Source organism: Lolium rigidum, chromosome 3 (assembly GCF_022539505.1).
Source record: "Lolium rigidum isolate FL_2022 chromosome 3, APGP_CSIRO_Lrig_0.1, whole genome shotgun sequence".
NCBI lineage: Eukaryota > Viridiplantae > Streptophyta > Magnoliopsida > Poales > Poaceae > Lolium > Lolium rigidum.
The window spans coordinates 399,751,079-399,823,167 of NC_061510.1; the positions used below are offsets into that span (position 1 = coordinate 399,751,079).

The 72,089-nt window shown below is 44.4% G+C and overlaps 4 protein-coding genes across 5 annotated transcripts in view; 1 reads left to right on the plus strand and 3 right to left on the minus strand.

Annotated features, from left to right (window-relative positions):
• Positions 1-28,123: 28,123 nt before the first annotated feature.
• Positions 28,124-36,072, minus strand: LOC124700911 (protochlorophyllide-dependent translocon component 52, chloroplastic-like). The gene is made up of 9 exons (XM_047232967.1): positions 35,617-36,072; positions 32,977-33,009; positions 32,704-32,885; positions 32,498-32,569; positions 32,433-32,462; positions 32,169-32,328; positions 28,819-29,010; positions 28,541-28,728; positions 28,124-28,428 (listed from the first exon to the last, which is right to left on the minus strand). Exons 1-9 carry the CDS (start codon positions 36,070-36,072, stop codon positions 28,179-28,181), a joined length of 1,563 nt encoding a protein of 520 aa, XP_047088923.1. The 3' UTR covers positions 28,124-28,178.
• Positions 36,073-62,283: 26,211 nt separating this feature from the next.
• Positions 62,284-63,592, minus strand: LOC124697747. The gene is made up of 2 exons (XM_047230293.1): positions 62,679-63,592; positions 62,284-62,400 (listed from the first exon to the last, which is right to left on the minus strand). The coding sequence occupies exons 1-2, from the start codon at positions 63,321-63,323 to the stop codon at positions 62,284-62,286; spliced, it is 762 nt and encodes a 253-aa protein (XP_047086249.1). The 5' UTR covers positions 63,324-63,592.
• A 1,020-nt stretch (positions 63,593-64,612) lies between these two features.
• On the minus strand, positions 64,613-67,027 carry LOC124700912 (5'-adenylylsulfate reductase-like 5). 2 transcript variants are annotated; one of them, XM_047232970.1, is made up of 4 exons: positions 66,780-67,027; positions 65,973-66,154; positions 65,724-65,836; positions 64,613-65,178 (listed from the first exon to the last, which is right to left on the minus strand). In XM_047232970.1, exons 1-4 carry the CDS (start codon positions 66,963-66,965, stop codon positions 64,763-64,765), a joined length of 897 nt encoding a protein of 298 aa, XP_047088926.1. In that variant the 5' UTR covers positions 66,966-67,027; the 3' UTR covers positions 64,613-64,762. The 2 variants fall into 2 exon arrangements, with proteins under 2 accessions (XP_047088926.1, XP_047088924.1); XM_047232968.1 differs by having other exon boundaries at positions 65,724-65,848; positions 66,780-67,023.
• A 3,455-nt stretch (positions 67,028-70,482) lies between these two features.
• The window catches only part of LOC124700913 (elongation factor P-like), a 7,297-nt gene continuing 5,690 nt past the window's right edge, over positions 70,483-72,089 (plus strand). The window contains exons 1-4 of the mRNA XM_047232971.1: positions 70,483-70,721; positions 71,391-71,421; positions 71,522-71,535; positions 71,647-71,697. Of these exons, the coding sequence (XP_047088927.1) occupies positions 70,518-70,721; positions 71,391-71,421; positions 71,522-71,535; positions 71,647-71,697 (300 nt within the window). The 5' untranslated portion in view covers positions 70,483-70,517. The remainder of the gene's footprint in view (positions 70,722-71,390; positions 71,422-71,521; positions 71,536-71,646; positions 71,698-72,089) is intronic.

Consider the following 72,089-nt stretch of genomic DNA (forward strand, 5'->3'; position numbering starts at 1 on the left):
ATACAATAATGAACATCTCATACAAATATAATCATCATCACATCATGGCCATATCACATCACCAAACCCTGCAAAAACAAGTTAGACGCCTCTAATTTGGTTTGCATATTTTACGTGGTTTAGGCTTTTCGAGTAAGATCCAATCTACCTACGAACATGAACCACAACGGTGATACTAGTGTTGTCAATAGAAAGAGTAAATTGGATCTTCACTATGGTGGGAGAGACAGACACCCGCAAAGCCACTTATGCAATACAAGTTGCATGTCAAGCGTGGAGCAAGTCTCATGAGACGCGGTCATGTAAAGTTAGCCCGGGCCGCTTCATCCCACCATCCCGCAAGATGCAAAGTACACAAACTAAAGCAACAAAAGCATCAACGCCCACAAAACCATTGTGTTCTACTCGTGCAACAGATCTATGCATAGACATGGCTCTGATACCACTGATGGGGTTCGTAGCATAGAAAACAAAAAATTCCTACCGCAAGACGAATAAATCCAAGATCTAATCTATGGAACACCCAAGATCTAATCTACAAGATCGGAGCAACGAGATTGATATGAGACTAACCCTCAAAGATTTCCAAAGCCTACGAGATCAGATCTCGTTGTTGATGTAGACGATCGTCCCCGTGCCGCAATCCGGCACAGCACTTCCGTACTCGGTCGCGCGTACGGTGTCGATGAAGCCCTTCCTCTCCCCGTTCCAGCGGGCAGCGGAGGTGTGGTAGATCTCCTCCAAGTTCCAGCAGCACGATGGCGTGGTGGTGGTGGTGGAGGAAGAAAAGCTGCAGGGCTTCGCCTAAGCCGGAGCAGCGTATGGTGGAGGAGAGAGGCGGCCAGAGGAGGAGACAATGGGTGGGTATGGCCGGCCACCCCTCCCCTCTTTATATAGGGGGCCAGGTCGGCTGGGGTGGCCCCCTTTCCCATCTAGGGTTAGGGGGGCGGCGGCCAAGTGAGGGGAAGAGGGATTTCTTCCCCCCCAAGTTGATCCCCCCTAGGGTTTTGGGGAAACCCTAGGGGTTTGGCCGGCTGGGCCTTGAGGGGCATGTGCCCCTGGCCCATTAGGCTAGGGAGCACCCCTCGGCCCATGCTAGGCCTCCTAGGGTCGTGGGCCCACTCGGTGGGACCCCGGAACCTTCTAGAACCTTCCCGGTCATCAACCGGAAAAATCCCGAACTTTTCCGAAACCTAGAAATCAACTTCCCTTATATGAATCTTATTCTCCGGACTATTCCGGACCTCCTCGTGACGTCCTGGATCCCATCCGAGACTCCGAACAAACTTCGTCTCCATACCATACTCAAATCTACTCATGCGACATCGAACCTTAAGCGCGTCACCCTACGGTTCGCGAACTATGCAGACATGGTCGAGACTCCTCTCCGAGCAATAACCAATAGCGGGATCTGGAGATCCATAATGGCTCCCACATATTCAACGATGACTTAGTGATCGATTGAACCATTTACATACGATGCCGATTCCCTTTGTCACGCGATATTTTACTTGTCCGAGGTTCGATCATCGGTATCTCCATACCTTGTTCAACCTCGTTACCGACAAGTACTCTTTACTCGTACCGTGGTATGTCATCTCTTAAGATACAATCATATGCTTGCAAGCTAATCAGACGACATTCCACCGAGAGGGCCCAGAGTATATCTATCCGTCGTCGGGATGGACAAATCCCACTGTTGATCCATATGCCTCAACTCACACTTTCTGAATACTTAATCCCATCTTTATAACCACCCATTTACGCAATGGCGTTTGATGTAATCAAAGTACCCTTCCGGTGTAAGTGATTTACATGATCTCATGGTCGAAGGACTTAGGCAACTATGTACCGAAAGCTTATAGCAAATTGAACTTAATGACTTGATCTTATGCTATGCTTATTTGGGTGTCTGTCCATTATATCATTCACCTAATGACATAACCTTGTTATTAATAACATCCAATGTTCATGATCACGAAACCATGATCATCCATTAATCAACAAGCTAGTTATACAAGAGGCTTACTAGGGACTCCTTGTTGTTTACATAACACACATGTATCAATGTTTCGGTTAATACAATTATAGCATGGGATGTAAACATTTATCATGAACACTAAGATATAACAATAACTAATTTATTATTGCCTCTTGGGCATATCTCCAACAAATGCAAATAACAATGGTCAAGATGAGAATGGTGCAAAAAATGGGGTAGAGGGGATGCAAGAGCAGTGTGAACAAGTGGAGGAAATTAATATTGGGACTTTGAAGGTGCCATTATCACCATTAGGTAATGCTTATTTTGATTCAAATTTGGCTCAGAAAAATAATGTTTTTATGCCTATATTGCATGCTCAAAAGCTATCACTAAATGACGAAAACCATGCTGATTCCTATGTAGATTTTGGGTCAGGAAGATCCGCCTCGGGATTGCCGAGGTCCAGGATGCCTATGGCCCTGGATGCTGTGTTGTCAGCTGACAGCAGTCACCTGCACATCAACCACAGCAGAAGAGCTACTGCCGACAACGTCGGACAGCAGCGTGGAGCGGTGCCAACCACTGCCATGCCGCCAGCTGTCCAGGCGTTGCAGAGTGCTGCAGTCACGACCGTCGCGTCTCCTCTACTGGCCAATGATGAGCAGGAAATCGAGCGGGTGCTGCAGATTGCTGATGGCAGCTGCGTCGCTGTGTCTCCACTGGCCAATGAGACGAAGTGGGTCGGCCATGCAGGGGACCGACAGGGCAGAGGCGCTGCAGACAAGGTGGGATCGGATGCGGTCACACACCAAGGCGCCAGGCAGTTGCTTTTGAATGGTTTGACGCAGAAGATCCAAGCTACTGCAGTTTTTTATAAAGATGATGTAATTGAAGACCGGGCCTATCATTGGGCAACTGATGAGCCAATGATGAGGCCAGCGGGGAATGTTCTGGGCAGATCATCTGTGCATTGCAATGGTATGGGCAATGGTGTGTTTTCTCATAGTCCGAATTTTAATGATACATGTTTGTCAAATATTTTTTCGCACCCTGATTCTCATGGATGTCATGTTGTTGATGCAGCTGGTTCTTTGGAACCCGTGTTCAAACAAGTGGATCATGCTATGGGAAGCTCTTTGGGTCAAAAGAAAGGGGAGATTCCTACAGTTGATTTTCAGGGAACAATGAGGGATGCCTCATCTATGAATACTGCTGGTGGGTCCTTTATCCCTTCCGAGAATTCATCTAATAATGATATACACACTACATCTATATCTTTAATTGACAATGATTATGTATCTCACTGCCCTTCTATAGAGGAGGTAATCGCATTTGGGGGAATTCCGAAGCCCACTATTGGTGTGAGGTCGAGTACCCGGTTGGGTGGCCAGCCTAATGCAGACATGCCTCAGATGGAAAAGGCGATGAAGAAGGCGTAGTTGCGTGACGAGTCTTTCTCTTCAGGTCAGTTCACTATTCCTATGCACTCGATTATTAATATTCCAGATTCTGAAATAGTTAAGAGAGCGGATCGCTTAGGTATATCCTTAGGTAATTCAACTGGTGAGATAGGTAAATCTGTTAAAGGGCTGAAAATGGTGGAAGAGGAACGTATCTCAACAATTTTGGAAAAAATAATAATGAAATGGAGACTATGGAGGAAGGTCTGGAGACTCTTGTATTGTCAAAAGTATCCACCCTCTGTGAGGATTTGATTGATGATGATGATATTCCTCTGGATTTGGATGATCATCTGGAACATCTCAAACCAGTGGTGAAGGTTTAAAAAATTAGACAAAGGAAAGTTTATGATACTAGCAATATCCGTAAGAGTACTAGGAAAAGAATTAAAAAACAATTTTCATAATGCAGAATCTAAAAGGTATTAATTGGAATCCAGGAGGTTTTGGTGATACTGCGAAGCATTTGTTTGTCAAAGAAGCGATTCGGGAACATAAATTAGATTTCATAGCTTTGTTGGAAACTGGGAGATCTAATTTTTCGATTTATTTTTTGAACCAATTAGCAGCAGGTTATAATTTCTCTTGGTTTTGCTTACCACCACATGGTCTCTCAGGAGGTATTCTAGTGGGAATAAAATCCGATACGCTACAGGTGTTAAAAGTAAGTACGGGAGATTTTTGTGTTAAGCTTCATATCAAATGTAAGAGAGATGGGTTTGAATGGATTCTCGTGCCAGTCTATGGGGCTGCCCAAGATGAGCACAAAGTGGAATTTTTGGCTGAATTAGTGAGAACTTGTGAATCTGAATCACTACCTATGTTGGTAGGTGGTGATTTCAATATTATTCGTAAAAGGGAGGAGAAAAATAATGATAATTTCAAAGCACGTTGACCTTTTTGTTTTTAATGCAATTATTGAACACTTGAACTTGCGTGAAATTGCTCTCACTGAGAGACAATTTACATGGGCAAGTAGGAGAAATGTACCTACATATGAGAAGCTAGATAGAGTTCTAGCATCAATCTCGTGGGAACAAAAATTTCTGTTGGTGACTGTTAGAGCCTTAACTAGAGCTGAATCTGATCATACTCCAATACTAATTGATTCAGGAGTGAAAGCACACCTGGGTAATCAAGCAAAATTCTCTTTTGAGCTACATTGGTTGCGTCAAGAGGTTTTTTTTGACATGGTAGCAAAGGAGTGGAACTCAGTTATAGGTGGAGCTAGTCCGATGGAGGTTTGGTTGAATAAGCTAAGACATATAAGAATATTTCTGAAGGGATGGGCAAAAAATCAGAGTGGAAAATACAAGAAAGAGAAAGAGAGATTATTGAACATTATTGATCATCTGGATTTGAAAGCGGAAACAAACATTTTGAATACAAATAAAAGGGAAGAATTAAAAAAGGCAAATGATAGTCTGAATAAACTAAGAAGAGAAGAGGAGTCGAAATGGGCTCAGAGAGCGAAGGTCAAACATATTCAGGAAGGGGGTAATAATACGAAATACTTTCACTTAATAGCAAATGGTAAACACCGAAAGAAGAAAATCTTCCAACTTGAACAGCAAGAGGGGACTATTGTTGGGGAAGATAATTTAAAGGTATATATTACTGAATTCTATAAGAAGCTATTTGGAGAGCCGGCACCAACAAATATTTCTTTAGTTGAGGGCGAGATTAATGATATCACGCAAATTTCATCTATTGAAAATGAGATCTTGACGGCCCCTTTTACTGAAGAGGAGGTTTTTCAAGCTATCTCACAAATGGAGCTGAATAAAGCTCCTGGGCCGAATGGCTTTCCAGCTGAATTCTAACAAAAATTCTGGGAAGTAATAAAAGGTGACCTAATGGCTCTGTTTGCACAGTTTACTAATGGGGACTTGCCCCTTTATAAATTGAATTTCGGAGTTATCACATTATTACCCAAAAAAGAGAATGCGGCTCAGATTCAACAATATAGACATATTTGTTTACTTAATGTCTGTTTTAAGATATTCACTAAAGTTGGTACTAATCGCATATCTGGGATTGCCCCGAGAGTTATAAGGCCAACTCAATCAGCATTTATGCGTGGTAGAAATATTTTGGAAGGGGTAGTTATACTTCATGAAACGATTCATGAGCTACATAATAAGAAGATGGACGGAGTGTTATTTAAGATTGATTTTGAGAAAACATACGATAAGGTGAAATGGCCTTTTTTACAGCAAACATTAAGGATGAAAGGTTTTGCTCCAGAATGGGGTAGATTAGTGCAACAATTTGTGCAAGGAGGTAGTGTTGGGGTGAAGGTAAATGATGACATTGGTCATTATTTTCAAACAAAAAAAGGTCTAAGGCAAGGGGATCCTCTGTCTCCAATGCTTTTTAATATTGTAGTGGATATGCTTGCCATCTTAATTGAACGAGGCAAAGAAGATGGTCAAGTTGGAGGATTAATTCCTCATTTAGTTGAGGGAGGTCTCTCTATATTACAATATGCCGATGATACTATCCTTTTTTTGGAACATGACCTCAACAAAGCTATCAACATGAAGCTAATCTTGTGTCTCTTTGAAGAACTATCGGGACTCAAGATTAATTTTCATAAAAGTGAGACTTTTATTTTGGAAAGGCAAAAGAGGAGGAAGACCAGTACAAGCAGATCTTTGGATGTGATACTGGACAACTTCCTTTTAGATACTTAGGTATTCCAATCCATTACAAAAAAACTCAGGAATGCATATTGGTATCCGGTAGAAACGCGGTTTGAGAGTAAATTAGGATGCTGGAAAGGGAAGTTACTATCCTATGGTGATAGGTTAGTGCTTATTAACTCAGTATTAACTAGCTTACCGATGTTTATGTTGTCATTCCTGCAAATACCTGTTGGGGTAAGGAAACGTTTGGACTTCTATAGATCTAGATTCTTTTGGCAGTCCGACAAAAACAAAAGAAAATACCGGCTTACAAAATGGAACATTGTTTGTAGACCGAAGGATCAAGGGGGCTTAGGTATTGAAGTTCTTGAAATCAAAAACACATGTTTATTGAATAAATGGATTTTTAAACTTCTCAATGAGGATGGGGTGTGGCAAGAGTTGCTACATACCAAATACCTAAGACATAAGACATTATCGGAGGTTCAAGGGAAACCGACTGACTCTCCATTCTGGAAAGGTCTAATGGAGGTCAAACAGGAGTTCTTTTCTAGGGGTTTTTTCAAAGTGGGTAATGGTTTGCAGACCCGCTTCTGGGAAGATATCTGGTTAGGCAAGACTCCATTGGCTCAACAATACTCGTCGCTATACAATATTGCCCATCATAAGAATGTCACAGTTGCACATGTGTTAGGTCAGTCACCACTGAATATTACTTTTAGAAGAGTCTTAAATGGTAATAAATGAACTTTGTGGTTACAATTATGTAGGAAACTAATGGCAGTGCATTTGAATGAAGAGGAAGATCAATTTTATCTGGGAATTAACACCAAATGGTTTGTTACAGTAAAGTCGATGTATGAAGATCTTATGTGTGACCATACCCCCTTTCTGAGAAAATATCTATGGAAGGTTAAAATTCCGCTAAAAATTAAGATTTTTATGTGGTTCTTGAGTAATAAGGTGTTGTTAACCAAGGATAACCTAGCTAAACGTCATTGGAATGGGTGTACAAAATATGTTTTCTGTGGGGGACAGGAGACCATCCAACACCTTTTTATTGAATGCCCTTTAGCTAAACTCTTATGGCGTACAGTTAACTTTACCTATGATCTTCCACCTCCCACCAATATTACCTATATGTTTGGTAATTGGTTAAATGGAGTAGATAGACAATCTAAAGCGTATATCCAGATTGGGGTTTCTGCTTTATGTTGGGCTATTTGGAGGAGCAGGAATGATATAATTTTTAATAAAAAAACCCTCTTTTTTATTTCTTGCAGGTTATTCATATGGTTTTCCATTGGGTCCAGCTTTGGGCCCTGCTTTCTCCGGAGGGACAGCGGGATGCCATGGTTTCTGGATGCACACGGCTCCTGATGGTCGCTCAGGATATCTTGTGCCAGGCTGGTTGGCGACATACTAGAAGGCTATGTTGATTTGTAATCATAGTATGTTACTCTTTCGATGGTTGATTCTTGTATCAATCCTCCATGATGCGTGAGTTGTAAACAATGATACTTTGAATTTTTAATAAAATGCCGTGTGCATCATCATGATGCAGAAGCCGGGGAATATCCCCATTTCGAAAAAATCTCCATAGTAGATAGTGTCTAGAGACATCCAACTTTAAATAAATCTAAGACAACTCTTTCATGAGACGGAGGTAGTACTTGCATTTTCAGAGAACCCAAGAAGATACGAAAGAATTGCACTTATTTACTTTTTTTCTTCTAGAAATGAGGTTGAGACCCCGACCTCTGCATCAAAAATATGCATAGAGCTTTCATTTATTTTATTCAATAAGTAACTTGTAATCGCATAAATCGAACAACCCGAAGCCACCAAACAACACCTATAACCCGATAATGGGTGAAGATATTAAGGCTTTATGCCCTAAAAAAATGTCCCTACGCCGAGACCCTCTTGCATCATGCCGCCGAGTGTCGTCGTCATTGATGCAATGGATGCAACACTACCACACCTTCAAACCCCTCCAAATAGAAGTTCTCAAAAATTGATGTCCTCAAGGAGAACGACACCGAAAGTGTCGCTAACGTCCAATCTAAAATATCGGGATCTAGGGTTTCATTCAAAGCACCTAAGCAAGGAAATGGGAGCCGCAAAACTGATTCATTCAACAAGGAAAACAACGCCAAGAGACGCCACCATTGCCCTTCTCAGTTTTCACCAGAATCCAGGCAAGTCCATAACCGGAATTGATTGGATCTAAATGTAGCCACCGCGGACTTCCACCCCTTGCTGCCCAGAGATCGGGGGCCAAGCCGCGGTACCTCCAGGACACAGACCAACATCATGTTGTCCACCACACCGTTGCTGCTCCAGACGCGTTGCCACATGCCGAAGAGCCACCACGCCATGGTGCCTGACGGCCGCACCACACTCGACCCCTAGGTGATGACCCGCATCAACCCCCGTGCAAGGAGACGAGAAGGTCCTGTCACCGCCGGCGACAACCAAGCTTTGCTCGGCTGTGCCCTCTCGCTGTGGCAGGAGAAAAGGAGGGGGCTGTCGCGGTTGGACCTAGGGCTTCCCACCCCATTGCCTCGCGGGGAAAGAGGAGAGGGGGTCTCGAAAGACTGATTTTGTTACGAAGAATTGCATTAGTGTGTTCTGTTGTAAGCAGAATAAGGTATGCATGCCGGCCCGGATACGGTTGCAATGCAATGATCGCAAGGAAAAGGTAGAGCTAGGTAGTGAGTAATAGCTTTACAGCTTACTGGTAAAGGCCTACAATCAGGGACAAAAAGTGATGCATTACCAGTAGTGAATTTTTTAATCGTGCATTTGATACTGATTGGCGCATTCCAATTAGCTGTAAGAAAGAATTGAAGGAACACATAGGATAACCAAAAGAATTTCTGTTGGTTAAACGAGACTGGCCTGCCTCTCCATCTCTGTTTGGAAAATATAATATCAGAACAAACAAATGTCAAGCTCATCTTTGATCACTTACAATTTTTGTACACATGCAAAATATTCACAAAAGTACATAACGTATACAATGCGTGTGCGTCAGTGTGTGCATCATGAAATTGTAGAAAATCTTGCGTGTTCCAGGTGGAGACTCTTCAGGCACCACCGCCACTCCATCACCAGTCAGTCAGTCACCACGACGGCGACAACAAGTTTACATGGGCCAGGCAGACACACCCTCCACGCTGCTAGCTTCGCACCGTCACACGAGACAGGCGCACGGTGTCAAAAGTTTCACTCATGATACCACACACTGGTACATGTACACAGTGACACAGAGCGTCATGGTCGTGGTGGCAAGGACTGGAGCTTTGCTTGATCTTCACTTATCCTTCACCCTTTTGAAGACTGTTGTTTCATGTGTCGATAAAGAGCGTTGTTATGATGCAGCCCTGGGGACAGAGTGCTTGGTACTGTGGTGTTTTCGCCTTTTGTCAGGATACTAGTGACCCAGCATGAGACATTTGCTTTGTGCTAGACTTAACTTTTGTAGCTACTGATGCTTGATTAGCCGACACATCCGGCATGTGTTTGGCCTAGCCTTTGGTTTTCATGCACTTGGACTCATACAAAATTTCAATGTTTTGGGCCAATGCTGGATGGACAAATGGGCCAATTTTTCCCGAATCCTTCAACAACTGCCCATGGGGGGGGGGGGGGCATAGGTACCCTAGTGATGGTAGATGTGGTTGCACTTTAGGCTCCGGAGATGTCAAATCACTAGTTAAACATCATCTTTGCCTACATAGGAAGATTTTTTTTTCAGTGGTCAGCTCGGTATATCGTGGATTGTCGCTCCATGCTTCGACCCGAGTTTGTGGCAGTAAGGTAACCAAAATATCAATTTTATTTAGTCAATGGTCCTTCTTCTTGTTTTCTTCTTCCTCATGAGGGTGGTAGACGATGGAATAGAGTTGAGAGGTGCATTTCGCATCTAAGGGTTTTTTTTTTGGGGGGGGGGGGGGGCACAATTGTTTCCGTACCGCGGTGTGGAATGGTTTCATTACATTATACATATGCGACTTAGATGTAACCAACTCCTTGTAAATATTCTCTATCCAATCTTAATGAAAAGACATGCAACCTTTTGCATGTTCTTGAAATAATTACATTATATTTCACTCTTGAACCCAACACGTTCTTGAAGTATTTGTTCATGTATAGTCTAGGGTAGTGTTATGTATGCATTGATACCATGCAATGTTGATATTTATAATAAGGGCCAAAACATGACAAAATAGGAGCAGAGGTGACCAATTTAAAGTGGAACCGGGGATCCAGTTCGTTTTTCGGAAGACACTTGGTTAGGTAACACTTCATTAGCACAACAATATCCGTCATATATAATATAGTACAACAAAAAAATGTTTTGGTTGCTACTGTGTTAGCACAAACCCCTATTAATATAACTTTCCGGAGATGATCATAAGTGGACTCAATGGCTTCATTTTTGTCAACGCCTCATGCGAGTGCAGTTGTCAAACAAACCGGATAATTTTGTGTGGAAACTTAACGATTCGGGTATTTTTACGATCAAATCAATATACCTTGACTTAATGCAGGGACATACAATTTTTCTACACAAATATTTGATGAAGTTAAAAATCCCGCTCAAAATCAAAATCTTCATGTGGTTTCTTAACAGCAAAGTGTTACTGACCAAAGATAACCTAGTCAAACAAAATTAAAAAGGATGCCAAAAGTGTTGCTTCTGTAATGAATCAGAGACTGCATGTACAACACTTATTTCTAGTTTGTCCTTTCGCTAAGATTATCTGGCGTATGATTTATTTAACATATGATTTGCCTCCTCCGGCTAATATTACCAATATGTTTGATAACTGGCTCAATGGGGTCAATAAAAATGATAAAGCGCGAATACAAATTGGAACTTCAGCTATATGTTGGTCTATTTGGACAACTAGAAATGACATTATTATTAACAGATAAAAGGGAATTAATTTTTTGCAGGTTATCCCACGAGCAACATAGTGAATTTAGAAATGGGGTTTTCTTCTCCCGGAGAATCAGCGGGAGACTATGGTTACTGGGTGCAACCGTCTGCTAACGATTACTGAGGACTTTTATTTCCAGGCTACTGGGTGGCGGCACACTAGTATATTACATCATGCTTAAGATGATACTTTTTTTTTATTTTTCGATGGTTGATACATATCTCAATCCTCTCTGATGCGTGATGTAAAACTATTACTCTACTGAACTCCACAATAAATATAAAGGCCGTGTGCATCATTTCGATGCACAGGCTAGGAGATACCCCATTTTGAAAAAATAAATGAATGCAATACTAGCTTGGTTAAAAAATATCAATGAATTGGAAGGGGCCGAGACGTTGCTGGCACAACGCCGGAGGAGCGGGTTTATTAAACAGTGTCTTGTAAGGCCATGTACAAAGCTAGGTGCTTAGAAGAGTGCTCACGAAAATAAATTAAGTTTTTTCCTTAAGCACTGGTGCTTATTTATACATCAGAGGTGACATGTTAGGCATTTATCTAGTATAGTTAAGCACCGGTGTTTACAGAAAAACCGGATTATTTACCAAACACAGTTAATAAGGGTTTAGGGTTTTTAGAGCATCTCCACCGGCGTCCCCGATAGCGGCCCCGATAGCATTTTGGGGGCCGGCAGCGAAAATGGGCTCGCACTGGTGCGTCCCAAACGGTGCCGGCCAATTTTGGAGCCCAATAGAATCACCGGCAACCCCGTGTCGGCCCCTTCGCCAAGGGCGCAAATCGGGCGCGCCGGCACCTCGCGTCACGTCTAAAAATGAGTGTGGGCTCCGCCTGGCAGCCAGACACACTGATTTCCTACCTCCTACACACGCCCGAGCAGACTCCCACCCCTCTAGATCGCCACCATCACCGTCGCCGCCGCGTGTCCTGCTTGCAATAGACACCGCCGACTGTCTAGGAACCGCCGTCCATCGACACGGCCACCACCCCCTTGATGGCGTGTATTTCACACGTTCGTTGGGCAACCCCAAGAGGAAGGTATGATGCGCACAGCAGCAAGTTTTCCCTCAGAAAGAAACCAAGGTTTATCGAACCAGGAGGAGCCAAGAAGCACGTTGAAGGTTGATGGCGGCGGGATGTAGTGCGGCGCAACACCGGAGATTCCGGCGCCAACGTGGAACCTGCACAACACAACCAAACTACTTTGCCCCAACGAAACGAGTGAGGTTGTCAATCTCACTCGACTTGCTGTAACAAAGGATTAACCGTATTGTGTGGAATATGATTGTTTGCGAGAGAAAACGGTAGAAACAAGTATTGCGGTAGATTGTATTTCGAGTAAAGAGAATTGGACCGGGGTCCACGGTTCACTAGAGGTGTCTCTCCCATAAGACGAACAGCATGTTGGGTGAACAAATTACGGTTGGGCAATTGACAAATAAAGAGAGCATGACAATGCACATACATATCATGATGAGTATAGTGAGATTTAATTGGGCATTACGACAAAGTACATAGACCGCCATCCAACTGCATCTATGCCTAAAAAGTCCACCTTCGAGTTATCATCCGAACCCCCTCCGGTATTAAGTTGCAAGCAACGAGACAATTGCATTAAGTATGGTGCGTAATGTAATCAACAACTACATCCTTAGACATAGCATCAATGTTTTATCCCTAGTGGCAACGAGCACAACACAACCTTAGAACTTTCCGTCACTTGTCCCGGTGTCAATGCGGGCATGAACCCACTATCGAGCATAAGTACTCCCTCTTGGAGTTAAAAGCATCTACTTGGCCGGAGCATCTACTAATAACGGAGAGCATGCAAGATCATAAACAACACATAAGCATAACTTTGATAATCAACATAACAAGTATTCTCTATTCATCGGATCCCAACAAACGCAACATATAGAATTACATATAGATGATCTTGATCATGATAGGCAGCTCACAAGATCCGACAATGATAGCACAATGGGGAGAAGACAACCATCTAGCTACTGCTATGGACCCATAGTCCGGGGGTAGACTACTCACTCATCACTCCGGAGCGACCATGGCGGTGTAGAGTCCTCCGGGAGATGATTCCCCTCTCCGGCAGGGTGCCGGAGGCGATCTCCGGGATCCCCCGAGATGGGATCGGCGGCGACGGCGTCTCAGTAATGTTTTCCGTATCGTGGCTCTCGGTACTGGGGGTTTCGTCACGGAGGCTATTTGTAGGCGGAAGGGCAAGTCAAGAGGCGGCACGGGGGGCCCACACCACAGGCCGGCGCGGCCGAGGGGGGGGCCGCGCCGCCCTAGGGTTTGGCGCCCCTGTGGCCCCTCTTCGTCTCTCCTTCGGACTTACGGAAGCTTCGTGAGAAAATAGGCCTACGGGCTTTTATTTCGTCCAATTCCGAGAATATTTCTTTACTAGGATTTCTGAAACCAAAAACAGCGAGAAAACGACAAGCGGCACTTCGGCATCTTGTTAATAGGTTAGTTCCGAGAAAATGCACGAATATGATATAAAGTGTGCATAAAACATGTAGATAACATCAATAATGTGGCATGGAACACAAGAAATTATCGATACGTTGGAGACGTATCAGCATCCCCAAGCTTAGTTCTGCTCGTCCCGAGCAGGTAAAACGATAACAAAGATAATTACTGGAGTGACATGCCATCATAAACTTGATCATACTATTTGTAAAGCATATGTAGAGAATGCAGCGATCAAAACAATGTGTATGACATGAGTAAACAAGTGAATCATAAAGCAAAGACTTTTCATGAATAGCATTTCAAGACAAGCATCAATAAGTCTTGCATAAGAGTTAACTCATAAAGCAATAATTCAAAGTAAAGGTATTGAAGCAACACAAAAGAAGATTAAGTTTCAGCGGTTGCTTTCAACTTGTAACATGTATATCTCATGGATATTGTCAACATAGAGTAATATAATAAGTGCAATAAGCAAGTATGTAGGAATCAATGCACAGTTCACACAAGTGTTTGCTTCTTGAGGTGGAGAGAAATAGGTGAGCTGACTCAACATAAAAGTAAAGAGAATGGTCCTCATAGAGGAAAAGCATCGATTGCTATATTTGTGCTAGAGCTTTGATTTTGAAAACATGAAACAATTTTGTCAACGGTAGTAATAAAGCATATGCATCATGTAAATTATATCTTATAAGTTGCAAGCCTCATGCATAGTGTACTAATAGTGCTCGCACCTTGTCCTAATTAGCTTGGACTACCTGGATTATCACCGCAATACATATGCTTTAACCAAGTATCACAAAGGGGTACCTCTATGCCGCACTGTACAAAGGTCTAAGGAGAAAGCTCGCATTTGGATTTCTCGCTTTTGATTATTCTCAACTTAGACATCCATACCGGGACAACATAGACAACGAGATAATGGACTCCTCTTTTAATGCTTTAAGCATTCAACAACAATTAATTCTTTTCTCATTAGAGATTTGAGGATGTTTGTCCAAAACTGAAACTTCCACCATGGAACATGGCTTTAGTTAGCGGCCCAATGTTCTTCTCTCACAATATGCATGCTCAAACCATTCAACTCAGTGTAGATCGCCCTTACTTCAGACAAGACGAACATGCATAGCAACTCACATGAAATTCAACAATGAGTTGATGGCGTTCCCCGAGTAAACATGGTTATCGCACAACAAGCAACTTAATAAGAGATAAAGTGCATAATTACATATTCAATACCACAATAGTTTTTAAGCTATTTGTCCCATGAGCTATATATTGCAAAGGTGAATGATGGAATTTTAAAGGTAGCACTCAAGCAATTTACTTTGGAATGGCTGGAAAATACCATGTAGTAGGTAGGTATGGTGGACACAAATGGCATAGTGGTTGGCTCAAGTATTTTGGATGCATGAGAAGTATTCCCTCTCGATACAAGGTTTAGGCTAGCAAGGTTATTTGAGGCAAACACAAGGATGAACTAGTACAGCAAAACTCACATAAAAGACATATTGAAAGCATTATAATACTCTATACCGTCTTCCTTGTTGTTCAAACTCAAAACTAGAAATTATCTAGACCTTAGAGAAACCAAATATGCAAACCAAATTTTAGCATGCTCTATGTATTTCTTCATTAATGGGTGCAAAGCATATGATGCAAGAGCTTAAACATGAACACAACAATTGCCAAGTATCACATTACCCAAAACATTTATAGCAATTACTACATGTATCATTTTCCAATTCCAACCATATAACAATTTAACGAAGGAGAAACTTCGCCATGAATACTATGAGTAGAAACCAAGGACATATTTGTCCATATGCTACAGCGGAGTGTGTATCTCTCCCATAAAGTGAATGCTAGGATCCATTTTATTCAAACAAAACAAAAACAAAAACAAACCGACGCTCCAAGAAAAAGCACATAAGATGTGGCCGAATAAAAATGTAGTTTCGGGGGAGGAACCTGATAATTTGTTGATGAAGAAGGGGATGCCTTGGGCATCCCCAAGCTTAGACGCTTGAGTCTTCTTGATATATGCAGGGGTGAACCACCGGGTGCATCCCCAAGCTTAGAGCTTTCACTCTCCTTGATCATGTTGCATCATACTCCTCTCTTGATCCTTGAAAACTTCCTCCACACCAAACTCGAAACAACTCATTAGAGGGTTAGTGCACAATATAAATTGACATATTCAGAGGTGACACACTCATTCTTAACACTTCTGGACATTGCATAATGCTACTGGACATTAGTGGATCAAAGAAATTCATCCAACATAGCGAAAGAGGCAATGCGAAATAAAAGGCAGAATCTGTCAAAACAGAACAGTTCGTATTGACGAATTTTAAAATGGCACCAGACTTGCTCAAATGAAAATGCTCAAATTGAATGAAAGTTGCGTACATATCTGAGGATCATGCACGTAAATTGGCATAATTTTCTGAGCTTCCTGCAGGGCAGTGGGCTCAGATTCGTGACAGCAAAGAAATCTGGAACTGCGCAGTAATCCAAATCTAGTACTTACTTTTCTATCAACGGCTTAACTTGGCACAACAAAACTCAAAACTAAGATAAGGAGAGGTTGCTACAGTAGTAAACAACTTCCAAGACACAAAATAAAAACAAAGTACTGTAGGTAAAAACATGGGTTGTCTCCCATAAGCGCTTTTCTTTAACGCCTTTCAGCTAGGCGCAGAAAGTGTGTATCAAGTAACATCGAGAGATGAAGCATCAACATCATAATTTGTTCTAATGATAGAATCATAAGGTACCTTCATTCTCTTTCTAGGGAAGTGTTCCATACCTTTCTTGAGAGGAAATTGATATTTTATATTTCCTTCCCTCATATCAATAATAGCACCAACGGTTCGAAGAAAAGGTCTTCCCAATATAATTGGACAAGATGCATTGCATTCAATATCCAAGACAACAAAATCAACGGGAACAAGGTTATTGTTAACGGTAATGCGAACATTATCAACTTTACCCAAAGGTTTCTTTGTAGAATGATCAGCAAGATTAACATCCAAATAACAATTTTTCAGCGGTGGCAAGTCAAGCATATTATAAATTTTCTTCGGCATAACAGAAATACTTGCACCAAGATCACATAAGGCATTACAATCAAAATCTTTAACCTTCATCTTAATGATGGGCTCCCAACCATCTTCTAGCTTTTTAGGAATAGAGGCTTCGCGCTCTAGTTTCTCTTCTCTAGCTTTTATGAGAGCATTTGTAATATGATGCGTGAAAGCCAAATTTATAGCACTAGCATTAGGACTTTTAGCAAGTTTTTGCAAGAACTTTATAACTTCAGAGATGTGGCAATCATCAAAATTCAAACCATTATAATCTAAAGCAATGGGATCATCATCCCCAATGTTGGAAAAAATTTCAGCGGCTTTATCGCAAGCGGTTTCAGCGATTTTAGCGATTTCGAGGCAGTTTTTCGCGCTTTGCATTAGAAGTGGAAACATTGCTAACACCAATTCTTTTATTAGTATGAGTAGGAGGTGCAGCAACATGTGTAGCATTAGCATTACTAGTGGTGGTAATAGTCCAAACTTTAGCTATATTCTTCTCTTTAGCTAGTTTTTCATTTTCTTCTCTATCCCACCTAGCACGCGGTTCAGCCATTAATCTTATATTCTCATTAATTCTAACTTGGATGGCATTTGCTGTAGTAACAATTTTATTATGATGATTCTCATTAGGCATAACTTTCGATTTCAAAAGATCAACATCGGAAGCAAGACTATCAACTCTAGAAACAAGAATATCAATTTTATTAAGCTTTTCCTCAACAGATTTGTTAAAAGAAGTTTGTGTACTAATAAATTCTTTAAGCATGGCTTCAAGTCCAGGGGTGAATTCCTATTATTGTTGTAAGAATTCCCATAAGAATTAGCATAACCGTTACCATTATTATAAGGATATGGCCTATAGTTATTACTAGAATTGTTCAGATAAGCATTGTTGTTGAAATTATTATTTTTAATGAAGTTTACATCAACATGTTCTTCTTGTGCAACCAATGAAGCTAACGGAACATTATTAGGATCAATATTAGTCCTATCATTCACAAGCATAGACATAATAGCATCAACCTTATCATTCAAGGAAGAGGATTCTTCAACAGAATTTACCTTCTTACCTTGTGGAGCTCTTTCCGTGTGCCATTCAGAGTAGTTGATCATCATATTATCAAGAAGCTTTGTTGCTTCACCAAGAGTGATGGACATAAAGGTACCTCCAGCAGCTGAATCCAATAAATTCCGCGAAGAAAAATTTAGTCCTGCATAGAAGGTTTGGATGATCATCCAAGTAGTCGGTCCATGGGTTGGGCAATTTTTAACCGAGAGATTTCATTCTTTCCCAAGCTTGAGCAACATGTTCAGTATCTAATTGTTTAAAATTCATTATGCTACTCCTCAAAGATATAATTTTAGCAGGGGGATAATATCTACCAATAAAAGCATCCTTGCATTTAGTCCATGAATCAATACTATTCTTAGGCGAGAGATAGCAACCAATCTTTAGCTCTTCCTCTTAATGAGAAAGGAAACAATTTTAGTTTAATAATATCACCATCTACATCTTTATATTTTTGCATTTCACATAGTTCAACAAAATTATTAAGATGGGCAGCAGCATCATCAGAACTAATTCCGGAAAATTGATCTTTCATGACAAGATTCGGTAAAGCGAGGTTTAATTTCAAAGAATTCTGCTGTAGTAGCAGGTGGAGCAATAGGTGTGCATAAGAAATCATTATTATTTGTGGTTGTGAAGTCACACAACTTAGTATTTTCAGCGTTGGCCATTTTAGCAATAGTAAATAAAGCAAACTAGATAAAGTAAATGCAAGTAAACTAATTTTTTTGTGTTTTCGATATAGCAAACAAGATAGCAAATAAAGTAAAACTAGCAACTAATTTTTTTGTATTTTGATATAAGTGCAGCAAACAAAGTAGTAAATAAAATAGAGCAAGACAAAAACAAAGTAAAGAGATTGAGAAGTGGAGACTCCCCTTGCGGCGTGTCTTGATCTCCCCGGCAACGGCGCCAGAAAAAGAGCTTGATGGCGTGTATTTCACACGTTCGTTGGGCAACCCCAAGAGGAAGGTATGATGCGCACGGCAGCAAGTTTTCCCTCAGAAAGAAACCAAGGTTTATCGAACCAGGAGGAGCCAAGAAGCACGTTGAAGGTTGATGGCGGCGGGATGTAGTGCGGCGCAACACCAGAAATTCCGGCGCCAACGTGGAACCTGCACAACACAACCAAACTACTTTGCCCCAACGAAACAGTGAGGTTGTCAATCTCACCGGCTTGCTGTAACAAAGGATTAACCGTATTGTGTGGAATATGATTGTTTGCGAGAGAAAACGGTAGAAACAAGTATTGCGGTAGATTGTATTTCGGTAAAGAGAATTGGACCGGGGTCCACGGTTCACTAGAGGTGTCTCTCCCATAAGACGAACAGCATGTTGGGTGAACAAATTACGGTTGGGCAATTGACAAATAAAGAGAGCATGACAATGCACATACATATCATGATGAGTATAGTGAGATTTAATTGGGCATTACGACAAAGTACATAGACCGCCATCCAAGCTGCATCTATGCCTAAAAAGTCCACCTTCGAGGTTATCATCCGAACCCCCTCCGGTATTAAGTTGCAAGCAACGAGACAATTGCATTAAGTATGGTGCGTAATGTAATCAACAACTACATCCTTAGACATAGCATCAATGTTTTATCCCTAGTGGCAACAGCACAACACAACCTTAGAACTTTACGTCACTCTGTCCCGGGTGTCAATGCGAGGCATGAACCCACTATCGAGCATAAGTACTCCCTCTTGGAGTTAAAAGCATCTACTTGGCCGGAGCATCTACTAGTAACGGAGAGCATGCAAGATCATAAACAACACATAAGCATAACTTTGATAATCAACATAACAAGTATTCTCTATTCATCGGATCCCAACAAACGCAACATATAGAATTACATATAGATGATCTTGATCATGATAGGCAGCTCACAAGATCCGACAATGATAGCACAATGGGGAGAAGACAACCATCTAGCTACTGCTATGGACCCATAGTCCAGGGGTAGACTACTCACTCATCACTCCGGAGGCGACCATGGCGGTGTAGAGTCCTCCGGGAGATGATTCCCCTCTCCCGGCGAGGGTGCCGGAGGCGATCTCCGGGATCCCCGAGATGGGATCGGCGGCGACGGCGTCTCGGTAATGTTTTCCGTATCGTGGCTCTCGGTGCGGGGGTTTCGTCACGGAGGCTATTTGTAGGCGGAAGGGCAAGTCAAGAGGCGGCACGGGGGCCCACACCACGGGCCGGCGCGGCCAGGGGTGGGGCCGCGCCGCCCTAGGGTTTGGCGCCCACGTGGCCCCTCTTCGTCTCTCCTTCGGACTTCGGAAGCTTCGTGAGAAAATAGGCCTCCGGGCTTTTATTTCGTCCAATTCCGAGAATATTTCTTTACTAGGATTTCTGAAACCAAAAACAGCGAGAAAACAGCAAGCGGCACTTCGGCATCTTGTTAATAGGTTAGTTCCAGAAAATGCACGAATATGATATAAAGTGTGCATAAAACATGTAGATAACATCAATAATGTGGCATGGAACACAAGAAATTATCGATACGTTGGAGACGTATCACCCCTCTACCGGTGGACGCTGTTTCGCCCGGAACAGAGCTCGCCGCCACCGCGATAGTATCGCCCCGCCCGCAAGGTGTTCGTCCGATTGCCGCGATGGACAGCGACGACGAGATGATGGTGCAGCTGTTCACGGAGGAGCTGAACAATCAGACTGTTCGGCGGCAACAGCAGCAGCTGATTCTGACGAACATGTTGCGCGTTCGCCAGCCTTTCTTCTTCGTGCCTAGGCTCGGCGGCTCAAAGCCTGGCAAGAGGAGGAACATCAACCGGCATCGTGAAGCCGACGCAATGCTGCTTGACGCCGACTACTTCAATGACGACGCGACTCATTCGCCGAAGGAATTTCGGCGCTGGTTTAGGATGAACAAGAAGCTGTTCTTGAAGATTGTCCACGGCGTCAGGGAGTACGACACGTACTTCATGGCCAAGAAAGATTGCACAGGTTTGTGGGGCTTCACCTCAATTCAGAAGTGCACTGCTGCAATGCGCTGTCTTGCATACGGAGCTCCTCCAGATACAGCCAATGACTACCTACGGATGGCAGAGTCGACATGTACAGAGACTCTCGACAGGTTCTGCCGAGTTGTCATAGCGGTGTTTGCTAAAGACTATTTGAGAGCACCAATAGCAGATGATACAACTCGGATCCTGCAAAAGAATGCAGCAAGAGGGTTTCCTGGGATGCTCGAAAGCATTGACTGTATGCATTGGGGCTGGAAGAATTGCCCTTTTGCTTGGCAGGGGATCTACAAGAGGCATACTGGTGAGTGCAGTGTCATTCTTGAGGCGGTGGCAGACCATGAGCTTTGGATTTGGCATGCTTTTTTGCATGGCAGGAACAAATAATGATATCAACGTGTTGCAGCGCTCTCCAGTGTTTGCCAGGCTAGCTGAGGGACAAGCTTCTGCCGTGAACTTTGAGGTAAACTGCCACACATACAACAAGGGGTACTATCTAGCTGACTCCCTCGACTAATAAAATCATCAACCCACTTACACCACTTAGGGTCAAAACCTTTCATGCGTAAAACCTGTTGTAGAAAAGACCATTGAACTTCATCGTAAACCTTTTCGAAATCAATTTTAAGTAGAACCCCATCCATTTCAGAGTGCTTACCGAAATAATTTAAGCCTAGTGCTTATTTATACATGAGAGGTGACAAGTTAGACATTTGTCTAGTATAACTAATCATTAGTGTTTTATAGAAAAGTCGGGTTATTTTTGCAAGCACTTCTTTTAGCACAATCCATTTGTACAGAGGTATCTCCACATATGCATCTGGCGGTTTCGGGGTTCTATCCTGGTAAGTATGTGACGTGTTGTTGGGAGATCATGGTGTCCATTTGATTGAAAATAAAATCTTATAAGGAATTTTGTGAAATCGGAATCTTTAGGAATTATTTGTATGTTGTTTTTGTTTGTTGGACGGAATCATATACTCCATAATAAGTGCTAAAGTTATACTAGATCACTGACCATTATCATGGATGAGAGGGAGTATGATTCTTTCTTAAGATTTGCATCACTCAATAGAGATATACCTTATTTCTCGCCGGACGCAGCAAATCATCCAAAATCTTGTACTAGAGTAAGAACGGGCATGACGTTGCAATTATAAGGTTTATCTATTTCGACGTTCTTAGAGCATCTCTAGTGGTTCCTCTAAATAAGGTTCTCTATATCTCCATATAGATGACCATCTATAAAGATTCCTTTTTAGATGATCTCAGATTTTCAGTGGTTCCTCTAAATGAGATCCTCTATATCTCCATATAGTTTATGCAAACAACAATTTTTAAAGGAAATAGCACATACGAAACTAGCAGAACATATTTCAGTATAGGCAGTTCAACCATCTGTGTTTATCTAAATTTTTTGGTACAGAAACTAGTACAAACTATAGAACTAGCAGAACATATTTTGGTACAGAAACCAGAGACGCTGGCCCGGTCCGCAGCGAATTTTGGTACAGAAACCAGAGACGCTGGCCCCGTCCAAGGACGTGCGAATGGAGGAGCCAGACCGCGTCCGCAGCGCCGCCGCCCCCGCCTAGCGCCGTCGCCGTCCCTCGATTTCGGCCGTCGCCGTACCTCGATTTCGACCGCCGCGGCCAACGCCGCCGCCCAGAGCCTCCGCCAGCGCCGCCGCTCAATCTCACTAATTCCCCTGGAAAAAAAATCATACCTGGCCGGCGAGTGGAGCGACGGCGAGGACGGCGACTTCGCGGGAGACACTCCCGCCTCCTTTTCTGGTCTCCAGATGCGCGTGGGAAGAAGAGAGCGGGGCAGCAATTTCGCTTTGATGGTCGTGGCTTCGTCCTCTATATTTGGAGGATGGATCGAGGATATGGCAGCCCTTCTAAATTTAGAAGATGGGATAGAGAGACCACTGGGAGCCTGTTTTAGCCTCATGACCATCTAAATATGTTTGGATGGCTCTTTAAAGAAACAACTAGGGATGCTCAGCATCTAGCGAATCAACGAGGCCCTTAAATATGCCGTGGCCACTCAAGCTCGTGCAGCCAGAAGTGCAGACATGACGGGTCATCGGCAAATTCGACCTGCACTTTCAAATCCAGTAGCGCGCGCCGGCCGCGACGTACGTGTCGGTGTAGAGATGACACAAGCCAAGCACGCCACTAGTACAGAGGAGCCTGCCTTCCGGCGGCATGTCGATCGGTCTGTCAGCGACTCAGCGTGTAGTAGCTATGTGCATGCACGTCGATCGGTCGGTCGTTGCCTTGCCGCAGGTACTACGTGCATTCAAGCGCCGAAATCCTTTCGGGTGCGCGCGTGTGCTAAACTAATCTCGGACAGCTTAACTAAGTCACGCACAGTGGTGATAAGACCCCAGAATCCCAGATCACCAACGAGTTGTGCGTGTATCGCTGCCGTTGATTTGCGATGGCTTTGCTAGCTCACTTAACCAAGCAACACACCCAAATCAACTGTCCACCAAGTCGTTTTCCTTTGGTTATTACTATGCTTTTGGTCGGTCCTATCGCCCCTTTCGTTTGGAGGATGGATGGACGTAGAGTATCGATGGAGATTTGAAAGGATCAATTTGTGCAGTGTGCGTGCACGGGCAGCCATTTTGTCTCGCACTCTTTGGATGCGAACGACACACGGATGATTCCCTCGTTCGTACAGATGTAAGTACGTACTACAACAATGCAACGGTGCATTCATGCGCACGTGCATGTTTGGCGTGCCGCTTCGATCGTACGTGAAAGGGCACGCCTAGCTAACTGCAAACCTGCTACACACTCTTCATATTCGATCGTCGGTGATAGGACGTGATTGTTAGGGCATCTCCAACCGAGCGAGCCATCCCGCGCCCGCGCGTCCGGATGGGTCGAAACGGACAAAACCGCGGCCCAGCGCGCGGACCCATCCCTAAAACGGATGGCCGCGGCGTCCGGGACGACCCAAACCCGGCTCAAATCTTGGATGAGTTTGCGTGGCCGCGGACGCGAAAGGCTGGTCGCTCGCGTCCTCCCCTTGTCCGCCCCTGGCCCGCCTGTCTGCCTCCCAAAACAGAAACACTCCACTGTACTCCCAAAACCTAGAGATGGCCGACGAAGCGACTGCCGCCGCCAGCGCCACCACCGCCACCATCGGAGAGGAGGCACTCGCGGCCGTTGCCGCTCCTCGCCGTGGAGGCGGCTCTGAGCCGGACGCTCCGGTGGTCGTGGAGCCCGGGCCGTCGACGAAGAAGGCGAAGGCCGACCTCACCCCGGAGCAGAGGAAGATCGAGAGCAAGAAGAGGGCCGACCGCCGCAGGGTGCTCGACCAACGGAAGAGGGATATCACTGCCGCGTCGGAGCGGCAGCGGGCGGCGGAGCAGCTTCTCCAACTCAAGACGGAGGCGAAGAGCACTGTCCTTCAAGAGCAACGAGCGCGAGCCATGCTCTTTACGGCCACGCAGCGCTCGGCCAGCACATGAGCATCCCCGGCACCGGCGCGGCCTCGGGGGGGAGCTCGGCCTCGTCCGTGACCCGGCCCCTTCCTCCAAGGTCAACTGCCCCACCGACTGCCCCGTTTGGGCACGAAATGGGGGCGCATGGGCGGCACGCGTACCAGTCACGGGATGGGTCACCGGAGGTGGGCGAGTCCATGACGGGGCCGTCACCTTCGTCCATTGACCTGAACCGTGCGCCGGCGAACTCCAAAGGCCCCAAGAACACGGGAGCAGGCTGCGATGGCCGGTGCACGCAACCTGTTCGACGATTTGTCGGCCGCGCGCGCGCGATCACCGTCCACCGTGCAGACCCCTCCGTCTTTCGCGCGAGACAATGCCGACGACCCTGCCATATCCTTCGACACGAGCGGGCTCCCCAGCCACCTCCCATTGACACACAGGAGGGCACAACTGCCTGTCCCGGCAGCATAAACACCGAGGAGGAGCCGTTGTTCGGTGAGGGCCTCACACAAGCTGCAGCTGCACAAGCTCGAGGTCGCCGGGTAAGCAAACGAACCGCCAACTACACGGAGAAGGAGGACAAGGTGCTCGTCGATGGATGGTTGACCATCGGACAAGATGCGTTGACGGGTGCCGAGCAGAAGGGGACCGCATTCTGGCGCCGGATCTATGAATACTTCCATGAACATCGCAAATATGGACAGGAGCCATTTGAGAGCGACCGCAGCGAAATTTCGCTCCAAAAGAGGTGGGGAGCAATTCAAACGGAATGCAACAAGTTCCAGGCGGCGTATGATCACGCGAAGCGCCTCTCCGTTAGTGGCATGGGTGTGAAGGACTTGGTATGATTCTTAACCTCAACTTATTCATCCGATGTTTGCACATCTGTTTATCATTGTTGTCTCGCTTTGCTCTAGGTGTGGCGAGCTTTGGAATTCTACAAAGTCAACAATGGAGAGAAGACCTGAAGGCGAAGGAAGTTGAGCTCAAACGCCAAGCCGAGGACAACCTCATCATGAACGCCGACTTGACCAACATGAGCGAGGCAAAGAGAGCTTGGTTCGAGAAGAGACAGAAGGAGATCCTCGAGCGCCCAAATTGAGTTAGACAATCTCAATTGTAATTTTTATATTTTTCTCAAACTATGGCACATTTTATTTGATTTATCATGGTACATTTGATAATATTTTATGCTATTTGATAATATTTTATGTTTATTATATATTATTCTATGTTTACGAGATATTATTCTATATTTGTTAGACATTGTTTATAAGGATCTGTGGCCAGAGGCCCTATTTTCCAAAGAAATAGGCCAAATGGCCAAATGGGTGGCCGCTGCGTTGGGCGCAACGTGCGACCCAAACGGACGCGCGGACGCGGGGCTCCGTCCGCGCGTCCGCTCGGTCACGCAAACGGCCCAAAACGGACGGCCCAGCGCGTCCGTTTGGGTCGCCCGGTTGGAGATGCCCTTAGGCCTGCATCTAAATAACCGAATTTTGCAGTTTCTGTCGAAAAAACGAGCCCGAACAGGCTCCAGAAAATCGTTCAACTTTTAAACTTTTTTTTGTAGGGCACCTTGAACACCCACCCGCGATCGTGTATGTAAGGTTTTAGAGGCGTTTTGCAGGCCAAACTGACGGTTCCCATGCTGGAGTTGGGGAAATTTCACCTCGTGCCAACATGTTTCGACGATAGACTCGCTGGAGTGTGACCAAATTCCGACGAAATCTCAACTTAATCTGGTCAGGATGGTGGCGGGGCGTTCTCAATGAGTCATCTGCCTCCGCCTCCAAGTCAAGGGTGATGGGCAGAGGAGGGCGAGCAAGGGCGGCGAGCATGCACACGCAGAGACGGGCGAGCGCGCGGGCGGGGCTGGCGGAGGTTCGGTAGGAAGAAGTGTAGGGGAAAAACATCAAGATGGGCCTTTTACTCACGGATTCTTGAATATTCATTTTTAGTGTCTTATTTGCCTGACGCGTTTTGAGCCCTTATATCACGTTTGCGGTGTACTTTAAACATGATTTTGCAGTCTTAAAATGCAGTCTCCGCTATATATGCTCTAAGGCCTGGGGCATGCCCAGGAAAAAAAAAGGCACTTAAGACATGTTGTGTGCACCTTGTTTGTTTGGTTGCCCACGATCTATTTTCTTGCATGAGGAGAAAAAGGAATTCTGGAGCTCGGTTAGCCGCACTATCTAGCTCGCACGATGCAATGTATCTGTTAGTGATGTTGTTATCACCTCTTCTTAACATGGTAAACTTGCATACTACACCGTCACACTTGCACTATCTCAGATCTACTTGTTTACGAGGAGTTGAAACAAAAACATACAACACGATAGTTGTGTGAAATGGCGAGGAGAAGCTACCTCCGAAAGGAAAAAATTTCAAATAATTGACCACATGCGATCAAATTGATGAAATTCGCCCGAAACAAGTCTAAACTTGAACATAAAATTGACAAGTTCTGGTTTAAAAAACTCCGAATCGATTGTCGAAATGGAACCACGTAGTTAATCCACATACTTTACATGTAGACCTCGTGATAAAAAGGTTGACCATAAACTAAATGTTCAAGAGGCAAGTGAGAGGCTACACGGGTCATGGTGTACAAAGACCTTACATACACGAAAGACGTTGTGTAGTCTCAGCGGTACACGAGACACGAGCCATATCCCACATGCATGAAGAATACGTGACTGCTTGCGGTACAAAAATGATCTTCAAGACTAAAAACAAGACTAGGTCGTGCTCGTGTCAGGTGCAGGAGAGATGGACCGATTCTAGCAAATTCCATCCTGCCCCAACAACCGTACATACAAGAGACAAAAAGTACATATAGTATGATCCCAAAATTCTGATTTGGATTTTCCGACGACGGACGTCCACACGACCTCGCCACCCACCATGGAATCGCAGGGCTCTCTCTCTCTTTTGTTTCTTCTAAAATTCATTGCTCCCGCCAACGCATCAATAACTCCTCGATGGGCCTTTGGGTTGGTTTGGTCCAACGGTTTGCTCGCATTCAAGGCACGGCGGTGTCAGTTCGTTGGGCCGCCAGCCTGCCAGGGCACCTGCATCACTGAGCATGCCTTGGATGGAAGAAAACTCTTCAATTCAGACTCTTCAGAGCAGCTGCTTCATCTCTGTTTTACTTTTTGTGTGTGTGCCCTAAAAGACGAGGTAGCCAAATCTCACTCGTATGCAATCTACCAAACATTGTCTCAATTCAGCATATCTCAATTCATACAGCTCAGGGTCACATGGGTAAACCAAACGCTGCATGCACACATCATGTCTTCATGCACAAAGAGCTAGGCAATCGACTTATATAGTTTAACATCATCCCTTATGTGTGAGGCAAAGACAACTAATGGCTCGAGAGATCAATACGGATAACAACAATTTATAGAATAAAAAATGTGAACACCAAGAGTTAAACTCAAAACCATAGCTCTGATACCACGTTAAAGTTCATACACTAACCAACTATTTTAAAAGACTAATCTGATGAAAAAAGTTAGCCAATTAACTTATACACATGTAGCTGCAATGATGCATGCAATCAGCATGGTCTTGTCTATGGAGAGACAAGATGACACAGGATTTTATACAGAACAGGGTGTTTCTAAAAACCTTTGCATATGCACCCTTTATTTGGAATACATTTTAAACATATTGAAAAAAATAAATAAATATAAAAAAATATTTCATGTATATCTTGACGTGTTACATGTTCACAAAGTTATTTCAGCAAAAACCGATATGTTTTGTGACATGTGTAAAAAGGAAAAAAAAATGTCTTCTTTCACAAAGCATAAAAAAATATTGGTTTTATGTGAAAATTCACGTCCACACATAGAACATGTCTCCCTACAAGCAAAACAAATTTCTGAACTTTTTAATTTTTTTAAAATATGTTTTGTACATACCGGGTGCATGACACACAATATCAGATTTGAGTTTTCGTTTATACATCGAATCATATCAGCAAATGACACACAATATGTCTTCACTTGTAAGCATGGATGTAATCCTGGAAATAGAAGTTCTTCTCGATGAAGCTTGCGAGCCAGCGGGACGCAGCGAAGCACAACACGGCCAAGGACGCGGCAGCGGTTTTATGTACGACCGTCGTCCCCTTGGCCACGGAGAGGAACACGACAACTGCGACCGCCGTGACCTGCAGGACCTCCTCCAGCGCCTTCATAGCCTTCAGCGCCGCGCTGCAGCTCGTGCACTGGGCGACGTGTGAGCAGTACCTGACGTAGGCCATGGACAAGATCGATGATGTTATTTACCCGAATCCTCAGATGTTTCGAGCTTCAGGTTGTAGTCAAGAAGAAGGGTAGCTGCTTGACTGTTTCCTTTTACCTCTCCATGAGCTTGTCTTTGGTTGGAGTCACCGGAAGCTGATCGACAGTTGGGGCAGCCCAACCGATCTGGTTCTGGCAGTGCTTTCTGAACCAGTTTCTGAAGGCGATAACCATGCCATCCGACGACGTAGGCACGTACACGGCTTTATGCCAGTTCTCAGCACCAGCGGCTGCCAAGTTTCGATCCTGAAATGAAGGAAGAAAACAATGGGTTTGCTGCTTCAGACCAGGATCTGAATCTTATGGTTCCTGAGCCCGAGCTGAGAAAATCGTGACCTCGACGTGAAGGAGGTAGATGTCCGAGTCCAAGACGACGTTCACCCCCATGTGGTGGTACCACCGCGGTATGATCTTGTCGAGCCAGACGCCTGCGCTCCTCGGAAAAGAGGTGATCAGCCTGCTCCTCCCCGGCGACACCGGGATGCACATGAACACCTGCGTGAACTGAGGTTTCTTCTTTTCCTTCTCCTGAGAACCAAGCGCAAACCGTAAATATCTTCACTATTAAATTAAAATAGGTGAATGACTGGTGTCACACCTGGCCTGTTCTTATCTGGACCTAAAGACCCCAATTACGAAAAAAGTTTGAGATGTTATTCTACCCACTGAACATCAACAAGAAGAATTGTTTTAAAAATTAACTGTCAAACCACATTTGCTTTTAGCTTTCACCCTCTGTCGACGTGAGCAGAAAAGTTAGGTCAAGTTTCTGGTGCGTCAAATATTTAGTACTTACAAAAATATAAGCAAATGTACTTAAGTTTTATGTGTTTTTCAATTTAATCAATGCGGTGCCTTTATATAGGGATGCAAAATTATTTTCCATCGTTATTACATTGCTTTTTTAACTACAAGTGCATATATAGAGGAAGTTTCCGATTTAATATATTCACATCCATTTTTCTCAAAATTATTCTAGAATTTTTTTTATATTGAAGCTAATGTTGCACCTTTTTCCTGATAAATTTGGGGTAATCACTAAATGCAGTCAATTTTTTTTACATCCTGATAAATTTGGGCTAGTCACTAAATGCAACAAAAAGTAGTTACTGTTCAATTTCAGTTGATCATTTCCTGACACAAGTGATTATATTCATGTTAATTTCAAGTGATATCAACGGAAAGTGTTTTTGGCTCCCGAGCTCTAGTGCTCTCGCCAGTTTTAAAAAATAAAAAAGTAGTTTTACATGTTATTTAAAAATCTGAAAATAATTCTGGAGATTGTGAGTGATGCATCTCACAATCATGAAAAATCTCCACCCAATATTCTTTTTATTCTATGCTAGAAAAAATCATAAAATCTGATATATTTTGGAGATTTAAAAATGAACTACCCAGATCTTCTTCGAAATAGGCTTTCGCCCCGCTTTATAAATAAAGCCGCAACGGCCGAACCGATACAAGGTGGAGAGGAGAACCTCTTACAAAGCAGATCCAAGAAAATCAAAAAAGAACACAGAGACCCCAAAGGTGCCACGAGGACATTGACGCGAGACCGAGTCAAAACGGGGCTCCACAACGACGCCCCCAAGAGGGAAAACGACGCATTGCGCCGCCGCCGTCGAGACCATGAGGTCAAGGGCTTTCACCCGGAGCCGTACCGTGGGGCGGATACCCACAACGACGCCCACAAGAGGGTTGCGATACCCGCGAGCACCGCCGTCGTTGGCGCCGAGGCGCCGAGCTTTCGCCGGAAGCATCCACACACCACGCCCGACAACTCAGCCGCTCGCTGTCCCTAAGTTGGGCATCCCAAACACGATCTGGGGGTTGCCGAGGCCGAAACGCCGCCAACACCAGGATCCCCCACCGTCCGCTCCACACCATCCTCATGACCGAAGAGAGAGACCACCACCACCGCCGCGTTGCCCGCCGAAGAGCCAGCCGCGCAGTCCACCTTCCAGGGCCGCCGCCCCGGCATCCCCACGCACTTGAGCCCATGGATTAACCAGCACGCCGCAACTCGAATTGGGCAGGGTAGGAAGGCACCATTGACAGCAGCCATCAAAGCACACAGCAGCCCAAGGGAGAGGAACCACCCTCCGACACCCGAGGTGCCCGCCGTCCGGACGCAGTAGCATGGTCAATGGGGCCTAAATCAGGCCCGGCCACCTGCCAGGCCTCGATCACGCCCCATTAGCCGTGCCACCACACTGCTACGCCTAGGTCGCCGTCGCCATCCACCTGCAGCACCGGGCCGGACCAACCCTTGCCACCATCGACCAGACACCAAGAGCAGCGTCGCCGCAACCTCACTCCTCGCAAACGGCCTTGGCCGAGACCACGCACCGCCGCCAAGAAGCACCCCTGCCACGCCGTTGTCGACGCCGCCATGCCGCCGGTCAAGTCGAACACTTTGTCAGCATCGAAGAACTCGCCACCGAACTCGAGCAAGAGCCTCACCTCGGCCCTCCCGGACAGAAGATGGACCGCGCAGCCGTACTGCCGAGGACCGCCGGATCTGGGCCCACCTGGCCCAGGTGCGGCACCAGCCGGCGGTGCAACCCGGGAGGAGCCCCGCCGGTGTTGGCTACCTCCACGGCCCTCCCGGCCCCGGACGCGGCAAGCCTGGCCCAGATCGGGGCCCGCCTGGCCCAAACCCGGGACGCCGCCGTCAGCAGCCTCCTCCACCGTCGCCCTCCGCCATACGCTGCGCCAGCCCGCACCTCCGCCGAGAACAGCCGCCGCCAAGCCTCGCCGTCGCCGCCGGACCGAGCTCCACTAGCCCCTAGGTGCACCGCCGCCGACCGCGCCTGCCTCGCGCAGGGCCCCTGCGAGCGGGTAAGGAATGTCCCGCCGCCGCCAGCACCGCCCGGGCTTTGCCCGGCGGCTCTCGCCGGCGGCGGAGGAGGAGGGAGGGGGGGAGGTCGCGACGCGCAGGAGCGGAGCATTTTTTTCGCCCGTATGTGAGTTCGTTGCGCCGGTGGAACTACTCAGATCTACACATCTGTTTTATTTGTGTAGCTTAAAATATAATTTTTTTTTAAATTTGATATTTTCCGCGTTTGTGGGATACATCACCGACTAACTGACTATATATGGATTTGTTTTCAAAAAAAAAAACTCAAAAATATGATATTGAATTTTTTGAAACGATATCAATAGTGCCCATGTGCACCAGATCTCCACTCTGATATCAATCTCTAATAGTTCTAGTGTTGTTTTATTCTACGAGTAGTCTCTTGGAAAAGAATCTGTAAGCAGTGCGTCTGCCAACAACTAACATGTGTGTTAATGGCCTGGCAAATCTTGTCGCGCGACCAACAAAAATCGCAGGACAAGTGGATCTTGTCAGGAATTGTCTGGCACGTTGTCACATTTACAATCGATTTTCCGACTGAAAACACTGTTTGTTCTACACGAGTGCATTGGTATTGCGATCCATTGTTTTCCACTATAAAAGTGTATTCGCACCAGATTCTATTCTTTTGCACAACATGGTCAAGATAATAAAGAGTACACCGATGTTCGGGTGCTGCAAGTCCGTCTCCATGGTGTGCACATTACATAACCTAAGCGGATGCTGTAGCTTATAGATAGATAGATAGATTCCGGTTCGTTCTTGTCTAAACTGCTGAGTTCACTTTGATCGGCAACAATGGGAGACAGAGGTGATCAGTTCATACCTCTCCCTCGGCCTCTCCGGAAAGAGACGAGATGCAGATGATGAACGGCGCGGTGTAGCGGTAGTAGCCTCCGTTCTCCTGCGGCGACAGGAACCCGTCCACGCTCGCCTCCTCTATCTTCATCTTCACCGGCTGGCCGCCCTCTACGTCGAACTCAACTGTGAAGAGGATAGGAGAAGAGCAGCTGAATCAACACTCGTGTTGAGAGAAGTGGAAGCTTATCCTCCATGTCCGATCATGGCATGGCAGGGCAGGGGTACATATCTTCCGGGATCTTCCTTGCTCCGAAGCTTGCTCGTCACCAACACGTCAGGGCGTTGGCAGGTGGCTCCCTCATCAACCCCTTGTGCGCGTAGGCGAGGTGGGCAGGGTCCAGGAGGTTCTCCACCAGCACATCGTACCTGCAAAGACATGGCGACGCGCGCGGCACCATCACCTTCATCGCGCGCCATGGAACAACGGCGGAGGAGGCAATGGCATCGATCGAGGCATGCTCGATCAGAATGGAAGTGAACTGTTTGGGTGTTTGTTTTACCCGTAGGGGATGTCCCTGATGTGGGTGTCGTAGGAGGGGTCGTCGATCTGCGGGAAGAAGGGCGGGCGCTTCCTCCGCAGCACGTCCCGGTGCTCGGCCTCGGCCCTCGGGTAGAACCACAGCACGCTGTTCTGCACCACGCTCGGGTACGACGCCACGCACGCCTTGCTGTTCTTGTGCACCTGCCAAGAATCATCAACGGAGAGAAAGATTTGGACTCTGGTAGGTTTCGTGATCGGAGTCGGAGGAAGGAGATGCGCATCAGTTACGTACGGGTGGGCCGAGGGCGGGGGCCTGCGGGATGAACTGGCAGGATGTTACAAAACCGCGCAAATAAAAGTAGATCAAACAAGAACAAGAACAAAGATTTTTACGTGGAAAACCCAAACGGGAAAAACCACGAAACGCACGGCGGCGCTCTCACTATAATTGAAGGAGTATTACAATACACGAGAGGACAGACCCTCTACGTGCTATCAATATGTGTAACTTTCTCTCATCTATTCTATGACTACCTTGTACTATATATAGGAGGCAAACAACTCTCTTTCTTGGTGGACACGAAATAGAGTTGTAGATGTGCTACGTCTAGCACGGTTGGTACGCCGTAGTCCGTTAGGACTCCTTCCATAGTACAACAGGTAAATAGATTTCGGATCACCATACAACAAACTCCACCTTGAGCCGAAATCCCTTGCAACTGCTCATAGATATCATTCAACTCCTCAACTAAAGTCATCACAAGTAAACCTTGTGCCTTGAAACGTCCATAGGACTAATAAACTTCTCACGAAGTCAAATTTGAGCAAATTAATCTTGGGTCGTCAAGGAAACAACACAGCTATCAACAAAGCGGACAAACGAACTTGGATCTCCAATATAACCCAACAAAAAATCCGAGTCTGTGCTACTGACCTCAAAGAAAACTGAAACTGCTCAATCACCAAATGACATAAGTCATCATATCTCCCGTGGTGTCCGAACGAGCGCATAGCTCATAGTGCAACATCTTCGTGCACATAACATTGTGAAGAACTCATCTCATAGAATCTAAACGTGCTACAAAACTGAAAGCACAAACCTCGGCAAACATACTCATGCAAGAGCATCTGGTACGAAGGGCATCACGTACACCAAAAACTGCCGATCTGTAATGGCTAATGAAAATCCATGACATGGTCAAAAAGCTGTCTCTCGTAGAACATCTCGTCGGATGAAGGAACCTCAACATGCAATAGACCCCTCTTGAAAGAGCATAGACAACTGAATTGCACTGAAACTTACAGTACTAAATATTGTAGTATCTAGCAGAAAACAATCTCCACTTGCATCTCAAATAATCTTCATCACGAACTTGTTTAACAAAGCAAAACCTTCACATGTATAACAGCAAAAACTTGGAGAGCAAAGAGTATAATGCTGGCTACCAACAGGCATAAATATTACCTCCTCCATATATATTTTTTCTGATAACTCAATTCTGTTCTTCATATAATTGCAGCAACATAATATCTGAAACTTGCATCCATAATATCTCCCAACAGGCTATAATTCACCAAACTCCACCTTGAACTGAAAACTATAAAACGATGATCATACTAGCGACAAATCATCGAACATAGGTGGCTCAGGAATTCTTTCTATTCTCCTTGCTAGTCCAAACAACAACCTGCTTATTTCCAAAACTATCCAGTGTATCATCATAATTGGCTTGCGCCAACAACGCTCGCATCTCGACTTGCCATAGGGAAAACCTTGTGTCATAATATAACAGCTGAACATCGTACTTCATGATATCCATGAGTCGATAAAACTGTGATCACAAAGTAGTACAAGCCAGAGAAAAATTCTTACTAGAATTAAAATTGCAGAGCAAAAACTGGAAAAGGTAGCACCTGATAGTGTCTTAGAGGGACGTAGCAATACGGAGAGCCGAAAAACCAAAAACAAATCTGAACCAGAGGCAGATTGTCTTCACGTGAATTAGCAGAATCGGATTTGATACCTCGCCTCGGAACTTGAACTGAGCTGCTTCATGTACGCGTACTTTGAACCAATCTGGCAATCCTCCGATGAAACACACGTACAACTTCAGTCAATCAGGGACAACGCCGAACAAAATACTCAGCAGGCCAGAGGCTACAGATGCATAAAGATGGATGGCCAAACGCATGCACGTACATACAGCTTGAAATCGATCTGGTACTCCACCTTGATCCACTCGCGGCTGTAGAATCAGACGGAAGCAAACTAGAATAAGGCCGCACGAAAACGGATCGGAACATCGTACCAGACTCGGTAACTGAATCGCGGAACGGTGATGCATCTTTTCTTGGTCTGAGCAGACGCGATTTAGATCGCAGGAGATGGCGCATGGAACGCCGACGAAAAACTGCGATCTCTGGATCTGATCTCACGAAACCACAAACTTGTGAAGTTGCTTGATTGCTTGCAAGACGCGGCGATTGATCCAATTGATGCTGCGCGGTGCTGCCCGGGAGCTTAGTGGAGAAATCTCCCGGGCGGCGGATCGATCTTGAAACCTTGTGCTACGATACCACTTGTTACAAAACCGCGCAAATAAAAGTAGATCAAACAAGAACAAGAACAAAGATTTTTACGTGGAAAACCCAAACGGGAAAAACCACGAAACGCACGGCGGCGCTCTCACTATAATTGGAGGAGTATTACAATACACGAGAGGACAGACCCTCTACGTGCTATCAATATGTGTAACTTTCTCTCATCTATTTTATGACTACCTTGTACTATATATAGGGGCAAACAACTCTCTTTCTTGGTGGACACGAAATAGAGTTGTAGATGTCTTACGTCCAAGCACGGTTGGTACGCCGTAGTCCGTTAGGACTCCTTCCATAGTACAACAGGTAAATAGATTTCGGATCACCATACAACACAGGAGCCGCGGCCGTCGAAGCACCAGCCGTGGTAGACGCACTGGAGGCGGCCCTTGCCGTCGATGCGGCCCTCGGAGAGCGGCGCCAGGCGGTGCGGGCACGCGTCGTCGAACACACGCCAGTCGTCGACGGCGCGGTCGTACCAGGCGACAACGCGGAGGCCCAGCACCGTCTTGCCGTGCGGCGCGCCGGGGTCGAGGTCGCACACGGGAGCGAACGGGTACCACTGGTCCAGCCAGTCGAACTGCCCCTCCGAGTCATTCACACCGGACGGTGTCTCCGCCGCCACGGCCGAGACCGGGGGCGACAGCCGAGTGCGCTGCGTCCGCGCGGGCGCGAGGCGGGCGGCGCCTGCTGCTCTGGCGCTGTTGGGCGGCGAGGCGGAGGTGCGGAGCGGGAGCAGGAGGGAGGGACGTGCGCCAGGGATGAGGAGCAGGGAAATGGGATTCATGCCGTTGCCTCGCTTGATCGGGCCGCGGCGGCCGACGGCCGGCGTTAGAGCATCCGAGGCGCACACTCCGTCCGGCAGTCAGACATGGAGATGATTCTGAGAATTTCCTGACAAAAGTGAAACAAAGACGCCGGACTATATACTGGCCTGTGAGAAACCACTCGTACCGCTTGACTTGCCCATACGGCCATACGGTTGCCCTCCGCCATTGCCCGAGTTAATCATTGGAGGCCCAACGATAGTTGTTACCGGCGAGTGTAAGACAGTGCCTATCAACTTTTTTGAGTTCCGCCTTTTCACTTTTCCTCTCCTTTACGGCATAAGGGTGGAGGATTCGTTGGCAAGTGGTCTGTTCTTCGGAGGTGACTAGCGCTGGTCACGACGTGGCGATGGTGCTTAGCTCAGGACATGATTTTTTTGCTTCGTAGTCGTGTGTCGGTGGTGGTGTGGAGTCAGGTACACTCGTTGTATTCAGCGAGATGTGGTTGTTTCTGTACTCAAAATTCCACCTTCTATAAAGATATGATACGCTATTGGCGTACTCTAAAACAAAGACTTCGCTATGTGACGAATTACCCTTCGTGACCCCCCCCCCCCCCTACGTTCCAGTTTCCAGCCTTCCTCTCTGTCATCGCTGGCGGCCAGCCAGCCACGGTGGCTAGCGGTGAGAGGGAGGGAGGTCTGGAGTAGTGTAGATACTAGCTTTTGTTCCACTTCTCTTTTCCCCCAAATAAAGTAGATCTGGTGATCTTGTTGGTCATGTTTGCCATCCTCCCCAGTCCCCACTTTGATCCTCTCTGGCTTCAATCTTGGCCTCCATCGGATGATCGTGACTAGTTCGGTCGAGCGGTTGTTGCGATGGTATGCATGAGTGCCTCCGGTCTAGAAGGATCTGGGCCCCACGAGTTGAAACTGGGCTTGGTCCGCTGTGAGTTGTTGAGCATCTTGGCGGTGCTGAGTTCGATCGATGCGGGGTGACTAACCATGGTCAGCGTGGCTTCCGCTTCTCGTGTTGGATGCGCATCGAAGGGATCACAGGGGTGGCTTGGTTTGTCGCCACCGATGCGTTTGATTGAGACATGACGAGGCATGGGATGCTGATGAAAGAGAACTGATCCATTCAGAGGATGATCTTGCTGAAACACATCATGTCTATTGCGTTGTGTTTAAGATTCAAAAGAAGATCAGGTTCTTCATCAGCCTGAAACCATGTTTCCTCGTTCCAAGTATTGTAAGCTCTACTGCGAGCCTTCAGTCTCAATTGTCGCTCTGGCTGCTATAAGTACCATACCTACTTCGTGATGCCTGAGATTTTTTACCAGATTAGATGTGAAGAAGTTGGATATGGGTGGTGTTATGCCGATGAGCTTATGCAAGAAGTTTAGTATGCTGATGCAGATTACTCAGTATAATTGGGAGTGGGCTCTGCCCTGTGTAACACCCCAACCACCCCTGGTTGGGCTGTTAGCCCTGGCAGCTCACTAGGATATCTGAACTAGCTCATCCTCAAATCGCTTCGGGCCAAGCATACTTAACCTTGAACTTCTTTGGAGATGAGCTTTCGAAAAAGAAGTTACAATTTGTTGATATGAGTACAATATCAATCATATTTATCCCTGGGGATGTCACACCCGTCCCCCTTTTTTTTGCTCAGCCTGGCCAATGTAAGGATGCATACACCTAGATGCTTGCGGTACTGATCTTTTTTTCAATTTAAGATTGAAGAAGGGACTCCGTGAAGGAATAAAAAGACTTCCTAATTATCATACAGTATCGTACATCTTATTTTACCTACATACACTGGACTACTTATTCGTTCTTCCGTGCGTCTTTATCGTGGCGGAAACAGAACAAGAGGGAAAGACCCGGCCGACTCGCCCAGGGCTCGAGGGCGAGCCATACGAGAGTGAGTCGAATTCTGTTTACGTTCTCGGTTTGGTTCGGGCCCCTCTCGATCTTTGGTTTGATGAAAGGTTTTGTCTCCACCATCTTGACGCCCAGGGTCGTATCTAGTGGGGGCGCCATGGGGGGAGGGGGTGCCAATACAAAAAAAACTTTTTACCTAGTAGTATTTGGGCTAACCTTGTGTATATATTAGGTGCAAACAAGCTAAACTAACAAATAGTTATGATCAAAACTTGAAATACTGGTCTATTTTAGGCTTAATGAGAAGCACAATGGGAAATATTTCAAGCTTGGCACCCCCACCCATATTGTTCTAGCTCTGCCACTGTTGACGCCTATGCTCCCTGCATATCATTCTGGAAGGCATTCATGTACTCTTTGTTTGCTGAGTTGTAGTGAGTTCTTTGTGCTTTAAATATTATGGTCTGGCTACTACACATCAAGTCCTTTGCAAGTTACTGTTCATGTTGCTTTTATCATAATGGGCTATGGGTCCTTTTTGGGACCCTCATATGTTCAAAAAATATAGTGGCCTATCACTAAAGGGGTGGTTAGGTGATGGGCGATGGCATTAGAGCTTCCACAACGCAATGCTGAAGCTGGTGTGGGAGGAGGTGGTGTTGGTGTGGGAGGAGGTGGTGCTGGCGGTGTAGGAGCTAGAGCAGGTGGTGGCGCGAGCTAGCGCCTGGCTGCGCGTAGGGGTGACCGGAGGTGTCATTGGCCTACCCTGAGCCAACGCAGACTCCTGAACGGCGAGGCTGTGCCACTGGGCTAGCTCATCTAGATAGCACTGAGCCATGGCTATCTCTATGGCCTCATCCTCACATCAGTTCCGACATTAGAGCATCCCATTTTGCGTATTTAGAAGGTGAACGGTACGTTATGCATAATTTGCTCGCTATGGCGTCAATCTCGCTATTAGCCGCTCTAAGATCGCTATAGCGTGCTAAAAAAGTTATGGAACTAGCGGCAGTCTACGAGCCCCTGATTCCAACCTAGCTCAACTCAACTACAGATCGGCAACGTCACCACTTTCGACTCCCCATGCGCCGCGCCGGTGGAGGCTATAGCAGCAGCGCCACTCTCTTCCAACTCTGCCCGGCCGCGTGGCACGTCCCAACCAGAATCACCAGGAGGACGTGCGCCTCAACCAGAAGCTCGATCTGACGCCGATATTCACCGCCAAGCCACCACCTCTTGCGCAGCAAGCGACAGTCATAACTAGTTCATCCTTGTAGGTTTTCTTCCAACTTGGCCAGTACCGGAAGGAAGTTCAGTAGTGGTAGTCGTAGCCCGTAGACACCATGGTTTAGCTCTATAGTTTTCAGTTCAGTTCCCTGCACCGAGGCAGCCCGCTCCGTATCTGGGACCTTCGGCGGGGTATCGCCCGCCTTTTCGGCCGCCGGTGCCTCAGCCGCCGGTGCAGTTCACGCCGCCGCAACAGTACCAGCATTTTCAAGGTTCGTTTCAGTTTCCTGTGCCTAACCAGCAGGGTATGGTACAGCCTCCCATGCAACAACCGGTACATCAGCAACCTGGACAGGTGAAGAAGAGACGGAAGAAGAAGACTGCTGCACCTCAGGGGCAGCCGGCGCCTCCTGGAGGGCAGCAGCCGTCACCTTTGGGGCAGACTGTGCCGCCTCTTGGACAGTTGGTGCCAGGCCCAATAGGGCAGCCATCTCTGATTTCTGATGCGCCTCTGGTCCCCGTGCAGCCTATTGTCCCCGTTCCTGATACTGCTGCACCAGTGGCGAAGCAGAAGAAGGCGGGAAGATGTTGGAAATGTGCTGTTAATACTCATGCAACTAAAGATTGTAAGGCTATTCATTATTGTCTGATTTGTGATTCTGGGGCACATCCTACTATTAGGTGTCCTATACTGAAGTTGCCTAGACCTACGAGCTTCTTTGTTGGTTGCGGTAATGATGCCACACTTGATCTTCAGATTCCAGACTCAGTGTATAAGCCACAGTTGATCTCTTCTGGAGCGCCCACAGCTTTAGTGTAGGTGTCAGGGGAGGGGGCTGTCTCTGCAGTTGATGTTCAGAGTCTGATGGCCCGCATGTGTCCAGGGAACCCAACGTGGAAATGGGAGGCGGTGCCCCATGGGGCTAATGCTTTTCTTATTGGTATTCCTACAGCTGATGACTTGTCCCGGATTGATGGTATGCAGATGAGTGTGCCCAAGGTTAATGCTCAGGTTCTGGTTTCTTCATGGGTGCATCAGGATGTTCAGCCTCTTTTCGTTATGGAGCCGGTTTGGGTACACGTCAGTGGAGTACCGGACTCTGCTCGCCATTTCCTAGGTATCTGGGCAGTGGGTTCTCTTAGTGGCACCACTCTAGATGTTGATTTGTTCTCTCTTCGGAGTCAGGGGATTATTCGTGTTCTTGTGGCTATGCGTGATCCTACAGTTCTGGAGAAGAATAATGGTTGCCTGGAGGTGATTGCACTTTTACAGCTTAATGGTTATCGTTTTCGCTTCAGTCGTGAGGCAGTGGGGTTCCAGCCAGACCCTCGGTTTCGACCCTTTTTCTGGAAGGAAGGAGGGAATGATGATGGTTCGCATGGTTCAGAGGAGGACAGGCATGATGAGGCATCTGCTGATGCGGCGCCGGAGGCTGCTGGTATGGATGTTGATGGACATCCTCTGACGCATTCTGGCACATCGGCGGTACAGTCTACACAGGTGGCGTTGACTCCTTTCAACCACTCGCCGATGACGGATAGAGGGCGTCAGATTGTGGCTCGTGCTAGAGTCGAGTCGCCACACTTGGTCGCCTCTTCCCCTGTGGCTCCACGGGATCCCTCACCTTCCAGAGTTCGGATCTTTATGCAGGGTCGTACTCGTCCGGTCTCCGCTTCACCGCGGGTGCAGCAGCCACTGGTTCCGTCTCCTACTTCGCCTCAGACGGATTCAGTGTTTCAGCCGACGTCGGTGGTGCAGCAGCCCTCTGCGTCCTCGCTGCATGCGCAGCCGACCGCGGAGCCTCTGCGCGCGCGGGGGTCGGCCGAGGAGAGGCCGGCTTCACCGACCTACCAGGCCGTGCCGACCATGCCGGAGCGGCTCGCCACGCGGCAGCAGGCCACGGCGGCCTTGGACACGGCCTCCTCGCTGGGGTCCTCGCCGCAGCCGGCCACGGTGTCGTTGGCTACGGGGTCACCGCAACAGTCTGTTGGTGTGCCCACTATGCCGGTGCAGCAGGTGGCCACGGCGCTTTCTTCGCCGGGGCAGTCGGTCCCTGAGGGCGACACGCAGGTGTGCCGGGTGGAGGTGTTGCCCGAGTCTTCTCCGCCTGTGTCACGCCGGAGTGTCGCAGTGGTGGAGGAGATGCGGGACGATGAGCAGCGGACTCCGAGGACCGCGCCGACTACAGCGGATAGGTCTACCGAGCCGGCGGTTCCGCCTGCTTCCTCGTCGCCGCCTGCCAAGGCGGGGGTGATACAGGGGGCTGCTTCACCTACTACCCCTGTATCGACGGCTCCTACTTCACTAGCTGGTTCTCCGCCGCGCTCGCCCACTTCTTCGCCAGCCTCCTTGCAGCAGCCTCCACCCACGGTCCCTCCTCCAGTCGTTCAGCCGACGGTGAGGAGGAGTGGGAGGTATGCTCTTTCGGAGGATGGGGCGGGGGCGACGGATGAGGACGTCATGCAGAGAGCCATGCGACGCAAGGCGGAGATGAACCTCGACACGGCAGGTATTAAACAATCGTCTAAGTCTTTTGTTTCTTTTTCAGATACTCGTATTTCTTCTAATTTGAGTAGCCTAGGGGTTTCCTTGGGTAGTCGGTCTGAGGAGATTTCTGTTTCGGCTAATGTGTTGAGACAAACGGAGCTTGACCGTTTAACGGTTGCTCCGAATGTCTCCACTGGGCCTGAAACGACAATTATAGACGATGATGAAGATGATGACATCCTAGATGGTCAAATTCTCTCGGCTATTATTGGCAACATTTCAGAAGTTGATTTAGAACACGCGGAGCTTAGTTCTGATTTACAAGCGTCCGAACGTGGTTCTCGATCATCGGCTGGAAAGAAATCTCGTAGGTACGGCAAGAACTCTAAATCTAAAATAGTTTCTCGATGAATGGCATGTTCCGGAATAGCAGAGGTCTTCGTGACTTGGCTAAGCATTCCCACATTTCTGATGGTTGTAGAGATTATGATTTAGATTTTATCGCTATATCGGAGACGGGTAGGCGGAATTTCTCTCAAAGTTTTCTCGACCGTTTGTCAGGCGGGATTAACTTTCAGTGGTTTTCTCGCCCGCCCCGTGGTAGATCGGGGGGTATTTTACTTGGCGTCCGCATAGACACCATGACCGTCTTGGCTAGTTCTGATGGAGAGTACTACATTAAGCTCGACATTCAGAATAAAGCAGATGGTTTCATGTGGAGTCTGGTTGCCGTGTACGGTGCCGCCTAGGAAGTGTTTAAGGCTGACTTTTTACGTGAGTTGGTAAACCTTACAAAGGATAATCCTTATCCGATTTTAATCGGAGGAGATTTTAATTTGTTGAGGTTTCCTCATGAGAAAAGTAAAGGCCGTTTTGATGGTCATTGGCCTTTCTTATTCAACGCTGTCATCGATAGCCTTGATTTAAGAGAGGTGTTTATGACTGGTCGACAGTTTACTTGGGCAAACAGATTGCCTGAGCCCACATACGAGAAACTAGATCGCGTGTTGATGAATACCGAATGGGAAAATAAATACCCTATGGTTTCAGTCCGTGCACTAGAACGTATTGAAAACTGTCTGACCACGCTCCCATCCTTCTAACCACTGGGAATCCCAGACCCGTTGGTAAACGACCGTTCAAATTTGAACTTGGCTGGTTATATCGAGAGGGATTTCATGATATGGTTAAAAGGGTTTGGGACAGACCGGTCGGGGGGGAGCACGCCTATTTTGAGATGGAATAATAAAATGCGGTCATTGCGCAAACATCTCTCTGGTTGGGCTGCCCATACGACTGGTATTCTTAAAAAAGAAAAGACTCGCTTATCAAATGTGATTGATGAGCTTGAGGCTGTTGCGGAGATTAGACCACTGTCTACACATGAGATTGAGCTTAAAAATCAATACAACGAACAGATGGCGAGTCTTCTTCGCGAAGAGGAACTCAAATGGTATCAACGTTCCAAAGCTCAATTCATCTTGGAAGGAGACTCAAATACGCGGTATTTCCATGGCTTAGCCAATGGGAGACACCGGAAAAAACGTATTCATTCTCTTATTCAAGATGAAGGGTTGATTGAAGGCCATGAGCAACTCAAGTCTTACATTACTAATTATTATAAGGGTCTGTTTGGTCCTCCGGAGGAAAGTACTTTCTCTCTTAACGAGGATTTAACGGATGATATACCCCAAGTTTCTATGGAAGAAAACGGCTTGCTAACCGCACCTTATACTGAGGAAGAGGTTAAGAAGGCAGTTTTCCAAATGGAATGCAACAAAGCACCGGGTCCAGATGGTTTTCCAGCTGAGTTTTATCAATCCTTCTGGGATACGATTAAATCGGACCTTCTAGATTTGTTCAGTGATTTACACATTGAACAACTAGAATTATTTCGTCTAAATTTTGGTGAAGTTATCTTGTTACTGAAAATTAATGAGGCAGAAAGGATCCAACAATATAGACCCATTTGCCTATTAAATGTAAGTTTCAAGATTTTCACGAAAGTGGCCACCATTAGACTTAATACGGTTGCGGATCATGTTGTTTTACCATCGCAGACAGCCTTTATGCAAGGACGTAATATCCTTGATGGAGTGGCGGTTTTGCATGAGACGGTACATGAGATGCATTCTAAGAAATTAAATGGGGTTATTTTAAAACTTGATTTTGAGAAGGCGTATGATAAAGTTAAATGGTCTTTCCTTCAACAGACACTCAGGATGAAAGGCTTTTCGCCTGAGTGGCGAGCTCTAATTAATGATTTCGTGTATGGAGGTAGTGTTGCAATCCGGGTTAATGATGACATCGGACACTATTTCCAAACACGTAAAGGGTTACGCCAAGGGGATCCGCTATCACCGATGTTGTTTAACATTGTAGCGGATATGCTGGCTGTACTCATAGAGAGGGCCAAGTCTGATGGTCATACTGAAGGTGTGATTCCACATCTGGTTGATGGTGGCTTATCTATCCTTCAATACGCTGATGATACAATTCTATTTATGGATCACGATATTGAAAAAGCTCAAAATCTGAAATTAACTTTAGCAGCTTTTGAGCAATTATCAGGATTGAAAATTAACTTCCATAAAAGTGAATTGTTCTGCTTCGGTGATGCCCAAGATGATGTAGCTCTGTATACAGAGTTATTTGGTTGTGGGCAAGGCCAATTTCCGATTCGTTATTTGGGTATTCCGATTCACTATCGGAGACTTACAATTGCGGAATGGAAATTAGTGGAAGAAAGATTACAAAAACACCTCAGTAGTTGGAAAGGTAAATTGTTGTCTCTGGGTGGAAGATTGGTACTCATTAATTCGGTACTAACAAATATGGTACTGTATATGTGTGGTGACCCAGCGTACCACTGCATGGTGTAGTACACAAGTTGTTGACATAACACAAGTGAAACACCGTTCCACCTATATTACATCTCTCAGAGTGGTACAACAGAAACATATGCGAGTCCAAGGTATGTCTATAGAAGTACACACGAACAGCTTTACATAAGATCCACACAACCTCCTACTTTACGAGTGAGGTAAAACTTCAAATAAAGCTCCAGAAGAACGACTCGTAGTCTATCTTATTGCTAACTCAAGTTTAAGAGCTAATTGGCTTGCTATAGAACTCTAGCTACTTAGGTGCTAGGATTAGGGAAAGGTTCCCTTCTATTACTAGTCTAGGTTTCCATAATAGCTGATGCAGAAGTTGACTCCATTGACTCCTTTGATTGGATTCTTCATCTTGTTGCAGTTGACTCCTTTGTCTTCGAGTTCCACGGTAGTTTCTCCTTCGGTGCCTTGCTCTAAGAAGGGGGTTCAAACGAGATAGAATGAGTACGAGCGTACTCAACAAGTTCATATTAGGAAATATGTGTATCATGCACTAGCTACAGCCATAGACCAGAAAGTCATAGGCCAATGCAAGTTTTCATAAACATTTCTTCAAAAGGTTTATTTTATTCTGAAAACTATGCCCGTCAGTCTTCACGGAGTTGACTAGAACTTCGTGGAGTTCCTTTCCTGCCGCGTTCGCAGTTCCCTTCCCGGAACAGGGAGTGACAGCCACAATTCAGTATCCTCTGCAGAGGTGCGTTACTTTTCCCACAAGAGATCTCACCCTTTTTGCCATCCGCAGGGACTTGCCCCCGTTCACACTTCCTTTGGTGTGAGGCCAGGTATAAAGATCCAAGCCCACACCGCCTTCTCCGCGATCGCAAACCCACCCTTTTGTCCACCCGCACACCTCCGGTAGACTTCCCCGATAATACGGCTTTACTCATGGTGTACTTTGGACAATCCTTCATAGATCGTAGAGCCATCATCACTAATGGATGGGGATTTAAAAGGCTATCCCAACCTACGGCAAGTGCCTCCAACACCTCGATACGTCTCCAACGTATCGATAATTTCTTGTGTTCCATGCCACATTATTGATGTTATCTACATGTTTTATGCACACTTTATGTCATATTCGTGCATTTTCCGGAACTAACCTATTAACAAGATGCCGAAGTGCCGATTCTGTCGTTTTCCGCTGTTTTTGGTTTCAGAAATCCTAGTAAGGAAATATTCTCGGAATTGGACGAAATCAAAGCCCGGGGGCCTATTTTTCCACGAAGCTTCCGGAAGTCCGAAGGAGAGACGAAGAGGGGCGACGAGGGGGCCACACCCTAGGGCGGCGCGGCCCCCCCTTGGCCGCGCGGCCCTGTGGTGTGGGGCCCCCGTGCCGCCTCTTGACCTGCCCTTCCGCCTACAAATAGCCTCCGTGACGAAACCCCCAGTACCGAGAACCACGATACGGAAAACCTTCCAGAGACGCCGCCGCCGCCGATCCCATCTCGGGGGATCCAGGAGATCGCCTCCGGCACCCCTGCCGGAGAGGGGAATCATCTCCCGGAGGACTCTACGCCGCCATGGTCGCCTCCGGTGTGATGTGTGAGTAGTCTACCCCTGGACTATGGGTCCATAGCAGTAGCTAGATGGTTGTCTTCTCCCCATTGTGCTATCATTGTCGGATCTTGTGAGCTGCCTATCATGATCAAGATCATCTATATGTAATTCTATATGTTGCGTTTGTTGGGATCCGATGAATAGAGAATACTTGTTATGTTGATTATCAAAGTTATGCTTATGTGTTGTTTATGATCTTGCATGCTCTCCGTTACTAGTAGATGCTCGGCCAAGTAGATGCTTGTAACTCCAAGAGGGAGTACTTATGCTCGATAGTGGGTTCATGCCCGCATTGACACTTGGGACAAGTGATGTAAAGTTCTAAGGTTGTGTTGTGCTCGTTGCCACTAGGGATAAAACATTGATGCTATGTCTAAGGATGTAGTTGTTGATTACATTACGCACCATACTTAATGCAATTGTCTCGTTGCTTGCAACTTAATACTCGGAGGGGTTCGGATGATAACCTCGAAGGTGGACTTTTAGGCATAGATGCAGCTTGGATGGCGGTCTATGTACTTTGTCGTAATGCCCAATTAAATCTCACTATACTCATCATGATATGTATGTGCATTGTCATGCTCTCTTTATTTGTCAATTGCCCAACCGTAATTTGTTCACCCAACATGCTCGTTCGTCTTATGGGAGAGACACCTCTAGTGAACTCGTGGACCCCGGTCCAATTCTCTTTACCTGAAATACAATCTACTGCAATACTTGTTCTACCGTTTTCTCTGCAAACAATCATCTTCCACACAATACGGTTAATCCTTTGTTACAGCAAGCCGGTGAGATTGACAACCTCACTGTTTTGTTGGGGCAAAGTAGTTTGGTTGTGTTGTGCAGGTTCCACGTTGGCGCCGGAATCCCTGGTGTTGCGCCGCACTACATCCCGCCGCCATCAACCTTCAACGTGCTTCTTGGCTCCTCCTCGGTTCGATAAACCTTGGTTTCTTTCTCGAGGGAAAACTTGCTCGCTGTGCGCATCATACCTTCCTCTTGGGGTTGCCCAACGAACGTGTGAAATACACGCCATCAAGCTCTTTTTCCGGCGCCGTTGCCGGGAGATCAAGACACGCTGCAAGGGGAGTCTCCACTTCTCAACCTCTTTACTTTGTTTTTGTCTTGCTTTATTTTATTTACTACTTTGTTTGCTGCACTAAATCAAAATACAAAAAAATTAGTTGCTAGTTTTACTTTATTTGCTATCTTGTTTGCTATATCGAAAACACAAAAAATTAGTTTACTTGCATTTACTTTATCTAGTTTGCTTTATTTACTGTTGCTAAAATGGCCAACGCTGAAAATACTAAGTTGTGTGACTTCACAACCACAAATAATAATGATTTCTTATGCACACCTATTGCTCCACCTGCTACTACAGCGAGAATTCTTTGAAATTAAACCCGCTTTACTCGAATCTTGTTATGAAAGATCAATTTTCTGGTGTTAGTTCCGATGATGTCGCTGCCCATCTTAATAATTTTGTTGAACTATGTGAAATGCAAAAATATAAAGATGTAGATGGTGATATTATTAAACTAAAATTGTTCCCTTTCTCATTAAGAGGAAGAGCTAAAGATTGGTTGCTATCTCTCGCCTAAGAATAGTATTGATTCATGGACTAAATGCAAGGATGCTTTTATTGGTAGATATTATCCCCCTGCTAAAATTATATCTTTGAGGAGTAGCATAATGAATTTTAAACAATTAGATACTGAACATGTTGCTCAAGCTTGGGAAAGAATGAAATCTCTCGGTTAAAAATTGTCCAACCCATGGACTCGACTACTTGGATGATCATCCAAACCTTCTATGCAGGACTAAATTTTTCTTCACGGAATTTATTGGATTCAGCTGCTGGAGGTACCTTTATGTCCATCACTCTTGGTGAAGCAACAAAGCTTCTTGATAATATGATGATCAACTACTCTGAATGGCACACGGAAAGAGCTCCACAAGGTAAGAAGGTAAATTCGTCGAAGAAACCTCTTCCTTGAGTGATAAGATTGATGCTATTATGTCTATGCTTGTGAATGATAGGACTAATATTGATCCTAATAATGTTCCATTAGCTTCATTGGTTGCACAAGAAGAACATGTTGATGTAAACTTCATTAAAAATAATAATTTCAACAACAATGCTTACCGGAACAATTCTAGTAACAACTATAGGCCATATCCTTATAATAATGGCAACGGCTATGGTATTTCTTATGGAAATTCTTACAACAATAATAGGAATTCACCCCCTGGACTTGAAGCCATGCTTAAAGAATTTATTAGTACACAAACTGCTTTTAACAAATCTGTTGAAGAAAAGCTTGGGAAAATTGATATACTTGCTTCTAAAGTCGATAGTCTTGGCTGCTGATGTTGATCTTTTGAAATCAAAAGTTTTGCCTAATGAGAATCATCATAATAAGATTGCTACTACAGCAAATGCCATTCAAGTTAGAATTGATGAGAATATAAGATTAATGGCTGAACTGCGTGCTAGGTGGGATAGAGAAGAAAATGAAAAACTAGCTAAAGAGAAGAATATAGCTAAAGTTTGGACTATTACCACCACTAGTAATGCTAATGCTACACATGTTGCTGCACCTCCTACTAATACTAATAAAAGAATTGGTGTTAGCAATGTTTCCACTTCTAATGCAAAGCGCGAAAAATTGCCTGAAACTGCTAAAACTGCTGAAATTGCCTGTGATAATGCTGCTGAATTTTTTTCCAACATTGGGGATGATGATCCCATTGCTTTAGATTATAATGGTTTGAATTTTGATGATTGCCACATCTCTGAAGTTATAAAGTTCTTGCAAAAACTTGCTAAAAGTCCTAATGCTAGTGCTATAAATTTGGCTTTCACGCATCATATTACAAATGCTCTCATAAAAGCTAGAGAAGAGAAACTAGAGCGTGAAGCCTCTATTCCTAAAAAACTAGAGGATGGTTGGGAGCCCATCATTAAGATGAAGATTAAAGATTTTGATTGTAATGCTTTATGTGATCTTGGTGCAAGTATTTCTGTTATGCCTAAGAAAATTTATAATATGCTTGACTTGCCACCGCTGAAAAATTGTTATTTGGATGTTAATCTTGCTGATCATTCTACAAAGAAACCTTTGGGTAAAGTTGATAATGTTCGCATTACCGTTAACAATAATCTTGTTCCCGTTGATTTTGTTGTCTTGGATATTGAATGCAATGCATCTTGTCCCATTATATTGGGAAGACCTTTTCTTCGAACCGTTGGTGCTACTATTGATATGAAGGAAGGTAATATTAAATATCAATTTCCTCTCAAGAAAGGTATGGAACACTTCCCTAGAAAGAGAATGAAGGTACCTTATGATTCTATTATTAGAACAAATTATGATGTTGATGCTTCATCTCTCGATGTTACTTGATACACACTTTCTGCGCCTAGCTGAAAGGCGTTAAAGAAAAGCGCTTATGGGAGACAACCCATGTTTTTACCTACAGTACTTTGTTTTTATTTTGTGTCTTGGAAGTTGTTTACTACTGTAGCAACCTCTCCTTATCTTAGTTTTGTGTTTTGTTGTGCCAAGTTAAGCCGTTGATAGAAAAGTAAGTACTAGATTTGGATTACTGCACAGTTCCAGATTTCTTTGCTGTCACGAATCTGGGCAAAACCTCCCTGTAGGTAACTCAGAAAATTATGCCAATTTACGTGCATGATCCTCAGATATGTACGCAACTTTCATTCAATTTGAGCATTTTCATTTGAGCAAGTCTGGTGCCATTTTAAAATTCGTCAATACGAACTGTTCTGTTTTGACAGATTCTGCCTTTTATTTCGCATTGCCTCTTTCGCTATGTTGGATGAATTTCTTTGATCCACTAATGTCCAGTAGCATTATGCAATGTCCAGAAGTGTTAAGAATGATTGTGTCACCTCTGAATATGTCAATTTATATTGTGCACTAACCCTCTAATGAGTTGTTTCGAGTTTGGTGTGGAGGAAGTTTTCAAGGATCAAGAGAGGAGTATGATGCAACATGATCAAGGAGAGTGAAAGCTCTAAGCTTGGGGATGCACCCGGTGGTTCACCCCTGCATATATCAAGAAGACTCAAGCGTCTAAGCTTGGGGATGCCCAAGGCATCCCCTTCTTCATCGACAATATTATCGGGTTCCTCCCCGAAACTATATTTTTATTCCATCACATCTTATGTGCTTTTTCTTGGAGCGTCGGTTTGTTTTTGTTTTTGTTTTGTTTGAATAAAATGGATCCTAGCATTCACTTTGTGGGAGAGATACACGCTCCGCTGTAGCATATGGACAAGTATGTCCTTGGTTTCTATTCATAGTATTCATGGCGAAGTTTCTCCTTCGTTAAATTGTTATATGGTTGGAATTGGAAAATGATACATGTAGTAATTGCTATAATGTCTTGGATAATGTGATACTTGGCAATTGTTGTGCTCATGTTTAAGCTCTTGCATCATATGCTTTGCACCTATTAATGAAGAAATACATAGAGCATGCTAAAATTTGGTTTGCATATTTGGTTTCTCTAAGGTCTAGATAATTTCTAGTATTGAGTTTGAACAACAAGGAAGACGGTGTAGAGTCTTATAATGTTTTCAATATGTCTTTTATGTGAGTTTTGCTGCACCGGTTCATCCTTGTGTTTGTTTCAAATAAGCCTTGCTAGCCTAAACCATTGTATCGAGAGGGAATACTTCTCATGCATCCAAAATACTTGAGCCAACCACTATGCCATTTGTGTCCACCATACCTACCTACTACATGGTATTTTCCAGCCATTCCAAAGTAAATTGCTTGAGTGCTACCTTTAAAATTCCATCATTCACCTTTGCAATATATAGCTCATGGGACAAATAGCTTAAAAACTATTGTGGTATTGAATATGTAATTATGCACTTTATCTCTTATTAAGTTGCTTGTTGTGCGATAACCATGTTTATCGGGGAACGCCATCAACAATTCATTGTTGAATTTCATGTGAGTTGCTATGCATGTTCGTCTTGTCCGAAGTAAGGGCGATCTACACCGAGTTGAATGGTTTGAGCATGCATATTGTGAGAGAAGAACATTGGGCCGCTAACTAAAGCCATGTTCCATGGTGGAAGTTTCAGTTTTGGACAAATATCCTCAAATCTCTAATGAGAAAAGAATTAATTGTTGTTGAATGCTTAAGCATTAAAAGAGGAGTCCATTATCCGTTGTCTATGTTGTCCCGGTATGGATGTCTAAGTTGAGAATAATCAAAAGCGAGAAATCCAAATGCGAGCTTTCTCCTTAGACCTTTGTACGAAGCGGCATAGAGGTACCCTTTGTGATACTTGGTTAAAGCATATGTATTGCGGTGATAATCCAGGTAGTCCAAGCTAATTAGGACAAGGTGCGAGCACTATTAGTACACTATGCATGAGGCTTGCAACTTATAAGATATAATTTACATGATGCATATGCTTTATTACTACCGTTGACAAAATTGTTTCATGTTTTCAAAATCAAAGCTCTAGCACAAATATAGCAATCGATGCTTTTCCTCTATGGAGGACCATTCTTTTACTTTCAATGTTGAGTCAGTTCACCTATTTCTCTCCACCTCAAGAAGCAAACACTTGTGTGAACTGTGCATTGATTCCTACATATTCGCTTATTGCACTTATTATATTACTCTATGTTGACAATATCCATGAGATATACATGATACAAGTTGAAAGCAACCGCTGAAACTTAATCTTCTTTTGTGTTGCTTCAATACCTTTACTTTGAATTATTGCTTTATGAGTTAACTCTTATGCAAGACTTATTGATGCTTGTCTTGAAGTGCTATTCATGAAAAGTCTTTGCTATATGATTCACTTGTTTACTCATGTCATTACCATTGTTTTGATCGCTGCACTCACTACATATGCTTTACAAATAGTATGATCAAGATTATGATGGCATGTCACTCCGTAAATTATCCGTGTTATCGTTTTACCTGCTTCGGGACGAGCAGTAACTAAGCTTAGGGATGCTGATACGTCTCCAACGTATCAATAATTTCTTGTGTTCCATGCCACATTATTGATGTTATCTACATGTTTTATGCACACTTTATGTCATATTCGTGCATTTTCCGGAACTAACCTATTAACAAGATGCCGAAGTGCCGATTCTTTGTTCTGCCGTTTTTGGTTTCGAAATCCTAGTAAGGAAATATTCTCGGAATTGGACGAAATCAAAGCCCGGGGGCCTATTTTTCCACGAAGCTTCCGAAGTCCGAAGGAGAGACGAAGAGGGCGACGAGGGGGCCACACCCTAGGGCGGTGCGGCCCCCCTTGGCCACGCGGCCCCGTGGTGTGGGGCCCCCGTGCCGCCTCTTGACCTGCCCTTCCGCCTACAAATAGCCTCCGTGACGAAACCCCCGCACCGAGAACCACGATACGGAAAACCTTCCGAGACGCCGCCGCCGCCGATCCCATCTCGGGGGATCCAGGAGATCGCCTCCGGCACCCTGCCGGAGAGGGGAATCATCTCCCGGAGGACTCTACGCCGCCATGGTCGCCTCCGGTGTGATGTGTGAGTAGTCTACCCCTGGACTATGGGTCCATAGCAGTAGCTAGATGGTTGTCTTCTCCCCATTGTGCTATCATTGTCGGATCTTGTGAGCTGCCTATCATGATCAAGATCATCTATATGTAATTCTATATGTTGCGTTTGTTGGGATCCGATGAATAGAGAATACTTGTTATGTTGATTATCAAAGTTATGCTTATGTGTTGTTTATGATCTTGCATGCTCTCCGTTACTAGTAGATGCTCGGCCAAGTAGATGCTTGTAACTCCAAGAGGGAGTACTTATGCTCGATAGTGGGTTCATGCCTGCATTGACACCGGGACGAGTGACGTAAAGTTCTAAGGTTGTGTTGTGCTCGTTGCCACTAGGGATAAAACATTGATGCTATGTCTAAGGATGTAGTTGTTGATTACATTACGCACCATACTTAATGCAATTGTCTGTTGCTTGCAACTTAATACTGGAGGGGTTCGGATGATAACCTCGAAGGTGGACTTTTTAGGCATAGATGCAGTTGGATGGCGGTCTATGTACTTTGTCGTAATGCCCAATTAAATCTCACTATACTCATCATGATATGTATGTGCATTGTCATGCTCTCTTTATTTGTCAATTGCCCAACCGTAATTTGTTCACCCAACATGCTGTTCGTCTTATGGGAGAGACACCTCTAGTGAACTCGTGGACCCCGGTCCAATTCTCTTTACTCGAAATACAATCTATCGCAATACTTGTTCTACTCGTTTTCCGCAAACAATCATCTTCCACACAATACGGTTAATCCTTTGTTACAGCAAGTCGGTGAGATTGACAACCTCACTCGTTTCGTTGGGGCAAAGTAGTTTGGTTGTGTTGTGCAGGTTCCACGTTGGCGCCGGAATCCCCGGTGTTGCGCCGCACTACATCCCGCCGCCATCAACCTTCAACGTGCTTCTTGGCTCCTCCTGGTTCGATAAACCTTGGTTTCTTTCTGAGGGAAAACTTGCTGCTGTGCGCATCATACCTTCCTCTTGGGGTTGCCCAACGAACGTGTGAAATACACGCCATCACACCCCGCCAGCTCTACCAATCCGTTGGCGTGCAGAAGGGAAAAGATACGGCTGGCTTCCCCAGAGCCATTATAGATCTCATGGTCAACGCGGTTTGTACGGCGCTAGAATCACTGGACGGCATTGGTAATTAATCCTAGGGTGATATAACCCATTGCAATGGAACCTCCACCATATCAACACATACCATGGTTCCATTGCCCACCACATAGTCATATTCATAATTGTAAAATAATACTTTGCTTTTCAATGCATGAGTGATAAGTATAGTACTTTGCATATAGTTTGATAAAAATAATCAAATGACATGAGCAAGCGATGAACTTGCCTTTCTTGACTCGCAAGATTATGCGGGCAAAAGCTTCGATACGTGATAACTCCAAATGCTGAAATACCATCATCGTCCGTAAGGACAATGTTTAAAGAACCGGCAAAGATGCTATAATGCATAATATGAGATGCAATCGTCCCGAGCGTAACCTAACCTCGATGATTTAGGATCTATGAGTTGTAAAGATTTCTTTAGGGTTGGTTGCACTTTTAGAATGGTTCTCAAACAAGGTTCTTATTAGGGTTTGGTTATATTAGCATCATAACCAAGTGATATAAGGCATCATAACAATCATATACATAAAGAATAGTGGTGGAATAATATATAAAGAACAGCTTGTCAATTTTAAGTTCTACGTAACATGGTTGATGATTACTTGTATTATACTTTAAAAGAATAACTTTTGAAGAACATGTTAATTAAGAAATAATGAGTATTTCAAAGAAGGATTAAACTTCTAAGGTTTGATTGACATTTGTACTTCAAAAGAATAACTTTTGAAGAACAGGTTAAATAAGAACAAGAACTACTATACATAGGAGCTATGGCTTTCTAGGGTTTACTATGGAATTCATTTAGTTCTCTAACAAGAACTAGTTAGGTTCTTTAAGTATAATGGTTTTATATATGTAGCAAGTATTGGTAGGGTTATCACCATAGTTTTCCATATACATCATATCAAAGGATGGTTATTAAGATGGTTCCATAGATTTGCTATTAGGTTTACTATGGCTTCACATTTGCTTTACCAAATAATCTTTAATAGTTTCTAAGCTAAGTGGTTTATCATTTCCTAAGTAAGGTTTAGTTGAATAGGAACATGTGATGTGATTTGCTACACAAAGTTGATACTAGGATTTATCATTATGGTTTAACTAGGGTTTAATGATTGAGGTTGATCTTAATGGTATGGTATATAGGAGTTGTGATCAATGTACTAATCCAATTAACAAGTTAGGGTTTATATCTAGGTGGCACTAATTGGTTATACAAAGTTTATTCAAAAATAAAGACATGGAATGATGACTCATGGGAATTGGTTCTATGTTGGTGGATCATGACTTGTATTTGTTGGTCACATAATATGGTTCCCTATGTAAGGTGACATTCACATGATCACATGTGATAAGCAACTAGGGTTTAGGGTTAAAGCAATTTCAAATGATCAGATACAATAATGGGATCCAGATTCTAACTTATAATAAAACTAGGGTTTCTAAATTATGATCCAATTCTTAAAGTAATACTTGGTACTAGAATTAATGTGATTAAGTACTTGAAATAAAGTTATTAATAATTTTAATATGCTATTAATTTTTAGAGGGTTTAAGAATTAAAATAATTACTAGTTAGGGTTTATGAATTACCACTAATATTTAAGTTAATGCAAATATGATAAGGAAAATTAATCTTAACATTTTAATTAGTTACTGAATAGTTAAAATTTAAATTTGAAACTTCACTAATTATTGAATTCAATTTGCATTTTAAACAATTAGAAAGACATAATCAATAAAGATAAAAATAAGTGAATTTTTATTTTGACACACATTTTTGTTTTATATTTTATTCGAATAGAGTTTATTTTTGTGAGCATTTTGATATATTATTCATATTTTTCTGAATTGAAATGAATTTTGTATGATTTTACAAGTTTCGGTGACTTTCTGGAATTTGAAATAAAACAAAAATACTAAGTGTACCGGTTCGTTACCTAGCTCTAGAGACAGACAGGTGGGACCTGCATCCAGGTCACCTGCCACGGGGCAACGACCAAGTCAAAGGTCTCCCGGTCCCACGGCCACGTCACTCTCTCGCCGACGGCTTGACGCCGGCGGGCGAGAGAGACGGCGCCGCCGTTTTAATGCCCCCCAGGACGGCCTAGTGAGATATTTTGACTCTCCTCGACTCGCTGAAGCTGCTGGTGGCGATGGATTTGCCAGGGGATCACCGGAGCTATCACCGGTGAGAGGTGCTGCGGCGGTGGCTCCGGCGAGAAATCAAATCGGACGCTATGATGGATAATAGAACAAAATGAAAGGCTCCAGAGGTGCGTATGCTCACCCTGAGGTTGATGGTGTGCTCGACGGCGACGATTGGTGACGGTGGTGAGTCCTATTTTACGGATTCCGGTGAGCCACCGTGAAAGGGAACGAGTCGAATCGCTCGATTGAGAACTCCTCTGCTTAATTCCTTCCGCCAGGATGCTCCTTGAGGTGACGCGCATCTTCTGGGCTACTCTACCGACGCTAGGGTGACCCCAGACGACGGTTTCGTCTCCGACTCCGGCGGCAGAAACTGCTCGTGGATGATGTTTAGGAGGAGCTAGAGAGAGATTGGAAGGATAGGAATGAACAAGGATGTCACGGCGCTCCTCTGGTTGTATTTATAGCCCCCGTCGAGGTCAGAACCGTCACTTCACCGGCGGCGACGACGGAGATGCGACGGTGACGGTGACGCACGGCTCGGGCGCGAATCTTGACCCTTTTGGATAGGCTCGGACGCGAGAGATGTTCTGCGTGGTTCGAGAAGTCCGCAGCATCCGGGGTCGGGCTTATCGTCGTCGAGGGACGTGGCCGGCGAGCTCGTCGCTGTGTCGCTCCCAGAGAAGAAGACGATGATGGTTTTCTTCTGTTCGGTACCGATTCGCTGCGTGGACCGTTTCAATGATGGGCTGGGCTGGTTTTTGGGCTTCGACGCGGCTGCTACGTGGGCTGTTGCGGCCTGCCAGGTAAGGCCTCTCTCTCTCTCTATTTTGTGTTTTCTTTTCTATTTCTGTTTTTATATTCTGGTTTGTATTCAAATTTGATTTCTGGTTTGTTTTGCAGGTTTCTAAGTATTTGAATCTCATTAGGATTTGACAATAGTAACTACTGCATCATTTTGTTGTTCAAAACAAATATTTAATGTTGGATTAAATTAGTATTGTTGTGAGATTCATTCTAAACTTAAAATAGACATGATTTTTATGTATTCATTTCAATTCTTTTTTTTATTTAGGAATCAAATATGTTTAATTTCATTTTCATGGTAACCATATTATTAGGTTTTTCTAATGTGCTTAACAACATTGGTTATTCATATGCAATTCTAAATTATGGCTAGAGTTTAAATTAAATGGTGTTGAGAATGGGATTGGTTCATGATTTTATGTGAATAATGGTTCTTAGGGTTTTGGTAATGCTCACTAGTTGAAGTATAAATGGGCATGAGGATTGGTCTGGGGTTAACTACTAGTGATATACTTATTATTTTATGTGATAGATGAGATCTATTAATAACATGGGTTTAACTGATCATCTATATCTACAAGGTATAATCATGCATTAGACAATATCCACTTATTCCTCACTAATCACTCTTTATCATTCCTCTCATCACACTCAATTAGATTCTTAGGGTTTCTAATTAATACCAAATTGTGATGATTATGGAATTGGTTTCCTAAGGTCCTACTCAAGAGATGATGATATGATCCTCTAAATATATGGTTTGCCTAGGAATTCTACCTTGGTATCTTCCGTAGCTTGTTCTTCAGGAAATCCGATAAACCCGCATCTTGTGGTATGCCTCCACCTCCTAGCTTCTTCATCTTGATTCTAGCTAATTCACATGGAGTGGCTCTATGTGTTTTTTCCCATGTATCATGGTACTTGATGAGCAAATGGATGAAGGGTGTGGCTCTATTTATAGGCTTGGGCAAGCTCTAGTATCATGACACATAGGTGATGACTCTTGATTTGGTTTGATGAGTAAGGTGCTTGGGTGTCATGCCCTCATCCATAGCAATCCTTTGGGCATGAGGTGGCATAACTTGGAAAGCAAGTCATGTAGATATTTTCATCCCATGTGGCAAGATCATTATCCTCTCATATGATTTATTTTTGGATAGCTAAGTGGCATTTGTTACTAAATATCTTATGGATGGTTTTATTATTGTGGATGAGTCATCATACCATGTATGATTGGATTTATGTTATAATATTGTTCAAAAGGTCAAGTTTGAGGGTTATTTCTCCATTTTGGATAGTTGGTGTTTGATTTCACCAAGGCATGATCATATGAGTTTCAAAATACTCATAGTTAGTTTTACTCAATTAGTTTGAACTATAATTTGTAATGTAAATGGATTTAGTTTTATGATATTCCATGTATTTAATAAGTTATGATTTAAATAAGAATGTGTGGCTTTTATGCACTTTAGACCCCGTGGTTTACCTTATTTATAAGTGAATTAAATTACACACAAAGGTAGTTGCTAACTTTTAAGTGTTAATAAGTTAGAGTTTGATTCTTAAAGAATGTGTTGTTGTAAATCTAATTCCATTTGATCTAATCCATAGATCAAATCATTTCTACCCAAAACAAGGTTTTACCAAAGATCACAGTGAAGTTTATAGCGCTTGACTTGATGATCTACTTCAATTCCAACAAGTCAAGTGAAACTTCGATGGATCGTGGTAAGTTTTATTTGAAAGCGCGAAAATTCCCCGGATTTTCTATGCATGAATGCAATGCACACTTTGGTGTTCTCTCATTTTATAGCCTCTAAACCTGGGATATTACAATATGTTATCATTCTTCATCCTACCGAAAGGAATTCTGCATAAACTCGATTATTATCGATCCAGATTCTTTTGGCAAGGGGATAACGAGAAAAAGAAATATCGACTGGTTAAATGGAGTATAGTTTGTAGTCCCAAAGATCAAGGAGGGCTTGGAGTTCATGACCTGGAGGTCAAGAATTCAGCTCTACTGGGTAAATGGCTCTTTAAGCTACTTACCGAGGATGGGATTTGGCAAACTATACTTCGGAGAAAGTATATCGGCTCGAAGACATTATCTCAAGTGGTTTGGAAACCTGGAGATTCACACTTCTGGGCTGGTCTTATGGCGACAAAAAAATGTCTTTTTTCGACATGGCACTTTCTCCATTAGGAACGGAGCACAGATACGTTTCTGGGAAGATGCTTGGCTCGACAATGCACCCTTAAGTGAACAGTATCCCGCTTTGTATAGAATTGCGCGTCGCCAAGGGGATACCATTGCAACTGTAATGGCTACTTCACCCCCGAATGTGACGTTCAGACGGGTTTTACTTGGACAAAGGCTAGTGGCATGGAACAATCTAATTCAGCGGCTTGGAGATATTCAGTTATCGCCAGAGCGGATGAATTTCGATGGAATCTCCATGTAGATGGTACTTTTTCTGTAAAATCTTTATACAATGCGATCCTACTTTCTGATTTACCAGTTGATAATAATAAAAAAAAATTGGAAGATGAAGATACCATTAAAAATTAATATTTTTGGATGGTATCTTCGTCGTGGAGTTATTCTCACCAAAGACAATCTTGTTAAGCGGAATTGGCACGGAAGTACACGATGTGTTTTTTGTCATCATGATGAAACCATCAAACATTTATTCTTCCAATGCCAGTTTGCGAGATCTATATGGTCAGTCATCCAAGTAGCGTCTACCTTGTATCCTCCGACTAGTGTCGCTAATGTCTTTGGCAATTGGCTTCATGGTATCGACTCAAGGTTTAAATTTCTTCTTAGGGCGCCCTGGCTATGTAGAAATGATAAGATCTTTAATGACAAAAATTGCTCTTTGTTGCAGGTCATCTACAGATGCACAGGTATTCTCCGTTCGTAGTTACCTCTTCAGCGTGTGGAGAACCGAGACCTATTTACGGAGGTCTGTACACGGTTGAAGGATACGGCGAGGGATACTTTTTCCCTACATGGGTGACAGCATAGTCTACGGATAGTAGCTCCACCTACATCTTAGGCGTCATATGATTCATCGTCCCGATATGTATTTCGCCTAGTTTTGTTTTTATGTAACTTTGGACACTTGAGACAACAAACGGCTGTGTGCATCCTGGTTATGCAGAGGCTGGATGTAATTGCTTCTTGAAGTAATAAAGCATCCTTTATCAACAAAAAAAGTTCTCTGTACTTCTTAGTTCAGTTCAGTTCAAGGACGTAGTTATTGTCTTTGTCCTGCATGTTTTATCTTTATGGGAGGAAGGAAAAATGGGGTGATATAATCCAGTTAAAACTGGTTAATTAATTATGTATGTATTAATCTGGATAATTTTTTATCTGATGAAATCCTTGATATACATGCTATACCTGTTAATTTTCTATTTTTTACGAAAGACTATTTTATAAAACTGCGTGCTATTAGCACGTTATAACTTGAATTTGCGCGCTAGTTTTTTCCTTGACGGGCTGCATGCTTTTTATCGAGGAAAGCTCTTACATTAACACTCTTCGGTAACTTTGGGGAAATGGTTTTCGTGCAAGAACGGCAGAACTAGAAGCGCACGGTGAAGCCAAGTGGGTGGGACGGGGCAGGCCTTTGCTGCCAGGCCCTCGCCATGAGACAAGCAGTAGTTCCGGTCCCTAAAAAAAACAAGAAAAGTAGTTTCCTAGGGGGAAAAATCAGACAAACAGCGCTGGCAAAAACTCGTGTACTCCTGGACAGCTCCACCCGGGCCCAAAAACCTCTTTTTACCGGCAACAATATCTACCAGAGTGACATCGGCAATGACATCACTAATGTGCTGACTAATCTTTTCATAAAATTATGAAATATAATTAAAATGTAACTAAAACACTTTTTTGTAGAACATATCGCAATGATATCAACAATGATGTAATCAGTTTTACATCTTTCAGACAGTTTCATAATGTTACCCATGTACTCCCTCCGTTCTTTTTTAATTGACTCAGATTTAGTACAACTTTGTACTAAATTTGAGTCAATTAAAAGAGAACGGAGGGAGTATCAGTATAGTTTCATAATTCACTTTTGTTAATTATTAAATTTTTATTAAAAAATGTCAAAAGCCTTAACAATTTCAAAGCAGTGATTGGGTGGTAGATATCAGGTGATGACGTGAGTACCTTCTGTTACCGTTAAAATCGCTGTGTTCCACCCCGGCCATTGCTGTCGTAGAGCGGTGCTCGGACATGGCCTCATCTACTACTTGACATGATGTAGACCCAAGATTTTTATGTTTCCGCTAGCTTTCTTCTGACGAACTGGCAGGACTAATTTCGATGCATTCCTTTGCACTATATTTTGGTTACATAAAAAGAGTGAGAACAATCGCCAGTCGCACGCTACTGGACGACGTGCCGTCCAGGTCATTCACTGAAACTGTAGGGACACCGCCCAGCTAAGGGTGTGTTCGGTTTGGGGATGTGGTGGAACGGAATGGAACCGTTCCGCACCCAGAGCCCGTTCCTGCGTTCGGTTGCAAACTGGAACGGAATGAAGTGGTTCCTCCAAATGGAATATTCCCCTGGATCCTGAACGGTGGTTCCTCCGATTCGGCCAGACGAGGTGGAACGGGTGACTGTCACATGCTGATTAATTAAGTTTAGCAATAATTAATCAAGTTTAGCAATAATTAACCAAATTTAGCAATAATTAATCAAGTTTAGCACTACTTAATCAAGTTTAGCAAATAATTAATCGAGTTTAGAATAATTAATCGGGTGACTATCTCACCCATTGCATTCCATTCTCATCCCATTCCAAAATCGAACACATTGATGGAACCGTTCCGTGATAATTTTTTTGTTCAAACCGAACACAGGGATGGAACGGTTCCATGACAGCATCCCAAACCGAACACACCCTAAGTGAAGCGACGGGATCTTCAGGCGACTGCGTACCGTGGCCGTGGGGAAGCTGATTCAGACCGATTTCTTGGAATGATTTTGATTATGTGAACGGTGAGGGAAAAAGAATATCACAATGACTGTCGATTTCAGGGTATTGTGATGTGTCGTAGCGATAGCACTAACCGAGGAATCAACAGTCTCACGTGCCGGCCAGATTCAGTTAAACACACGGCCAAGTGGCAGTATCATGAAACAGCCTCCAAGTTTCTTACTACGCTGTCGATTCCAGCGCGTGATTAGGAGACACGCTAGCGTGCGCTGCAGCGACATGCGTGTGCGTGAGTGTGAGCGTCATCTTCTTTGTAATCGCACAAAAAGGAAACAAGTCAAATGGGAACTATTGATCAACCCAAAATATTCACACCCAGCAATGACTGTACAGGTGAGAGGCAAGATGATAATAGCTAGTACTAGTAGTGTACATCCAGGCTACTGGGCCCTGGCCACTATAAAGAATATCAATACGAATACTCTGCATCTAATACTACGGTCATGAATACACACGATGATTCTAGAAGTTTCTAGCACATCAAAAACCATCATAGTAGCCACCGAATGATATGCTTGCCCTAGTGGATGCGCCTCCCATGACAGACGACATGGCCTGGTTCAACATGGAGGCCTGCTCCACAGCCTGCTGAATCCTCTGCACATCAAACAAGGCACAACAGTCAGGAACAGTGGGCCATTTATCACCACAAGATTCAGTGCATCAGCCTAATCTATTGCAAAATTCCAAACCTAAGAAATAAATATAAGAAAAGCCTTTTTTTTGTCGCAAAGAATGATGCAAAGTTGCTGAACTCATCCACTGCAATTGTTTTTACGGGCAAGTATAAGTGAAGTTCAAGCAAGCTAGTTGAGAAACAGTGCGAAGATTAAAGTGGGGAATTAATTCATCAACAAAAGGTAAAAGCCATATACCTCGTCATCAGCGTACATCTGGAACTGGATCTTCTGGCCCTGCATCTTCTTCTGGTTCTGCGGCTTGCCGCCAAGCAGGAAGATGCAGAAGGTGGCAGCTGCAACCCCAAACGAGCAGAGTGCCCCAGCACCGTTCACCCGCAGTTTCCCGACACTGAAACCTACGCATTCCAGCCCTGCCCTGTCTCCCTTGACACCTTCCTCCTCGTCACTTAGATCAGGTGCTGCTTCCACCATCACCTCGTCCTTCTCACAAACTTCCTCGACAACAGCACGCCACTTGATCAGCTCCTCCTCATCCGCGTCAGAGATCAGCACCTCAGACACCTTTGACGCGGACTCCTCTCGGCTCAACTGGGTGTGCACGACACCGATGTCCTTGAATTCGACGACAGGATCAGAGGCATCTTGGAACAATGGTGGCTGATGTGGTTTCTTGGCTTCTTCGTCTAAGATGCAATTATAGGGAGAAGGGTGAGATGCAGGGGTGAAGTGGTCCATGTTGATCATGACCAAGTCAGCCCCCAACAAGATCTGGTCCTTACCACCAACAGTGTACTCCTCCATGAAGAAGGCGCTCTCCTGGTCAGGCAGGAGCTCCCAGTCATCCAGGCTGATTACATCCATGGAATCCCCTCCGGTCATGGCAACTCAGTGCAAGAACAAGTTTGGATCAGGGAGTTATGTAGCTGCTCACCTGCTTGCAACTATGATGCTACGGAATGGATGCTACCCGAGAATCAAAGCAAGTGATGGTTTAGAAGGATACTTTCTTTGGTTTGTGGAGGGGAACAGCAACTGAAAAGGCTAGTGGGGAACAACTTGTCTTGCACCAATGGAGATGGCAGCCAATTTAAGGTGCTTGTGTGTATGTGGGTTTTGCCTTCCTGCTAGGTGACAAAGCAGAAATTACATATTGAAAAGAAAACCTGAAAATGTTCTTTGGAGCCTACCAATGGGGACTTGATCCTTCCTTCCTCCTTACTCAATCCTTTCCAGTTGCCATGTTTTTTGCAAAGATCCTAGCCGACTGAAAAGATTAGTTCTGCCAAGAAATCAACAATTAAAAAGTAATAACGTAAGGAGATAAAAAATATTGTAGAATAGGATATAGCGTCGGTGCCCCGACTGGTAAACTCCTCCACAATCCTAAAATAATCCCATGCACAGCACAATGTTACTCGGTAATCTTACTTGTACGACGTAACAAACTTTAATTAATCAGGTCTTGTCAGTTGCTGTCAAGGATTAGGATGCCACATCCTACCTAATACTAAAAGGCTTTCAAGGAACATCATTTTCAATCAAATTATGAAGCATGCTTCCAGAAAAAAATACAAGTCTAATTCAGAGAAAACTGCATAGTGAGAGTATCATAATGGAGAGGTCAAAGTTACTACACGGTAGATTATAAACAAAGGAGCAGATAAATGAAATCAACATGAAGTAAAGAAGGATAGGGACACATACCAGTTAAACACGGAAGGAAGATGAGAATGGGACGCGTGTTTAGAAACTTCTGCAGAAACATAACTCTGAAAAGTTGATGTGTGACCCAAGACAGTGATGGATAATTATGTAGGAGCACAGTTATGCACATCAAAATGTGGTTGGGAGAAAAAAATTGAAACGGGTCTTAAGAGTAAGAAAATTTCACTTGAAAGTGAGAACAATTCATATGCAGAACTGTTTTATTTCCTTTAAACAGCATGTTGTGTAAAACAATCATGCAAGTTTTACAATAAAGAGCAGGGGTTGGCTGCCCAAAGCTTGAAGCTGGTGCACAACTGCACATAAGGCTGGCATAGTGAAGCCAAATTGTACCAACAAACTGAAAGACATGCAAAAAAGTACTCAGATCTTCACCATACATCAAACAATTACTTGAGTTAATTGACAGAAGAACAGGTATTGCGTCAGCAACACAATATTTCTCTATACAACAAGACAAGGCCTGAAAATTTACATTCCTGTGAGGTTCCCCACATGCGTGAACTCACATACATAGCAGGATGGGGAAACAAGATCAACTGATTTTGAATCATATATCAGCAGCTAGACTATCAAAGAGCATCCCAGAAAGGCTAGGCTTGCCTTGAGGAGGACGGTTCACCCAGCGAGACAGAAGCAAATGACGATGCCCAGGCTCGAGCATTACTCGCCCCTTTCCTAAGGTCCCTTGTCTTACTGCTCAGTCTAAGCTTGCTCCAAAGCCTCTTAACATCTAGTGCAGTCAATGCCCGCTCCATAAGTTGGCTTGTTCCCCTATGGATTCCTAAGTTCAAGTTCCGAACACGCACAATCAAGAAGGCTCTCAGATGGCAGATGATAGTAGGGACGAAGTGTGCCACGACTCTCAGAATGATAAAAAGCACAGAGAGAAACACAAATGGCTCGTCTTTTGCCATTTTATGCAGAGAACGGCCTCCTGGCATGACTGATCCCAAACTTCCAGGGCTCTCGTGTTGAATAACATCAACATATGCAATTGGATCAAGGCCTGCAGAAAGAAAGAGTTGACTTCAACGCTCGAAGTAATAAAATAAACAAAACAATCTAATCATCAATAGCTGTAGTTGTGCAGTGTGCAGCATATGCATATCCATGTTCAAAATCAATTGGGCAATGGAACGAATCATCAAGAAAGGTTATTACAAGCATGCCCAACTTCCCCAGGAATAATCTAATATGCTTCTCGTCTACATTCACAGGCATCAACACTAAAGGGTTTCAACAAGTGGATCATAATAGCAAGATGTCAGTTCTCATGTATGGGGTCAAGAATACCATTCATGGAATCAAGGGTGCAGCTAAATGCCCCACCAGGTAACAATATTCTCCAATTTAAAGGAGCATTGGACCAGTTAGAAGCAAAAATATTTTGAGCTTCCAATGAAAAGGAACCAAACGCTATATTCTTGATCTGTTTTTCTCAAGTTTCATATAGGACATATTTGAAAGAAGCTGCCACCATTAAATAAACTATGTCTGCAGGAAACAGAGGAAATGATTTTCAAAACCAAACAGCAAGGATAATGGTTGTACCTGTGGTCTCCTTATAGAAATCAACCAGAGATTTCAGATCTTTTGTACCCCTGTAACGAACCATTGAAGTCTCATTCACCAGAAGAATGGCTGGGAAGGCACGGACACCATATCTTGAAAACAAACTATAGTGAGCAAAAGAGGTAGGATGAGCAGTAAGCCACTGGTCAAATAACATTTTACGAACAAAACAATCAGGATGCACCGCCTCAAGGACAGGCACGGAAAATAGAGTCCAGAAACACATACCTAGGCATCGCAGAAGATTCCTCAACAGCCAAGTGTTTTATCTGAGGGAACATAGTGCTGAGAGCTTCAAATGTCGGCCGAAACTTGCTGGAGAAAGGACACCATGCCGCATAGAAGAGAATGGAGTACGAAGCACCACCATGGCGGAAATTCAGCTCTTTATCAAAAGCATCTCCTCTCACCTTCAGTAGGAGAAAACGTGTTTAGAGTTATTAGCATATATAGTCAATCACTACAGAAGAAACCAGAAGTTTGCCAGTTTCGCAACTTGCAACACGCATAACAGCATAATTCATGGTGCGGGGTTTTACTTACTATTTCTAGATTCTAGAAAAAAACATCAAATGAAGGCAGCTCTAAAACACATGCTTATTCATAACAACATTTCTCTATATATCTGCATCGCATCCTCGATCCTGATCACGCCTCTCTTTGTTCAGACCAAAATTTCACTCCAGACCCTCAAATTTGGTTCAGCATCCAGCATGTTTTGTTTGCGTTCGTTAAGTTACCCTTGTTTACTCCCGTTAATTGGCTGTTTTTATCCAGCCACCAACGCTATTGCTCCACCCTCGGTATCAAAATCCCCCCACTTCACATCGCCCCGCTCCGAGACCTAATCACACGCCTCATCGACGATTCAAATTTCCAGATCATCCTACACCGCTAGTACTACTTTGGCCGCATTGGCAAGAAAAAATCCTAGAGAAGGGAGAAGAGGCCGCGAGGAATATCGGGGCCGGCAGAACACGCGGCCGTGGTTTGGATTACGTCGCGACTAGGCGAGGGAGGGGGGAGGGCGGCTACCTCGAGAGGCGGCGACGGGTCGATCCGGGGACATCGCGATCCGAGCGGGTCGAGGAACGGCGGGCCCACCCTCCGCGGGCAGGTGGGCCCTGGAACGCCGAGTGAGGGGGTTCCCGCGGTGGCTCCGGCGACGGCGGCGACGAGGAGGAGGAGGATCACGGCGGCGGCGGCGGCGGAGCAGCGCATGGCTGGATTGGTAGGCTGGATTTTGCTTTCCTCGATGGTTCCTGGGGAATTTCTGGGCGCACGTGGTGGGGAGGGAGAGGGAGACTGGCAAGATTGAGATTGGATTTTGCCTCAGCTTATTTTGGGCGGGGCGTGACGTGGCGCGCGGTAATTGGTTGTGGGGTGGTAGGTCTGCTGTTTGCCGGCTTCGTTTAATTGGTCGGTCGGCGTCACGTGTGACGACTGGGACTGCTGGGCCACCGGTCAGCGGCCCTTACCAATCTGTTCTTTCATACATAAAAAAGATAAATATTTTGGGCTCTTTGATTCATATGATTCTCACAACAGAACACAGGGAAAATAGGATTGAAGTGTCATATTCATTCAAATTCTACGGGATTTTATTGCATCGAGGTTTGCTCAGCACATGAAAAACAAATGATTATGTCACAGATGTTGGAGTGGATATCATACTTACTATGAAATGTAGTATGCAAAGATTTTATTAAAAAAACCTGCATGATTCAATCCAACAAATCAAACAATAGCCATTCGAAAAATACAATAAGAGCTCGTTTGGCACCCGTCATTTCATTCCATTGGGAAAAAAGAAATGAAATGAACTTGATGCTATCATTTGTTTTGTAAATCCACGTAAATGACATGGTACCAAGAGAAACTAAGGTTGGGAATGGGATGAAATCCATGAAATTCTCAATTTAATTCTAGTTCTTCTGTATCAGCCAAACGAGTTGACTTCCAGAATCACAAATGAATTCTTTGATTCCATCCCTAGATGATGGGAGCAAATCCAGCTCTAAAGGATTTGAATCACTTGAAATTTATACACGGGTTTCTTTGAATCAAAACATGTAGGGTCTCTTTATTTTGCATGATACCAAACCTGATAGAATAGGAAAAACATAGGATTGCAATGCTAGAATGCATAGATCATCCCTTACCAATGCGCTTAAGTAATAAAAATAAACAAAAATAATAATAGTTGCACCGAAGCCCTGGTCCCTCCAACGCCAGACTCTTATTGAGATGCTAATTTAACCATGCAGTGAAAACGTGAGTAGCGTTAGGGGGTATTTTTTATGTCGGTCGCCCAGGACCTAAGGGAGCAACCGACTTTGGACCATGAATCCATGATTCTGATACTGGTGTCTAGTTTTAAGCATTGTGTTGAGGTTGCTCTCATCTGTTGGTATATATTTTTCTCCATCCTAATGGGTCATGCATATTTAGAACTAGATGATACCCCGCGCGTTGCCGCGGAAACATAAATGCTCAACACAAATTATGGGTGGTTTTGAAAACTCCATGTTACATTGGTAAAGATAAAAAAAATGAAGTAATAGGCTGGTAGAGAAGCGGTGGTCACAAACACCAGTTGGCAGATACTCACTAAGGTCAGTTCTAGACAGAGCTAAAACACAATTTGTTATGTCGACTAAGCAAAATAGACATTTCCAAGAAAGACATAGAATGAGATACATTTTAAGGCAAAATTTCCATTAGAATGTAGCAAATAATAGATCAGAACTCCCACTCAACAAATATTAACTTAAATAAATACTTCTACATATAACCACATACTCCATAGAATGGTAGGATACTGGTTCTAGACTTCTAGTCTTCTAGGATAAATAAAACGGATCTCAAGTAGCAAGCCTCAAAGAGTACACGTTGGCTGAAACTCATAAAGCTGAATATGCATTACCAAAGCTCCAGGGCATGAATAGAGAAATCAAGCACAATTTTGAGGCCAACAACATGTACTGAACACCAATGGTGCACTGAGCTAATACTGGCTGGCCACATAAATAATTTGTGTACTAAATTATTTTCGCAACCAATGACACGCCTGCTCAGATAGAATCAAGGAGAACAGAACCATCATCAACCAAATAAGATAGGCAATGACTTATATTGGTTTGGGATAACGGGAAAGTAATATGAATTGAAGACTGGTGAAAAACAATAAATAGTCTTTGCTTATTGAAAGTGGACTGAAGCTGAAATATCTGCACATAAGCATATGAAGTGATCTTTAATATCTCAAAGAAACTAACCTTGTCTATACAGACCCTGTTTTGTATGCTTATGTCTAACGTCGAGCCTTTCTGCCGAGCCTGAGAGCATGCCCGTGCCTAAACATGAAGATATTAGCCAAGTTCTGGTCGTTGCTCCATACACCATATATAATTATATATTCATCTATCCATTGCTTCCTAAGAAAAGAGGCAATTACAGCAGTCAACCCTGCGCGCAGGAAGTTCTTGATGCTGCAGTTCAGAAGAGAGTACAACTCAATGAAGATAATATGGAATAGACATGTGAAAACAATATAAGTAGCAGACTTTCTTGAGAAAAGAAGTGCATAGATCAACCACCAAATTAGAGAACCAGAACACACCCACAACCAGAGGCGATTTCTCAGATATATACAACATCGAACAGACCAAACATGATAAAATCCAGAGCTGAGAAATTTTGGGGAAAGCTAAGATCTGGTAGCATCAATCAGAGCCGAATGGCAGGCAGACAACGGGGGAGAAGAATAGCAGGCAAGCAGACCAAATGGTGCAGAATGGCAATAAATAAGGAGATGAGATTAAAAGACTCGATGGCAGTAATCACGGCCTCAAATGCTTTTCAGTTACACACACGAATGAAATAAAATGGCTTGCAGTAGCCGAGAGAGTTGGTGCTGGTAGAGGAACGGAAAGGCAATCAGAAAAAGTAATGAAATGAACAAAAAAAATCGAACGTGACATCCTTCATGAGCTCGTGATTATAGTACTATCACGTGAAAGAATATTGAGCGGATAATAATGACATAGCTGTATGGCCTGCCATCGCTTTGGTGGAAGGAAACTTTAAAGGAGAGAAGAGGTATTAGTGCGATAATCATTAGGGCCTTCAGTTGGCATCCAATGGAGAAGGAAGTCGAATGGAAGCAGATGAAAAAAAACTGAACCGGTGGAAGTGCATGCGATATTGCCCAGCTAAGTACGGAGCCTTGGTGACTTGGAATTTGTTGGCAAGACTGCTGAGGTGGCAGTCTAGGATTGCTTGTAGATACATGATGATGTGGATACCTTGCATGTGCAGGAAAATTGGATCACCTATTAAGAATAGAAAGATGTCTATGGTGGTGTATCTTTTTCGCCATCATATGCCTTATTAATAGATCAATTTGTATAAGAATGGAGTTCAATTTTTGAGAATTAGGATTTTTTATCTTTTGAGAACTTACAAGAACTTGTTACTAGATTTTTTGCGGGCTTTTTTAATGACGTCATGATTTATTTTTACATGTCGTGTCAGAAGAAATTGGATATGTGCAACTGGTCACTTTTTTTTTTTGAGAACCTTCAACTGGCCGCATGCCCACATCATGACTCTGACCCCTTTCCAAGCATTCTTGCGTGCAAGAATTTAGCCCAATCCTCAGGCCCGGCCCATATCCAGGGCCCCACCGGCCACGCTAGCGAACCATTCCAACCTCCCCGCGCCGCGCAGGAGCGAACGGCGAGCCCCCACCGCCGCAACGCCGCCCCCGCGATGCAGATCCTCCGGCGGAACCTTCTCGAAGCTTCCCGCCGCCTCTCCCTCCTCCTCCGCTCCCCACCTCCCGCCACCCACCGCCACGCTCACGCCGTCGCCACCCTCTCCGCGGCGGCCCGGCGGGGCCCGTCCGCGGGCTCCCTCGCCGCCACGCCGTGGGCCGCCACGCAGCGCCGCGGCGCCAAGATGCTCGGCTCCGACGTAATTCCCCCTGCTGCTCCCTCGCTGTCTCTTCTGCTCGATTGGCCCGTGCCCGCCCAGGGTTTAGCTAGGGTTCTGCTAAGCCGTCGCAGATCACTGTTTTTTTGAGTTTGTCACTATCGGCTGCTTTGCTCAATTCGGAACGAATTTGCCGGAGAATCGCTTCGTGAGCGGAGTTGTGCGTTGCTATTTTGTTCAGTGGTTGTTGATAGGCGTCTTATCCATCAAATAAATCTGTGGAATGGTTGTAGTAGCTTTTTTCTCCATGTAATAATGCTCAAATTGCGCATTCTAGTTTTGGCATCCTCAAGCAAGCTGTAAAGGAAAGTCCTTAGATCATTTTGTGTCCAAGCAAACTACACTCATAGTGCCGCTGGTGCAGGGCGTGTGAGCCAGGAGCCTGCTCTATTGTAGGTGTAGCAGAGCAATTTAGTATTGGGTCGATCCTCTTGATATGGATGCTAATTTAGTAGAATAGTCATGGAAGTCCCGTTCCGGATTTACGAAGTTAACTGCAAAAGCAACTTTGGATGTACATTTTAGTGGCCTGTTGATTATATCCTCGGTCTGATTTTTTGCTCATGCCTTTTTAGTTCTGTTATTTATTTATCTTTGCGGAAGCACAGACCAATGCTTACATTAACTTGTGACTGTCTTCATATGTTGTAGGTGAAGCTTGGAAATGTAATACAGAGAAGAGGTGTGTGATTAACTGATTACATCCCTTTTGTTTTGGTTTTTTACTTCCAAGTATCATGGATTATTTACTTATCCATCTTTTGGGTCAACCTTAAATCAAGGCCGCATTTATCAGGTATGTTTAACTGCTTTTGGTATCCTGCATCCATGCCTATTCCTGTTTACACAAACTGTGGATTCGCCTATGTTTTAAATCAATTTATCCTCTTGATTGTGTTTTTCTTAGGTGATAAAATATAATCATTCACATCAAGGAAGAGGAGGAGCCACGATACAGGTCATTATTTTGTTTCATTCTTTCAATCTGTTCCAGCACTTAACGCTGCATACTTAATAACTATCATGGTGACAAGGTAATGTAAGCTTGCTAGATTTTTCTTATATCTATGGTATTGGATACAACTAGTGTCATTTGAGTCATTAGAGTGTTTATTTTAGCATCAGCAAGACAAGATGCCAACATGGAGAAGATAACTTAGCGGTAAAATGTGAATGAGTAATAACGAGGGCAGTTATATAAATGGCCAGACACCACAATAAGTATGAATAATCCCAATTGCATCTCGTTGACTCACTGTTACTGCAATGACATGTCTGCAGTTTAATGCAAATGTCCCCTCAAATGATGAAGTATGAAGTTTGGGGCACAGTTAAATTTCTATTTGTTTC

Coding starts and splice junctions, on each gene's coding strand:
- LOC124700911 (XM_047232967.1), bottom strand. CDS start 36,072: ATGAATCCCATTTCCCTGCTCCTCATCCCTGGCGCACGTCCCTCCCTC. Junction 32,570..32,703: donor ATCAGGGACATCCCCTACGG/GTAAAACAAACA, acceptor ATGTCTTTGCAG/GTACGATGTGCTGGTGGAGA. Junction 32,463..32,497: donor CACAAGGGGTTGATGAGGGA/GCCACCTGCCAA, acceptor GTTGGTGACGAG/CAAGCTTCGGAGCAAGGAAG.
- LOC124700912 (XM_047232968.1), bottom strand. CDS start 66,965: ATGCGCTGCTCCGCCGCCGCCGCCGCCGTGATCCTCCTCCTCCTCGTC. Junction 66,155..66,779: donor ACCCGTCGCCGCCTCTCGAG/GTAGCCGCCCTC, acceptor CTCCTACTGAAG/GTGAGAGGAGATGCTTTTGA. Junction 65,849..65,972: donor GAATCTTCTGCGATGCCTAG/GTATGTGTTTCT, acceptor TGCTCACTATAG/TTTGTTTTCAAGATATGGTG.
- LOC124697747 (XM_047230293.1), bottom strand. CDS start 63,323: ATGACCGGAGGGGATTCCATGGATGTAATCAGCCTGGATGACTGGGAG. Junction 62,401..62,678: donor AGATGTACGCTGATGACGAG/GTATATGGCTTT, acceptor TTTGATGTGCAG/AGGATTCAGCAGGCTGTGGA.